Genomic DNA, 72,089 nt, shown 5'->3' with positions numbered 1-72,089 from the left:
CCCTTACATGTCAAGCAGAGCACCTCACTGGCCCTCTTCAAGAGAAATCTTGACGAGTGGATGGGTAATAGAAAATTCACCCCAGGGATAATTTCAGTGGCCATGCTGGACAGAAGCACTGGGATATAACATCAGGTGGTATCTTGCCAGGGAATTCTTTGGGCTAGGCTTGTAAAGGCTCAAGGGCCATTAGCCTAGTACACTCCTATGAACATATAAACCTATGAGATTTGCTTGCGAAAGTAATTGCAGTGTTACACTTGACTGCAGCAATTTTACCATAGACAATCAATGCATACAGCTCTACTGCAATGGTTTTGACAACACAATCCTGCTGAACAACATTTTGCTTACTGTTATTGGTATTGTTATGGTTTCACTTGAAAACATTGAAATTCTAAATCATCGAAATTCATATGGTTGAAACCATATCATTGAGTGTTTAGAACATAGATGTTGTCAAGGGGAAGAAAAAGGTAAATAAGAAAGGGAAAAAGCTAGTGTTTCTGCAGGGAAGCAAGGTGCCCTGCACACTGTGTATGTGAATGTGCAATCTCTGTGATGGCACTGCAGACAGGATATGGGAAATCTCCCATTTAGCGTTTCTGCATATAGTGCTAAAACTGAGATTTCCCTTGACCCCACCGTAATGCGATCTTGGAGTTGGTATATTAAAGTTGGGGTGTGTGGGGGACTGTGGGTGCAGGGGTGCAAATCCCCCCTGCATAAAATAGTTTTTAGAGGTTTTTTTTTTCTTTTTTTTTACATTCCCTTTGAATCTTCGATGGTTTGAAACTCGATGTTCTGATCTCGATGATCAGAATTTCGATGTTTCAAGCTTTCGATGATTCAAAGTGGAACCATTGTTATTGTTTTATTGAAATACAGTTCTTATTGTTAATTTATTGCACTACAACTCTACAGCTCTAATTGCCCATTTATTGCATTACAGTTTTACTTGCCTATTTATTGCACTATACTTTTTCTTGTGTATACTTTATTGCAGTAAATGCTTTAATCTTTCTTGCTTATTGCACTACAGTTGGCATACTAAATCTGTACTTACCATGGTCACTGTGCAACCTGGACAGATGCCCAGCATGGGACTTGACATTGACATTAGGTTGGGTGGGGACAACGCAACACTGCAAGCCCTCTCAGCTGCAGCTGTTGGGAGAGAAGCACACCATTATGCGTACCAATTTTGCAGGCATTCATCTTGCATTTTGGTTAGACAGAGGAAGACATACTTACATACTTGTGGGGCATTCCCATCTCAGGCTTCCTGGACCCATGTGTCCAGGGTTCCCCTCTTTCTCCTTTTCAGGTCATCATAATGGTGAAGACACTGCTCATCTGTGTGGGGGATACCAGTAACACTAGTAGGTTCCCTGGCCAAACAGTCCTGGGCCTCTGCCTTATACTCTTTGCCCTGGAATCCATCCTGCATCTGCTGGGGTTCATAGTTTTTAACAAAGAGTCCAACCATGACCTTGAACTCCTAAATACCCCACCTCTGCTCCCAAAAGTGTTCACCTTTGCCAACACCACCAGCCATGTCAACAGTTGATTGAACTCCAATGACTGTTGAAAAATTCCTGCCTATTGGGCTTAATATAGACGGTTTTCACAGTCTTACACTTCATTCAGCAACATTCAAAAAAGTGCTGTGTGATTTAGCAGCACACAAATCAACCAAGCAAAACCAAACAGTGCAAATATTCACAGAACCATGGTTTTAGCAAGAATTAGCACTGCACAAACATTGGTACCCATTAGCATGTTTATGCACTGCTTAGCATGAATGAGCAGTCCTTAGCAGAGCAGTGCCAAAATTGACAATAGTTTCATAAACTTAATAAAAATATTACATTGATTTACAGTCATATTCTGCCTGCTATGGACTCGAACCCAGAACCTACTACACAGAAGACTGTAACTCTATCCATGTAACTAGTTGGATGTTATAAAAGCTGGTATACCTTCACATATACTACTAGGCTACCTGTTAGCATTGCTGAGCACCACACCATGCCACACATACACACTTAAACACACCTATAAATAAATAGTTAATTACATCTGGTTTCTATTTTTACATGTCTGGCAGGTGTCTCCCATGTACACATTAGCTCCACTTGGTTCTGTTGTGCTCTGTGCTACACTGCAAAAACATAACATTAAAAATAAATAAATACATGCAAACTTCAATTATGATAATTACTCACATCCGGTTTCTATTTTTAGATGTCTGCCAGGTGTCAGCTGTCTATATGTGAGCACAGCTCAAACATGCATAAAAAATAAATAGTTTAAAAAACAATTCACGGATTATAAAAATCATATTATAAAGTTAACACACTTCACAACATTACATTACAGGGAGACTCACACTCATCTGCAGCCACTGGTAGTTGCTAGCCCTCTACCTACACTGATTCAATATCCATGATCCTCATCTCTTCCTCAGCAGTGCACCATCATTAATATGCATGGCACACAGCCGAGGGGGTGCCATGGCCATGTACACAGATTCATTCCATATAGTCTGTACACTGTGCCTACACAGACTGTATTAAATCCTGGGGAGAGTATGTACATTTTTGGAAAGAAAAGTTACATTAAAAAAGGATTTTAAAACAAGCATACTGAAGAGACTATGCATTTTAGTCATAGTTTAGTACAAGTTCCAGTATTTTAAAAAATGAAGAAAAGTTATGAGAAGAAAGAGTATGCTATGAAAGACCCCCGGATTCATGAATCCTCTGTGTAAGAGTTAATAAGTCTTACTCAGAGGCTGCAGTTGAATGGTATGACGTCAGCGTGCCATGAATATGCATGAGGGTACGCTAACTCAACCGTAAGTCTTACATGGACCATGTAAGAAAGCAGGGGGCATGTCTGACTGCCGAGCAGTCTAAATGTCCACGCCCCTGCAAGTGTTTTAAAAGTAAAAAAAGCAGATACACAAGAGCGAGTCCGCTCAAATGTCCCTGCACCCAACACCACACTCCCTGATATTGTAAACCCCTATCACAGTTCTAAAACGCAATACATTAAATTTTTTTTTTTTTTAATTCCCAAAATAGCTGCCCGTATTTGCACGTGTGTGCACGGGTGTGCCCATTGCTTAGCTAGAGTTAGCAATTCTGACATGGAAGAGCATAAGAAAGAATGTTTATGCAAATCGCACCAAATAGCAATCGCGTAATTGTAGAGCGTTCACACAAAGAAGAGGCATTCACGGTTCGAGTCCCACCACTCCCCTTCGTATTTATTTTTTAAATCAGTATATGAAATAATACCTGACAGGTAACAGGACAAGAGGAAGGCCTAAGATAAGGTTTATGGATATAGTGAGAGAGGACATGCAGGTGGTTGGTGTGACAGAGCAAGATGCAGAGGACAGGAAGAAATGGAAACAGGTGAGCTGCTGTGGCGACCCTAATGGGAACAGCCGAAAGATGATGATGAAATAATACCTGACAAATATGTTTAAACATTACTAAAAAGCAGTGAAATGGCCAATGTATCAGTGAACAAAATAAATATTTTAAAGGATCCTGATATAAAATTGCCTGCAGTTAAGCAGCACTTTACCCAGCGCAATAGAGTTGCCCATAGTTCAATAGCACTTCACCCAGCAAACTAGAGTTGCCCATAGTTCAATGGCACTTTTCCTAGCACAATGTGTTTGCGCTGACGTGCACACTGCACCAACCAGGGCACCATAGGGCACCGAGGAGCAACGTAGAGCAAAGTTGCTTAATTGCAGCCACACTCCCTAGCCTGTCTGGATAGTATGAAAATAAAATGAATGACAAGGTTCAAACCCAGGACTCTGTGCATCAGAAACAAAGTACAGAACCACTAAGCCATGACAACATAGGGGAAGCAGCCACTATTAACATTCATATACTTATGAATGGTAGTTTAACCATTACTAAGCAGGTCTGCAGTCAGGCGAGAATTTTACAAAACGGCCAATCACAAAAAAGTGCGGGAAATGCAGTATATTTAAGCCCCGCAGGCAGGAATACATGCCATAACTGATTGTAGCTCACATCTGCAGTTAGAATGTCTGGTGTCGGAGAGGGAACATGCTTCCGAGCTTAACGTTGGGGCATCGAGGAGTCCAAATACATGGTTTGGCTCCTTGTCCACCGTCACGAGTCTTGCCACCGTCATGAGTCAAGACTCCTGCAGGGCCAGTTCCAAGGGACGGAGTACAAGGCAGAGACTTGGAACCGGTTAGCTCATGACCTCACCAGTGCCACAGGCATTCCTCGGACTGGTGAGCAGGTCCGTCACCACCATGCAGACCTGAAGAGATGAAAGCAGGACCGCCTGAACCAATGGATACAGGAGGCCCGTGGGATGCGGGATGCCCCACAACTGAGTATGTAGCCATGGAATGCAGTATGTAAGAATTGATAATGGAGTATGTATAATGGATAGGTATGTTTCAATATCCCTTCATTTACTTTACAGCTGCAGGTGACCATGCTATGAATCAGCAAGCCTATGCTGATAGGCTGCTAAGGCTGCACCACCAGGCAGGTTAGTGATTATTCTACATGTATTGTTATATAAAATATGGGAGAGAGCATGAAAGAAAGTGTTGTAGTCCAATAATACAGCCATAAAATTGCCTGAATAAGTCCTCTGCATGTACTGTCAGATAAAAACATCAGAGAGGCAGAAAAAGAGTGTAGTAACCCATTAAGAAAGGTAACATATGTCTGGAATAATATCTCTGCAGGCACTGTCATATAAAATAAGTGAGTGAGCCTGAAAAAAGATTGTTCTAACCTATTAATAAAGATATAATATGTCTTGAACATGTCTGCCATATACACCGTTAAAACAAATAAAGGAGTGAGCCTGTGGAAAAGTGTGTAATGTCATTAATAAATGTCTACAACTCATTGTGTGTCTGTGTCACAGAGTCTGAAATGTTGTTGTACCCTTGCATTATACAAACAGTACTGTTTGAAAAGGTGCTGGCAACCCAGAGTTGTGCAGTCCCATATAAAGTGGGTGATGGAAGTGCTAGTAGCTGTGAAACATATATACAGTCCACAACAGTCAGTTACTGGCTGGCATGAATAAGTAAACCTGGCACACATGTAGCATGTTATTTTTTTCCCCAGAAATGTGAGTGTGTGTCAAGAAATGCAGGGTTCTGTACACATCGAAGTGAAAATGTCATGTGAAAACATCCCAGATATGTAGATAAAAAAATATAAATGCAATCAAGAAATATGTAGCAGTAACATCTGCATCCTGGACAGTTAGTATGTCAGATATAGGTCAGGCATATATTGAACTAGCCAAACCCATTACACAGCATAATGTATGGTGGCAAGTGTAATAATACAAGTAGGGGATATACACTTGCAGTCACTAGGAATGTAGTGTAGACTAAAAGGTCATTATAAGATGTTAACTGAGGTTTTTTCTACACCCTACTGTGTGTGCATAAACCATGCAATTCCACACCTCAATGGGTATGCGTAATCTTAAATATTTGTTGGGACATATGTCCTATTGTTCTATAAATATTTGCATTCACATTGATGCATGTTCCCTGTTTAAACACCACAATCATGGTGGCCTGTTGCTACTAAACATCCCTGCATGCTGTTGGAATAACCACTGTGGTTCAATATATGCATGTGTTATGCTTGCTGTTCAACTGTTGTACCCTTGGTGTGTTGGGTTAATGCGAATATTATTGCATGCTGTTACAACTAATCTGGAATGCTGTTTTGCGTATGCTGTAATTAAACACACCTAATCACAGAACGTATGGGAAGGCCGGTCCCAGCGGACCCACCTGTCCCTCCTCAGCCGGCGAGTGCACCTGGCACCAGCAGGTCCGGTGCCCATCCCGGGCTCCCCTCCTCCATTGGTCCTGTACCACCTTCGGATGGAAGTGCTGTAAGGGATGGGGCTCGTCCCCCCCATGCAAGCATGAGCGGAGAAGGGCCACCTGTCACCCTTCGATGGGTCCCAGCTATGGTGAGTAGAGAGATCCAGCGTTCAGTCGCTGATCCCCTATGTCAGCTTGAGGCGAGAGTGGCATGTCTCATGGGTGAGCCTGCCCATCCTATGCAGCCCCCAGCACAGCCACCCTCGGGGCTGTGAAGGTTCAGTTGTGACTGCCCATGGGTGGGGATGTCAGTTCCACTGTTACCATCTGTGGGCTCATGGGCTTGTGATTTCCAAACGTCTGACCCCGTCAATTGTGTTCACCCACCCCATGTGTCATACACCGCCCCTGTATGCGTCTTGTCTGTCTTGTCTGTTTACCTTCCCAACCTACCTCCACAGACATACCTACTTACTCTACCTCACTTCCCACTCTCACCTGAAAAAAAAAGGGCAATCTGTACCCACAAAAAAATTATGCCCCATACATAGCTGCCCATTTCGCACACATGTCCATCGGACAAATATGTAAGCTGATAATTAGAATTGGCAGTACAACATACTTTGTTGTCCTCACCCCTCTCCCAGGAGTGGAAGGTTTCAAATTTCACTCCAAATTCATTGCATATGCACAGCTGTTGCTGTTAAAGAAATGGGCAGCTATGGACCTTCCCTACACCCGTCCTGCACATCCCGAGCTTGTATACCTATTGTGTGTCCCTCTTTGTGCCCCCTTTTTCACCACTTTCCTATCCCCCCATTTTCTTTTCTTTAAAAGAAATTAGTGTGGGGGTTAGCGGGATTAAGCACTTTTAAGCAGTAGTAAGCGGGATTAAGCGAGTGTGTGCATGTGTGCGCTTAGCTAAGCATCACTAAGAGTCACGCAAACCCGTGCAAACCCACTTACAACTGCTTAAAAGTGCCTTAGTCACTCTATGGCAGGGCCCTTGTTCTGCTGAGCAGCAAAAGAAAAATCCTCTGCCAGTCTTGAACCCCAGACCATTGATACAATAGACTGCATGAATTCCCACTAAGCCACAGCAGATATATAAATAATTTGGTTCTGAAATAAATATATCTTGCATTACAATGAGGGAATGTAAATGGAAATTAGGAATGGTATAACACAAATCCTTTTCTGTGAGTCTTTACCAGCAGTGGTTGTGGAATTGCATGACATGACTGTGAAAGGAGAACAGCCATCTTAGCAGGGAATAATGTTGCAGTAGCACCTTACAAACACCACACAGTATCAGACCAGGATTAATACTGGCCACAGGAATACAGTGCAATAACCACATTTGTATGGCAGTTAATTGTGTAAGTGAGAAAAAAGTACATACTCTCATGTATCCTGTGTTAGCATTTGGAGGGGTGTGTACATGTCTACACTGAGATGTGTGTACTGGAAGCAGCAACATTCATGTTTGAGTACAACATGCATATAACTGGCAACAACTCTAGCATCAGATAAGAGACATATACCAACCTTCAGACTGACACAACGGTGTCAAGAGCAAACAAGCATGGGTCCCACCTTGGAAATCTGAAAGGGCTACGCCTACCTAACCTAGCATTTTATAGCAGTGGGCTGCAATCAAAGTGAATAATGCAATCACCAAACAGCAGGCTGCATGCAATTACTGAATGGTGGGCAGCAATTGGTGCAGAGGCTGTCACATGCACAAGTGCAGATACCTAGAAAAGCAGGCTGCACATGCAGTCCAAACATGCAATTATATCATTGCAGGTGCTGTGAGATAGAGAGTGAGAGACAGAGAGAGAGAGACATGGACACAGACACAGACTGAGACAGAGACAGAGACAGAACAGCACAGAGTGATAAACAGAGACAGAATGTTGAATAGAGGGCGAAAACCAAAAAAAAAAAAAAAAACCAATAAAAAAAAAAAAACTACAAAACCGTAACACACGGAGCAGGGAAATACTAAGGTAAGGTATTTAACTCACATGTATGTGTTGGCATGTTGTAGATGTTCCTGAAGAGTACTCTACACACTGCAAATCATCCATGTGTGGCAGCAGTATGTATCTATCTGTATCTGCACATGTGCATAAGGCAAGGGACATACTGCAACTGTTAGTGAAGGGTGGACAGATATCTGTCAGTGAAGGTTGATATGTGCATATGTCCATGTAGGTTGTAGTGTGTGGCTTAGAAAACAGCATGCAGTGTGCAGGAGCGGCCGTAGGTCAACTGGTGCCCTAGGCAAAAGGGCTCCACGGTGCCCCATACCACACTTCCTGGTGCCCCATCCTTGTCTTACTACACCACATAAATAGTGGAAAAGCACCCCTGCTAGAGCGGCACCCTAGGTGGCCGCCCAGTTGGCCTATGCCGAAGGCAAGCTATGGTAGTGTTGATATATGTCATGTGGTGGTTAAATGCTGTGTGTCAGATTTGTCAGATCTGCTGTGTTACAGCCAGTGAGGCCTGCTAATGCTACAAGGGCTGAGGACACCCACATGCATTCTGCACAACACTGTGCAATTTAATCACATACCTGTACATCCCACAGCTGTCGCATACGTGATATCCCCACCATGAAAGGTGGACTGTACATGTGCCTATATTTACATCCATGTGTACAGCAATGGGTGTGTACATGTATGTGTATAGATATGCATGTATATAATATATATATATATATATATATATATATATATATATATATATATATATATATCTACATATATATATCTATCTATATATATATATATATATATATATATATATATATATATATATATATATATATATATATATGGTTCTACCTGACATAAACGAAACCCCAAAACACCGACAACGCAATCACCGAAACCACATAACCGACAGTACAAAAACACGAAACCCCACATGTCCGACAACGAAATAACCGACGGTACACAAACACGAAACCTCATACACTGCACACACCACAATCACAACAATCAACAAACAAAATACATTCCCCGTCCAAAAACCACATACACAACACAAGCACAACAAAATCCCTACAAACCCACACTAAACCTCACATACACAACTACCTACAACCCTAACCCAAACCCTAACCCTAAGGTCCGTCACTACACACTTACCTGACCGCTCCCTAACCCTAACTCACTTATCCCGCCCCTAACCCAAACACAATCACTACCGCACACTTACCTGACCTGCTCCCTAACCCTAACTCACTTATCCCGCCCCAACCCAAACACAATCACTACCGCACACTTACCTGACCCACTCCCTAACCCTAACTCACTTAACCCACCCCTATCCCCACAGACCATCAATATCCACACTTACCTTACTCGCACCCTAACGTCCGTCACTACCGCATACTTACACAGCCTTTTCCCATGTCGGCATCCTCGGCGTCGGTGCTTTCATCCGTTGGGTCGGTCTTCTGAACTGTCGATCTTCTGGGGCCTGTCGCGTCGGTCTTCTGAACTGTCGATCTTCTGGGGCTCGCGATTTCCGTGTCGATGTTCTGGCGTGTCGTCTAACTGAGGTAGAACCATATATATATATATATATATATATATATATATATATATCTATATATGTATATATATATATATATATATATATATATATATATATATATGTATATATATATATATATATATATATATATATATATATATATATATATATATATATATATATATATATATATATATATACAGAGTGAGAGAGAGAGAGAGACACGGGTTCATATGTACCGCAACAGGTGTGTGGTGACCAAGGCATGGACTGCAGACAAGTGTTGATACGGCAGTGCCATTCCACCTTCCCAAAACAGTGTACCCATTAACTACCACATAGGTAGAGATCTACCTCACAGTGAAGGTGTGATAAGGGAACATGGGAAACAGGTAGACAGTAGCCTCCGCTTTGATGAAGACAGTGCCACACTACACCTGTAATCTGTCTGTGTGGTATGTGTCATGACAACAGGTGTGTCAGCTATGGAAGTATAGGGTAGAGTTCCCCTCTACTCATCACAATGCCCTGTGTGGTATGTACTTCACATGACTGACAACTACACCAGGTGAATAGGCCACAGACAGACCCCCCCAGAGGGTAATACTGGCTGCAAACAGATGCCCTATGCAGACTGACTCACAAAACCACAAGTACACTGTATTGCATACTGGCCACACAGAGGTGACCTCTGCCAGACATACAGAGGTATGTCACACCCATAGCTGGGTGACAACCACCCTGTCAACATATCACGATCCCTCCGGGATACATGCTCTAGGGCCCTAAACCTTGTCAGCTCACTAAACGGCACATGCTGGAGGGATAGGTTCCCATCTCAGAGATATGCCATACACTGGAATAGACCACATAGCAATAGCAAACACGGCTCATCCTTAGCAGTTGTTATAAATACCCCTGATGATTGTGTGGGAGATTGGTAATACACCCCAGGAAACACCTCTGTGGTTCAGGTTGGCAGGGGCAAGTGAAATCAAAGTACATGTGTGTCAAAGGCCAATGTAGCATATGGCTAGGCTGCTGTAGGCTCTAGGGCCAATAGCATATTACCTACCTATGACATTATGCACTCACACATGTCCTTAATGCAATAGCTGCTATGTGAGGTTGCATAAGTGTAATGCTGAATGTGTGCAAGGTCTGTAAAGTTCTGATAGCTTAGTGTGATGTTGTATCTGACATGGTAGTGCCTATCCTACCTGGGAGGACAGCAACTGATGTGTAATGTACTGTTAGGCAGACTGGCAGGTGATGTGACGTAGTTCTCCATTGATGAATGTGGTGTCTCATTGTAGGCTAAAGCAATACATGTATGCTTAGTGAGTGGTACTGCTGGTGAATCCATCGCCAATATGAACTGTAGTACTACCTGAAGCTGTAGGCCTAAACAGCACATTATGGTGTGAGTTCACATTGCTTGGAAACGCTGTCATGTATGTTTCCTGTAGTGTCCACAGAGGACAGAATGCAGACATAAGGGTGTGTAAGTTGTGGCACACAGTAGCGTATGGTACACAGGTAATGCTCATCTGTGTTGGCATACAGTGGTGCATTGTATGTTTTCCTGATGTGTGTGTGATTATGCATGTACAATGGCTGCAATCATATGTGTGCTACAGGGTAAATGTGTGTATCCAGTAACATATATAGTCTGTTACAGCAGTATGCCACCTATAGTAACAACTGGACACATCTGTTAGGCAGGGCTATGGCATCAATGACTAGGGTGGTTGATTGGTACTACTGTACCTGTACTATACATACTTTGCAATGGATGACATCTCTGTTCGTGCATTGGTGTGATATACACCCCTGTCTTGAGGTTGTGCAATGTGTCACAAACATTGTGTCGGGTACTGTTGTATAGTGGTGTGATATATAGAGTCTGCCAGGCAGTGTTAGTTAGTTCCGGCCTGAGAACCAATAAGTGGTATTGAACGTGTGCAACCTCTGACAGACAATAGGATGGTATATATGGCAGTAAAGTGATATCTGTTGGTAAAGGTGTAAAGTGTGGCACAGGACACTCTCACACATATTGTTCATATCTTTTTCATCCAGATGGCCCACCACCACAGCCCAGCGTATACAGCAGATGAGGAAGAGGTGATACTCGACAGCCTATTGCGCAGCACACAATGTTCTTCTCCAGAAACAGCCAGCACCAGCAGGAGCGGACTGCACTGTGGCAGGAACTTATTAGTCAGATAAATGACATAAGCATGCATAACCGGACATATGAGCAGGTACACTATCACTGCAATGATTTAATTAGACAAGTCCGGCGGCATGCATCTGATATCCAAAGACAGCAGCTTGCCAGAAGTGGAGGGGTGGCCATTCATCACCCACTCACCAGAGCGGAGGAGCTGCTCCTAAGCGTGGTGGCTCCTGGACAACAGCTACATCAACCACTGACATGTGTTGTAATGGAGGCCGGAGCCACCCAGCACATCCACCTGGAGCAAGCAGGTAACATGCCCAATCTGTAGACTACAGTTAACTGTATTGTTAGATTATGTGTACATGAGATGTGTACTGTGGGTTTAGCAGTTCAGCTGCCTAGTGTTGTGCAATGTGGATAGTTTGAATAATATCCCTACACCTGTGACTGTTGACTGTTGTTGTACTGCAGTTTAGCATACCCACTGTAGCAATGCCACAGTTGTGGCCACTGACGAACTGTCTCATATTCTCGTAGGTCCCTCTGGTGTGATGGCAGGGCAGCCGATCCATGCTGGTGAGTGTGCTATACCTGCAATGTTGGTAATGAAATATGCATGTCATAGCTGAGGTGTAGGCCATGTACATGTAACACATCTACGCATAATGCATGGCGTGCATGTTTGCTGTGAGGCGTTGCACAGCTCAGTAATGTCAGTAGCTGCCTCGATGACATGCAATACACAGAGCATGACACACCGTTGTGGCAACCCCATACTGCACATTGGATAGGCATAGTTGCAACACTTGTACACAACATAACACATTTATCACATGCAGTACACAAAGTCATGCTACATATGGCGTAACCACACACCCGCTGTAAGGTCACACTTCAGTATCCCACATGTCATCACCACACACACATGATGTACCTCGGGGGTAGAGGCCTATCATGGGGCTGTGCAACACTCTTCAACAGATAACACAGTCATGTGAGGCAATGCTCTCTATTGGGCACCTCATGCACCCATGTACAAAGTGGCTGTGTAATAGTGAACGTATCCACGGCAGTGCATTTCAGGTACAGCATGCTAGGCGGTGGTCTGTCACACAGTAGTAGCCATGAGTGACCACAAGATGCATGATGATGGCACATGGTACTATACCCCATCCGGTTACAGTGACCACAGTACTACACATAGCAGTCTTTGCTGTGCACCTCATTGTTCTGTGTGCAAACATATGCACCTATACACACCATGCGTAGCATGTTGTGTGTGTGCTTACATATGCTAGTATACACATTCTGCACATCAGACGCCATCTGTACAAAGAGTCACATATATGTCCTGGAATGCTATTGGGTGTATAGGTCACATGACACACATTGGGTATGTGTGGTGTTTAATTTTGCAGTCATGTAGCATGCCATGTCGTGACTGGCACTGACATATCTGCAATATGTCCCACACTCACCATAACCACTGTACAATGTCCATGTCGAGCATTGGGATTCCTTCACATCTACATGCACCACTCATCCCATGTCTGTACATTACATGCATTCACTACACCTTTGCCCACTATTATGTGCTATGGACACAGACACTGTCATCAGACATGCCAATTTATGTGTCACACAGATAACACATGCAGCCATGGTATGTATACCATTGAGTGATGGTGCACATGACATTGCAGAGCAGATAATACTTGCACAGCAATGTTGTGTCCATGTACACACTCTGTTCCAGGGTGTACCCAATCACTGAACAACTACACACATGCATCAAATCCATGTATCATGTCATTAGATAGGGCTGTCTACACTTGCACTGCATGGTCTTGAGCAACACATATTCTGCATGCTGACACGTGTGTGGTGACTGTTTGCCTTGTAATACAGTCACCCACAATCACCCACTATTGTGTATGTGTTGGATTGCTGGTGTGCGTGTGTGTATGTGCTGTGATGAGCAGTGTATTTATGTGCATGTGTGCAATTGTGCATGTGTTCATGTGTGCATGTGTGCATGTGTGCATGTGTTCATGTGTGCATGTGTGCATGTGTGCTAACATCACGTACAGATTGTAAAGTGTGTTTCCTGTCTTCCTTCCACAGGTGCTGAGTTAGGGGTGGCTGAATGCAGCAGGGAACCTAATGTCACCGCCACTGATAGTGGAGATGATGAGACATGTATTGTGGCACAGGAAGGTCTGACAGGGTCTGTCATTGGTCAATCAATCGACACTACTCAGTGGTCAACCCCATCTATGCGCACTCTCATACTGCCAATACATCCCGCGTCACCAATGGCCTTAGCTGAGGGACAGCATACAGTTAGCATTGACCAGGAGACTGTGGTAATTATGGCATGTGCATCCCCTCACAGCAGCCATAGCTGGATTACCACATAGGCAGATGTCCAGGGGTTCTCAGGGGAGCACCACTGGTCGTATTGCCCCTGGCAGATGTGCCCCCAGAGGTTTTACAACCTCTAGTATGTTCCAGGATGTAATGCAGGCACAGGCACGTATGGAACGGTACACCCGACAGGGACTAAGGGCGCAGAGCACCCATTACACTGCTATCGATGACAGCATCTGTAACCTTGCCAGTGCCATCCGGAATTACACCGAGGTCATTGATAGCCGTTGGAGGGAGACATTAGATGTCCTCCACGATGTGTTAGCCATGAGCCAGGACCATGCGGGGCAGATGAGAAGCCGACGTGGATGCATGCCAGCAACAGCATCAGCTGGCAGTCATCGCAGATGGACCATGGATCACAGCAGCTCCCATAGTGGCAGTACCATCCCTAGCAATGCTGGGGCTGGCCTGTCCATTGACTGTCCTACTAGACCACGTGCACGTGGCACTGGCCAGTCCCAGCAGGGACATGGGTCCAGTCATCATACCTCTGCTTCTGATGACAGCACCCAGTCAGGGTTTGTACCCGATACTGCCCATAGCACCCCTGCTAGGCACAGGTACCATGTCCGTGGCCAGAGACAGTGATCTGTATGGCCTAACAGGTACAGTCTGTGGCTTTCCCACAACCGCCTGTATATGGCAGCCACATGGTGGAGTTGTGTGCATGCAGACACACACACACACATTTACCATACAACTAGGGCTCACACATACACACACACATTACATCAACATTGGCCCATGCAGTACTGTTGTCCCTCACACACACATACATACACAGACATGCCGATTGGATGGGTCAATGTCGGGCTCTGGCAAACCTACAACACACCCTGTGCATATGATGACACCTGTGCCACCTCCTGTCATCTGTAACATTGATGCAGGAACAGGCTAACATGGTTTTGATGCACAGGGTGATGTTATAGCAGTGTAGCAATAGTAGCAAGTTGACAACAGGAAAGTGTAATGATATCCTTGTAGGTATACCTGAGCAGGCATTATGGATCACAGCTGTGATAGTCATTGTAGCATTGTTTACACCAGTGTTAGTCCTGAGTATGTAATGTCCACCCATGTGCCACTTGGCTGAAGTGTACAGTGTTGCCAGCATGTGTTAGTGAGTGGACAGTACATGTGTGATGTGTGCATGACAAATTAGCGGGTGTACATCTGTGAACATGGTGTGTGAGCACTGTCTGCATGTATGTGCATAGTGGACACGTGGGATGTATGGCATACCCTGTTCTACACATTGTTAACATCTCATGGTATCTTTTGATGGCCAGTATGCATTCTACTACAGATATGTACTAACATGGGTACACATGTGTGTATGACATGGGTTGGCACTATGCTGTGGGTGATACTGTTGATATCTGTCAATGATCTGCAGTCTGGTAGTATACACCATCTCAGCAGCATGACTATAACCAATCATTAGATGATGTCCTGACAAATGACTCACAGTTGTAGGGAACTCAGTAACAGTTGGATCCTTCCAGTACTATACAATAACAGTAACCAGTGGTATTGACCGCCACATGTTCCTGGGACCACACCTGTGTGACATATAGCCCTCTTAGGTACATGCAAATACTAGGGATATGTCCATCAACATCTGGAAATGCATGCATTGGCCTACACTGCATTCCCTGGATGGGACGCATATCCTACACAAGGGTATCATACAGACAGATACCTGTTGTCCAATACATGCTGTATAGCAGTAAGCCATCTATGGCATATTCATCCACATTTACTATACATACTATCCCGACAGTACCACATAGGTGGTAGCCCTCAAAATGTATGTTGGGTACCAATGTGTGCAGACAGACACGTGTTATGTCATCTGTCCCTTGGTATCCACATATCCATAGGTATTGTGGGGTCCCTCAGTGTTTCACATAACACATTAGGGGCCTGCATGCATATCCACAGGGCTGGTGTACACATATAATGACTGTCCATTATTGCCAGTCGTTGTTGTGTATGAATGTGTCTGACATATACCCCAGCAATTACCCTCATTCACAGTACTCTATAGTACATGTCGTGGGTGTGTGTGGCAGAGATGTTCTTGGCCACGGATCACTACATTGGCTGGGCTGGACACAGACATACATATGTGACCTATGATTTGTGAAGCAGTGGCACAATCTGTCGAAGGTTACAAATGTATTCATGTCGTATGCAGGCTTCACACCTATGTACTGATTGAGGTCACATGTACACATATTTATTTGACACGCAGATACCCGATGTGTGCAATGCACATGCTGTTTGAAACATATGTCATACCGTAGTAAAAGCAAAACCCACACTGCATTGACCACCTGTGGCACACACACATACTTGGCATTTGCAGGACTCAAACCCCTACTTACCTATGATTAGGATACTAGAGAGATACGCATTGACACGGCACGCTATATGCATTACTGGGTAGTTTATGTTCTCCTTGAATATTTGTAGGATGCTGACATCATCAGACTTTCCAAAGAGGGAATTTGCAAGACTCAAACCCCTACCTAACCATGTTATGATACTAAAGAAATAAGCAGTAGCGCAGCGCACTATATGCATTACTAGGTGGTTTATGTTCTTCTTGAATATTTGTAGGATACTGACATCATCAGACTTTCCAAAGAGGGATGTACCTCTTTTAATGTGTTTTCCCAGTCTCCAAAAAGGCTACTTCTCTCAAAGGAGAACACACACACAACCCCCCCACACACACACTTGGCGTTTGCAGGACTCAAACCCCTACCTAACTATGTTATGATACTAGAGAGAAATGCATTAATATGGCACGCTATATGCTTTACTGGGTAATTGCTGTTCTCCTGGTATATTTGTAGGATGATGACATCACCAGACTGGACATGGTAATGTGTGTACACATTGTTTTGCAATCCCAGGAATGATCCATGTAGGTTGGCAGGTATCAACAGCTTGTACAGGACCCTGTGAGTCTCACCTTGTGTGATCTATCTGTGGACACATTGACATCCCTTCATATGTCAACACATATCTATGCACAGATTGTTGATTTTGTGGACATGTGTCTGTGATGTTGATGAAGAGCTGTTCAAAGTCTATGTGGGACATGTGTAGCTCTGTTCCATGATGTATGTCCTGGGTGGCTGCCTTGCAGATGGTGTAGCATGCTTGGGAACCATGATCTGCACATGAACATACCACAGTTGGTAGGGTTGTGTGTTTGTCGATTTCCATTAGCTCTGTTTATCACATCTGCCATGATGCACTCCATGGCTATGCAGATCAGACTTTATAGGCTTACTGGACTATACTTCCCATGGTGTAATGCACATGTGGAGAGTGCCTTATGTTGCTGTAACACATTCAACGGTTCCAGGTCCTGTGGAGTGGGTGAGGCTCAACAGACTGTTCAGGTGCAGGGTCTGTTTGTTCTGTAGTGCATGCATGACACATATTTGGAAACAATGTAATCCAACTGCTGTCATGCTTTTGGCTTTGGGGGGAGCTGTTCAGCCATTCTACATGTGATATCACCTGGTATGATGTCAGGGACTATCATCTGTGGGAGGTGGGTATGTATACATGGGCCTGTCTGATAGGATGTTGGCAATGTCAGTAAGGTACAGCTGTCCCTGACTCAGCACATATATGCGTGTACATTACTATTTATTACATAGCTGAAGGACATGTCATGATTCTCAGTCTGGACTTCTTCTCAGCTACTCTTTACAAAACACCAACAAACCTGAGCACTAATCCCGGTTATACTCTTTTACACACTTAACACCCTACTGATCCTTTGTGCTCAGGCTACAGAGTATGTCATCATAATACACTGGCATGTCCAGGGGTCAGTTTAATGTGTACTCTCCAGTCCAGCTAGTGAATATTGTGGTTATGACACAATGTCACATCTGCCTCATGTACACAGACAACCCTCTCCTCCTCACATCACACTCACATATATGTGGGAGATGTAACAATATTGACATACAGGACGCTGAGCGCTCTCGACCCATGACTGGCATAGTCTATCAGGTGGTGAGGGTGACCACACACACCACATATCAGTCTTACATACACCAATAGTGACAGCACACAAACCACATTATCACACATACACATATTCGGAGGCTCTACATACACTCTGCCTAAGCAGCAGAGACCTCCACAGTAGACACACATGTCACACAGTTCACAATGTCAGTGTGCCACACAGTCACTGCCCTTTGGGCTAAACAACACACCTGGTACACTTGTTATAGGTGACACTTAATGTCAAACACACTGTCATCCCACTCACCAGGCCAAACAAGGGAATAGTCACTTTGAGCTGTCTCTCAGGTGCCAGGATCCGCCACATAACACATGCACTCAGGTCATTCCAAAGCAAGTCCAGGACTGGCTCCATCATTGTACAAGCTGGTGCGTACAACCTCAGACGTTCCTCCCTGGACCATATAACATGAAACATAGAGGAACTCTGTAATCATGTAGCCCAGCCCAGTATTATCCTGACCTTGTCTAGCATCTTACACTCGCCAAGTATGATGTCACAGTATACCAACACACTGATCACGTTTAACAGTTGGCTAACATATTGGTGTTATTCAAAGGGGATACATTGTCTGTCACCCTGGGGTGACATACTCGACATGCCACATAGCTTCCCTATGGACAGCTTGCACCTGTCACCCTTGGACCTTTGAATACTGGCTAGGGCACTTGCTGCCACCATAGTGCCTTATTTAAGTGGGGCTCAAAGGACAGAACCACCTCTGTAGACATTACAGAGTACACGACACTGAGGGTAATGCTGCTCAACACCAGATGTATTACCCTCAAATTGCGCCCATTCAGGAATCTCCTCAGTATGGAGGATAGCAATATCTGTGCACTAACAGACACATGGTTCAGGCTCCCACATGCACACCAGCACTACCAGGTTGTATTTCATACCATGATTTCTGACCACATAACTTGGAATGGCCAACACAAATAGGGGGTGTATCCATATACATCACAGATACACATACCTCCGGGTTGGTAGCACTGCACAAAGCATCACAGACCATACATATGCACCTAACATTGTGCAAATCGGCCTTTTGGTTTGTTGCCTGTTACAGACCACACTCCCCAACTCAGCAACCCCACTCAGCTTTCCTGGGAACATTGGACAATATGAAGGTCTCCCCAAACACCATTATATTGGGTGACGTCAAATACCCACACATTGACTGTGGATAGTACTCAGGCAACAACACCCTCGACCAACAGTTGCTACTATTTCTACACTCATATGCTATGGTACAACCGGTCACCACACCCACACGAGGGGACAACATATCAGACATGATCATCACCGACATGGGGACTCTGTTCCACACCTGCGATATACCCCTCATTGCTAAGGGCAGAACATACTTTATCTCAATGGACATCCATATCCCGTCCCCACACCCTTCCTGGGTAATGTTAGTGAACTTCCCATAGGAAAATGTCACACTCCTCCAAACCACAGTGGTATCCTTCAGGGACCATGGGTCAGTGATAAGTATGGCTCAGACTGCTGCATCCTTTACATACACATTCTATGGACACCTAGTGGACCACATGGATCGTTACATCCAAAATAACAACTGGACTCATTCCTGCAATGGCAGTGGACCTGTGTGGTAGATCCCAGCCATTTATATGCTTTACAACAAATGGAGGAAGCTACTACATGATAGAGCACAATCCCAGACAAGGAAGGCATCTGTGATCTGTACTAGCAGACAGTTACAATCACTTGGGTAATTATGTCAGGCACATTTCTAACGGACAATTGCACCAGACAGGTTGGACACTAACAAGGCCTTCTTCAGTCGATTCAGGTACCTGGCTGGACACTCACTGATATGCTATGTGTTACTGCATACTGACTAAATATACCCTGAACCCACTGACATTGCCATCATCTTGGCAAACAGGTTCAGTGCAGATGTGTCCCCCACATCCCCCCTAAGGTGGTACTGTCCATACCAACAGCATGTAACCTCCCAGACATCATGAGTACACAGGTGAGTGCTGCCCTCCCCACAGCGGACAACACAGCATCAATGGGACCAGACGGTGTCCCAGCCTGTGTCGTACACAGGCTTCATGACAGACATAACACTCACATTACGTCACTGTTCGACATAAGAGTTACTGCAGCATATGTACCCACAGAATGGGGTACAGCGATAGTGGTCCCGCTCCACTGAATACTGCCACACCAGGCCACAGGCAATATCAGCCTAAAAGGATAATTAGCCTGTTCTGCAAAGCTATGGGGTGTATTGTAATGGGACTCATGTACATAGACATGGGAAACCTACAGACACTGGGTTCTACACATTACAACATTGTTGTGGGCAGATCTTGCCTGTTGGACCTGTTCATATTCTGTCAACAGTTACCAGGTCCATCAGTGTTGGGACAGTTGTCCACACAGCCTGTCTGGACCTTGCACAACCCTTCAACACAATACCCCGCTCGGCCATTATGCATAGGGTTCCCAGCATCAATATCAACACATATCTGACATGATGGATTGCTACCTGGATCAGGGATAGCACCCACATGCTCAGTGTTGCAGGTGCCATGTCTGACTATACAGCAATTACACATGGCATCCCACAAGGCTCAGTCCTGGGACCTCTCTTGTTCAGTATATATTTGTGTGATGTACAGGCTATTAAAGGAGGGTTATGGCTGCCCAGGTTCGCAGATGACTGCAAACTGGGTGCCATAATCAGCTCTCCTGCTGGCACATGCATACTCATACATGGTCTCACAGAGATAGGTTGAATAGTGCCTGAGCCATGGCCCATGGCTACATGCCATTAGTTGCATAGTCATCCCCTTTGAGGATGACAAAATGCCCACACATTACCACATAGGCTGTAATCCGTTACATACAGTAGTGGATGTTACGGTTTTGGGGACACAACCTGTTCGTACTCTCGCCTTTGACAATCCTATTGCCATAGTGGATAGACAGTACGTCTACATAGCCCACCATATCCCACATGGTTTCACATGTTGATCACGTGTGGTCATTGTGCCCCTATACTCTTCATGACCATGCTTGGTTACTATGCCACATTTGGGATGTACCTTACCTGACACCTGCAGCAACTGTAATGGCCACAAATGTTACTCATCGAGCAGATGTAGGGACTCACGCAGATGCCCTGCACAATTCTGATACAGTAACTCCAGCTATACTCAGTCACTTACCACCTACACGGATGTGTTGTGTGCCTGTAGTTGCAGGCAATATCTGACCCAGACTCACTGGACATGCTCCACCTCAGGATATCCGACTCCCTTGGAGCTACACACTCCAGGGACATATACCTCAGCACTGATGTTAAAAGGACATGCTGGGGGGACAGATTATTATCAGAAAGCCTCCACTCTCTCTGGAGTGTAGTCCTGGTTTTGCATAGGCAGAGCCACCCACTGACCACCTAGAGGTGACATCTTGACATGTGGATGGGTGATCACATGTTTACCCATGGGATATCTTCTGGGTCCCTGCTAGACAGATGCACAATACACTCAACATGAATGGGCTATCTTGTGTGACCTACTCTTCAAAGGCACAGTGTTCTGATTAGACTGGGTTGCAGAAGCCAAACACACTCTGGCTATGGTTGTACATGCCCTAGGGCAGATAGCCTAGTATCAACCTCTGAACCTATGATAATTTTCATGATACACAATGTTTATTGCTGATACTGCTTGCAGGTTTTTATCATCTTTGCTTTCACACTTTCTATGAACCGCTTAGGTATCTGCAGAACATATTTGCTTATGGCAGGGTTCCACTATATTATTTACGTGTCTGCTGTCATATCAGTGTGTGCACAGGGCAGATTGCTGGGTAGTGAGAAGTTCCTGGGTTAACACATGCAACTGCCTGCTATGTGTGGCCCAGTGCTGTACTCCAACATGGCCTAAGTGTGTGAGCATGCCCAGTTCAGACTGTCAGTGTTCTGTTGCCTGACATTTGTCTCATGTATTCAAGTGTGTGAGCATGCCCAGTGTGACCTTTCAGTATGTTGCTGTCTGAGGTCCACTACATTTGTTGATGTATGTCTACATGTCCAGTATTAACATTTGTACTGTGTGTGTTGAAAGTCAGGTTCTATTCTTACTGCAGGACTCACCTTTGTGTCATAACTTGACAGGGATTATGCTGTGCCTGCAGGGTTTCCATAAAATACTTTGCATAGACTTATTAACATTTCTTCATACAGGCTAACTACTGCAATACTGTCATGGTTTAGTGGTTCAGTACTATGACTGTAGTGCACAGTATCCTAAGTTTGAGGTCCATCGCTGCTTATATTTTCATACTGAGCAGACCAGACTGCTTAGGGGCCAGTAGAGCAAACATGAGCATGTTGGCTTATGTTCAGCTATGCTCTACCTAGACCCAGCTTGTCCAACATTGCTCAATATTAACCATCATTGCTGGACATTGGCCAATATTAGTCTACATTGACCACATTTGTAGTAGTTGGTGTGTGCAATTTTGTTTACATATACTTCATGATGGTAAATGCTGTTTAGCACTGCTTTATATTGCTTAACATATGGCAATCATGCCTCAGGTGTTGATGCAGGGCTGCCTATGTCGGCTGCACATACTACACTCCCTACACATGTTTAAAAGCAGGTAGTGTCAACGTAGGCATCCCTTTTACTATATGTGTGGGTCAGAGAGAGGTATCATTTCCAGAATTCCTACTGAGCCAGTGTATGTGCTATGCGTTGCCTCTTTGCCAAGGCCAAAGCATACTGGGCATGCTTCCTTCTGCCTACTGGGTTAGGCTCAGGTTGTTCCTCCTCTGAGTCACGGTCTGCCTGTAATTGCCTTGGCAATGGTGGGGGGCTGTTTGGCCCAGGTCTATGCTGGTCCTGCTGCAGCTGTTTTCGCAGGATCATATTATGTAGTATAGCACATACCATGACAATTTGGGCACATGTAGTTGGTGAGTACTGCAAGACTCCACCAGATGTGTCCAGGCACCGGAACCGTGACTTGAGCAGCCCAAACACATGCTTGATTACATTTTGTGTTTGTGCGTGTGCCTCATTATGGCGTTCTTGTTCAGGTGTGTGTGCGTTTCTGATGGGTGTCATCAACCACGGCTGCAGTGCATAGCCAGCATCCCCCACTAGGTGACCATGTGGGATGTCCCCATTGGCAAATGTCTGGTACAGCTGTGTCAGATGCCAGATATGGGAATCATGGTAGCTTCCAGGGCAGCCAGCACATACATTCAGTATTATGCCTTGGACATCACACACGACCTGGCAATTGATGGAGGGGAAGCCCTTGCAGTTGAGGTAGACCCTACCCCGCTCACCGGCTGGTGCTTTGATACATATGTGCATGCAGTCTATTGCACCCACTACCTCAGGTTATTCCACTATTTGCTGGAAGAGACGCATATTGCTAGTCAATACCTAATGGGAATTGGGGAAATATACATGATCACCGACATGTGCTGACATGGCATCCAGGAACTGGTGCAGTACGCTTGATGCTGATGCCTGTGATATCCCCATCATATCATCAGTTGGTCTCTGGAAGGTACCTGTTGCTAATATTCTTAGGCCAACACATACCTTAGTTTCCACTGGAATGGGCTCTCCTCTGTTGGTTCTGTGTGTGAGGCATGGCCTGCACAGCTCAACAATCTGCTGCAAGAGTTCTCTGTCCACTCTATAGTGCTACACTATCTCCAGCTCATGTAGCCCCTGGTAGGTAACTCTGGGCCTGTACACTCTTCTCCGTCTCCTCACTGTGGGTTGTCCAGCAGCATTTGTATTATCACCACTCTCAGCATGCTGCATATGTCGCCTTATAACAGCAATGGCAGCCCCTAACATTTTTGTCTCAGTGAAGCTTTTTCAGTTTTCACTTCTATTAGCTTACTGCAGTGTTGCAGTGTCTCTTAAGAGAAACACAATAGACTGTTGTTTGCAGAGTTTTAAGTGCTGGGCTGGGCTTGTGTTTTGACTGGGTAATCGCCTGTTCTGAATTTTTTCACCTGCTAGCTCTGCTAGTACTCCCAGGTAACTTCCCACTATTTGGTGTGCTTCCTTTTTCCTTTCTGTTTCCTCGGGGGGGGGGCGGTGCACACAAGCGCAAACACGCACACAGCAGCCAACACATGTGCACACATGCTTACATGGACTAAAACTTGCTTATTCTTGTTAAAATGCACGCACACCGGCGCAAACATGCTTACAACTTTACACAGCCTTACATATGCTTACTCAAGCCTACACACGCTCGCACATGGTTACATGCGCGCGCACTGTCTTTCTCGGGTTTACTGGCGTGCACACCCGCGCATGCACACTCAGCAAGAAACTTTGATGTTATCCACGGCATACACCTTCGATTTCTTGACTTTTCCTGGCCTAGCTGTTGACACACCTCTTTCGCTATTATGTGAACGTAAGCTGATACATGACACTCTGCTCTAATGAGCTTCACTCCTTTCATACACACCCCCCTCGTGATGTCACCTATCTCCTACTCTGTTACTCCCCTTATCCTACTCCTACACTCCACTGACTGTGATCATTTGCTATGTAAACTTGCAATTCACTATCCTAACTCTCATTTTCATAGGATTGCCTACTAATGCTTAGTTACATCTCTTAGACTGAGCTTCCCCCCTTAGCAACCTCTACTCGGTGGCCATGTTGTCTTCAGCCTGCCATTCCCTTGCATTGTAAATTCCTTTTAGCTATAAAATCCACAAAATCTGTGGATCTTAATTATCAATTTTCTGCTTTTTAGGGTGCAGACCGTTTGCACGGCGCTGTGCTACTGTTAAACCCGGAGATCGGGATAAAAAAAAAAGTTATTTTATTTTTAATTTGCATCCCTTCCCATTGCCAATGGCCATATTTTTGGCCATTGGCATGCTTCCTCCTGTACATTCATGCGTTATTTACAACTGACATGGCTCCATTTTGCTATTTGCAGAACCGTACTCAGTTATCAACTGAGTACGTTTCTGCAAGTAACACTACTCCTACTCAGACAGGTTCGGGTTTCCTGGATTGCAAATTTACCTCATTTGCATAGCTTTCACCTGCAATTGAGGTAATTTGTATATCCCAGCCCTGTCCGTGTAGGGCTAGTTTAGAGATCTCAGTTGCATGCCACTACCGGCTGTTCCTGGATCGCTCAGTGGACATGTTGGCTGCATGGAGTCTTACTCTACTCTAAGACTCTGTGCAAGCCTTCGTGAATCCGGCCCAGTGTTTAGAAGTTGTCTCTTAGGCGGCAAGTTGAAGTAGAACATGGATGATACTACTTAAGTAAATAGAAAACAATGGTAGAGAAGGTGAGGAGATGTTTAGTGTATACAGTAGCCAAAGAAGTTCAAGGTAGGGGTCATAGGATGTGGGAGTGGTGGTGACACTTTCTGGTTTGGGACAGTTACAGATTCATACTTTGATTGAAATTCTTTTGTATATGTTTAAAGCTAATGGGTTGCAGTTTTCTCTGATACTTAACAGTAAGAACTTTTTCCTGCTGATTTAATAGGTTTTTATACAGGCATAAGTTGTTTTTTTGATCTTTTAGGTAAGTAGCTGTGGAGGATGGATTTGAGTTCTGGATAGGCACATGTTTCTATATGATTTTATGGGCAGTAAAGAGATGCTGAAATTTAAGATGGTGTTGTAGTTCCAACTATTAGAGAGATTACTGAGCTGTGCAGTGATGGGTATAGTAGGTTGCAAAGGTAGCAAATTTAGCAATCTTATTATGACATGATTCAAGCTTTGATTTTAGTGAGATTTGGAGATTGGTGAGAATCAGAGCTACATAATGAAGTGAAGTTAAATGGTATGAAGTAGTGAGGGCAGTTTTGGAATGTATGTTTAGAACATGTTTGTGCCTGTATGGAATCCCTAGTTTATGGTGTTTTCTTATGTTGTTCTAATTTTTGTCTATAGTCACACTTTAGAGTTTAGTGGGGGGGCAAAACCAATTTCTGCATTATTCTGAGAGAGGATCTTGAATTTTGATTTATCTTTTGTAAGTGTTTTAGGAGTAAAGAGTAGAAATTTTGTTTTCCTGGATTTAAATATCATTTGGGAGTTACGAAGCCAGGATTCAATGGATGTGAAAGCCTATTGAGTTATCTGCTGAAATTGTGACAGATTATTTGAAGAGCAGCTAATGGTAAAGTCATCTTCATACTGAGTTAGGGAACTATGGCAGGAAGACATATGGAAGTTGTTGATGAAAATTTTCAAAAGAAATGGACCTAGGAGAAATTATTTTTTTTTTTCAAAACAGGTTTATTGTTTTAACATATAAGAGAAATATCATAACAATTTTATACAAGTAATTAAAAATAGGTATTATTATAATATTCAACAAAACAACTAAAGTATTTACAAAGACATCCACTACAATCAGATCAATTAATTAAACTAAAATACCGTGCTATTGAAATTAGAATTTTTTTAACAAATTTTGTAAATTATCCCATACAATATAATATGATATTTTTCTAGTTGTTCTCATTCTAATTGTGCTTATTTCCATATGGCACATTATATTCATAACATTTTTAAATTCATTGAACGAAGGAGGTGTATCTGAAATCCAATTTCTAGTTATTATTTTCCTGGCCACTGCTAGGATAGACCATAACAAGGGAAGCTTAATCTTTTAACACATTGAGGTACAGGTGTGTTGAATAATATGAGACTTAGAAATAATGAAATTATCTGTATAAAGAGCCTGCAAAAATTCATTAATTGACTTCCAGTATTCTTTCAACTTCATACAGTCATAAAACATATGAGCCCAGTCAGCATTAATTTCTACATTACATCTCTTACATAGATTATCTTTATTATTTATTTTATTCATCATCAAAGGTGTATAAAAAGATCTATGTAAAAATTTCCATGTATAAAGTCTCCAGACAATGGAAGATGTAGTTCTATAAGCAGATTCCAATATATATTGTTTATCTTGTTGAGTTGGTGGGTCCCCATTAATAGAGGTGAAATAATTCCAGTATGAATCTACACTGTAAAAAGTTTCTTGTCTGATAATTTTATGTATATATGAAAGTTTACCTTTATCAGAAACTTTATGCTGTAAATTTAATATCAAGTAATCAATCAGTTTTGGAATAGATTCTTTAACTGTTATAGACATTAGATCTATTCTATTAATGAGATGCTGTCTAAAGATCTGAATCTCTAACCAGCAAGTTTCTCTTAGATCAAATTCTTGTTTTAAGAAATCTAGATTTTTAACTTTATTATCAGATATCAGCTGATACCAGTACTTTAGATCATTATCTATAGCTAAATGAGCTCCTTCAGAAGTAGATGACATAAGCATACCCTGAGTATACATTATAGGGAATACAATAAAATTCCATTCCCTATACTTAGGGTGCATGAATATAAAGTTACGATAACTAATAATAATATTTAATGGGTAACAAACCATATGTTTAGGTGTAATAGGTGAAGTACAAAATTCCTTTAGCAACCACAACATGGAGTTATTTACAATCATATTTTTATGTGTTAAGGAGATTTTCATGAAGTGCATACTAATTAGCTCCCAATAATCTTTCCATTTTGCGATATATGACTGATCTATTAATAAAGTAATAACTTTTATAATAGAAGAGATAATATATAAATTAAAGTCTGGAAAAGAAATACCCCCTTGAGACCAGCTATTAGTATGTTTCTTTAATGCAATCCTAGGTCTGTTAGGTGCTCATAAGAAATTTAACATTAGTGTATTCAGTTTCTTGATAATTATTTTTGTAGGTGAAAGTATTATTGATTGTATTAAGTATAAAATCTTGGGGAATATTATCATTTTAATAATTGTAAGTCTCTCCTCCATAGTAAAAAACATATTATTCCAGGTATTAAAAAGATTTTGTATATTAAGAAAACAGGTATTATAGTTATTATATATAATAGATTTAATATATTTAGATAGTATTATACCTAAATAAGTTATCTGACCTGAATTGAGTACATATTTAGTAAAATCACTAATGAGAATATTTTTTCGTGTATATATAGGTAGTATTTTAGTTTTTTCTTCATTGAATATTAAACCAGAAATACTTTTAAAATTCATCATTTTATCAAATAAAGACTGCATAGAAGAATTAGATCCTGCTGATGTAATTAGAACATCATCTGCAAAAAGTTGAATTTTTGATGTTGTATTTTCGTCTATTTCAAAACCCTCTATGTCAGTACTGTTCTAATCAAATTAGCCCAAGGCTCCATTACTAAAGTGAATAATAGTGGAGAAAGTGGACATCCTTGCTTTGTACCTTTAAGAATGGGTATTTTTGTGAAACATATGTTCCTACCTTAATATAAGCCAGCGTTCCTTTGTATAAATGCTCAATTAAATTTACAAATGCATCAGAGAAGTTTGTGCATTTCAGTAAGGTAAACAGATAGTCCCAACTTACTGAATCAAATGCTGAACCTATATCAAGACTAATAAGTGTTAAATCTTTCATTTTCCTATTTGCAAAATCAATTAATGTTAAAGTTCTTCTTATATTATCAAAAGTATTTCTATTTACAATGAAGCCCGTCTGATCTATATCTATAATGCCGGGGATGATTGTCTTCAATCTATCAGCAAAAATACTCATAAACATTTTATAATCAACATTAAGTAATGAGATGGGTCGATATGAAGAACATCTAGTTGGATCTTTATTAGGTTTTAAAATTGGTGAAATAAATGTATATTGCCAAGATGGGGGGGTTATTAACTCAGTTTGGGCCAAAATAAAAACCTTATGTATTAATGAATATGTAGTTTTAGAAAGGATTTTATATATCTCTGGTATTATACCATCATTACCTGGTGCTTTGTTTGATTTAAGTTTATGTATTTGTGTAATAACTTCTGTATATGAAATACTCTTGTCCAATAGTTTAATCTGTTGTTTATTAAGCTTTTTATTCATGTTTGTGGTTATAAACTCCTTTATTTTATCTTTAGGTTCCATATTAATGTTGTTATGGTTAATCTTGTGAAAGTGATTTCTAAATTCATCCAGTATTTCTGGTATACTAGAAACATTCTTCTTTTTCCTTAGAGAAAAGATTTCTTTGATATGGTTTTGTTTATTCAATCTTTTTGTTTTATTTTTAAGTCTATGTAAGTATTTGGGGCTTATTGAATAAGACAAAAACTTGTATTTCTCTAAAGTTATTTTAACTTTATGAGTTAAAATTTCTTTGTATTTCTCATTTAGTTTGTTTATTTCTTCAATAACTTTCTTGTCCATAATATTTTCTTTATTATTATGTTTATAAGAGTCTAATTTACTTTGAAAATCTAACAATTCCTTATCCCAAGATTTCCTTTTATTATTATACTATCTGATACTTTGTCCATATAGATATGATTTTAAGGCATCCCAAACATAGACAATGGAGACTTCAGGAGTATTATTTATGTCTAGAAAATGTTGTACTTCTGAAAGTATATATTCTTTATAGTCTTTTTAGCTGAGTTAAGTATGCTGGTATCCTTTTGATCTGAACATTATGAGTATTTTTTATCATGAATTCAAAAACAATTGAGTTATGATCAGATATAGGACATGAAATGATTTTGGAATTAATTAAATCTGTTACCATCTGGTTAGAAATAAAGACCCTATCTATTTTTGAATAAGTTTTGTATCTGTTAGCAAAAAAGGTGTATGGTAATGATTTTGAATCTATCTGATTATTAATATCATTCAAATGATAACAATTAGCAAAATCATTTAAATGTTTTGCATTAGATGTAATTCTTCTTTTCCTTATAGTGGTAGTATCACTTTCATGTAGTATACAATTAAAATCACCAGCTAAAATAATATCCCTATAGAGAATGATATGATCTTATCAATATGATGTTTCACTGTATTAATACCAATTCCAGGTATCCAATATACATTAATTAAAGTGTAAGTCTTCTCATTAATTTGTATTGTAACCATACAAAACATTCCTTTGTCATCCTGAAAAGACTTAATGGTTTTAGGAATGGGCATACTTTTATTCCATAAAATAGCCACTCCTCTTTTTTCTGAGTGTGCTCTGAACTAACCAATACTGTATACTTATTAGTGGCTAGTTTATCAATATCTTTTTTCAAGAGATGGGTTTCTTGCAGGAAGACTAGATTGGCCTTGTGTAAATTAATGTATCTTATTAGGCTTGCCCTTTTACACGGATTATTCAATCCATTAATGTTTAAAGAAATTCCTTTTAAAGATGTCATTTGGCATTTTAAAACTCAAGAATCTTATGATCGAAATAACAAATAACAAGATAAATAATGTTACATCTCCTCTTTTAGGTGTACCTTTAAATATAGCTGTATTTATTAAATCTCTTATGGGATTTTGTATAGGATTCAATTTTGTTTGTAGTGACAATGAGTATACAAAATATATTGTGGATGTCAAAACTATATACATATAACAATGAACAAGTGAAAATAATGTAAGGATTAAACCTTGCATCCAGCCTGGAGTTGAAAACTCCAACTTAGAGTAGTATTTACTACTCAAGTTAACCCCTACCCTAAGCAGCAGTACCTCAGCTACCACCTTATCAATTTAATACTAGTTATATTTAACTGAGGTTAACAGTTTTCAATTCAATTATCTATCAAGACAAAACTACACATTTGGTAAAACAGCATCATATAAACTAAAATAAACTTTTTTTTTTAAAACTGTTCATACTACTATATAGATCTATGTAATATATAACACTTGTATTCAAATAGTATTCAAATAATCTTGATGTTAGAAATCAAGAGGAGAGAAAATTAGGTTCTAATATTCATTTAAATCAAAAACTTTGGCTAATATGATTCAGACATTACATATATTAAGATGCATCTATTTTCTGTCATGTGAATACTATTAACAGCTTCCAAAAATCTTGAATTGTTTGTATATGAGCATTTACTTAAACTCATTATTGTCAATAGAGTAAAATATTGTATTCATAAAAATTATTATAAATCATATTGCATAGTTATGCAAATTCTCAGAAACACTTGCATTATTAAAAAAAAGCCATCACACACATACACACAGACACACACACACACATACACATACACACACACACACACACACACACACACACACACATATATATATATATATATATATATATATATATATATATATATATATATATATATATATCTGATCTCACTGAGTTATGTCCTTGTTGAGCACTATCCTACTTGCTGTCCCTAGAATAAATCTGTCTGCTTTATAGAAAATAATGCACAGCAAACACATTTTAGTAACCAGATTTTACAATCATGCTAACCTACTGCTTTAAAATATATCACATGACATTTCTTCCAGAATAGAATTATAAAATTGTTTATGCTTGTCAATCAGATGAATTAAATGAATTATAATAAAGTATATGTTTGGAACATAAGTTTTTAACACAGATTATTATGCTGCTGTTAAGTAGATTTTCAAAAACATTTAAATAAATGTTTCATTTTCTATGCCTTCTAAAATAAGACATTTACTTACTACAAGAAACTACATCATTTAAACTCATTATAACTGACATTTTATGAATAGAGTATTTTTCCTGAATCTGTGGTGTGTCAGTATGATAACTAGGTCAGAGGTTATACTAACTGCTTTCAGTTTCTCTGTGAGAATTCTGTGAGTTGAAGCTTTTGAAGTAGTTCATGGGCACTGTGCATGAGACAGCCCACATCCCAGATTGTCTCCCTTAACATTTTGGCGGGAAACTTATTAAAACGTGTGGCAAACATTCATTTTGTCAATAGAGTAAAATATTGTATTCATAGAAATTATTATAAATCATATTGGATAGTTATGCAGATTCTCAGAAACACTTGCATTATTATATATAAAAAAAAGCCATCACACTCACACACACACATACACACACACACACACACACACACACACACACACACACACACACACACACACACACACATATATATATATCTGATCTCACTGAGTTGTGTCTTTGTTGAGCACTATCCTACTTGCTGTCCCTAGAATAAATCTGTCTGCTTTATACAAAATAATGCACAGCAAACACATTTTAGTAACCAGATTTTACAATCATGCTAACCTACTGCTTTAAAATATATCACATGACATTTCTTCCAGAATAGAGTTATAAGATTATTTATGCTTGTCAATCAGATGAATTAAATGAGTTATAGTAAAGTATATGTTTGGAACACAAATTTTTAACACAGATTATTATGCTGCTGTTAAGTAGATTTTCAAAAACATTTAAATAAATGTTTCATTTTCTATGCCTTCTAAAATAAGACATTTACTTACTACAAGAAACTACATCATTTAGACTCATTATAACTGGCATATTTTATGAATAGAGTATTTTTCCTGAATCTGTGGTGTGTCAGTGTGATAACTATGTCAAAGGTTATACTAACTGCTTTCAATTTCTCTGTGAGAATTCTGTGAGTTGAAGCTTTTGAAGTAGTTCATGGACACTGTGCATGAGACAGCCCACATCTCTGATTGTCTCTCTTAACATTTTGGCGGGAAACTTATTAAAAACTAGTGACAAACATTCATTTAGTAGTGTAAATGCATGTAAACATGACAAAACCTTCACAATGTATTCCACAGACCATTACAGCCTCTTACTTCTTTTCAGAAAGAGAAACAAATTGAATCACAGCTTGCCATTAAATCTTCAGATATTTTGACTGGTTATGAAACAAAACATTATAACTGACATATTTTATGAATAGAGTATTTTCCTGAATCTGTGGTGTGTCAGTGTGATAACTATGTCAAAGGTTATACTAACTGCTTTCAGTTTCTCTGTGAAAATTCTGTGAGCTGACGCTTCTGAAGTAACTCATGAACACTGTGCATGAGACAGCCCACATCTCAGATTGTCTCTCTTAACATTTTGGCGGGAAACTTATTAAAAACTAGTGACAAACATTCATTTAGCAGTGTAAATGCATCTAAACATGACAAAACCTTCACAATGTATTCCACAGATCTTTACAGCCTCTATGTAAGTGAAATTAAGCCCAAAATTACCAACAAGCAATAAAACTCAACATTCTTCTCCCAACTCAATTTTCATACAAATCCTATTATTCACTGTGCCCACACAATCAAAAGCATTTCTATATATTAATAAAGAAAAGAAAAGGAGAGTAGAAAATAAAAGGGAGTGAGGCAGAAATAAAAAAAATGTAAGAGAAAGCTGTAAGAAGTATATACAATGGAATGTTACTTACTGTTTATATTAATAGAGTTAAAATAAAACATATTATTTACTCTTATTTAGTTCTGATTATTATTAGTTAAAGCATAACAGATTATTTACAAACAGGCATAAGCAGTATAATCAAGAAAGTATAATTAGAAATAGCATTTGAAGAACTTATAAAAACTTTTACAAGGAATAAATATGTTATTATTCTATTAATGATATTTTCATTACTGTTCTCTCCCTGCCCTCCCCCACCCTTTACCCACTACATAATCTAAATGGAATGTCATTGTTTAAACAAAGAAAATAATAAAAGGAGAATAAAAAAAAAAGGTAAAGATAAAAAAATGTATCAAATTACTAACCTTACATCTTTTCAGAAAGAGAAACAAATTGAATCACAGCTTGCCATTAAATCTTCAGGTATTTTGACTGGTTATGAAACAAAACATTTCTTTGCACATAGAGAATAACTTTGATTAAATCTTTTCCAAAATATTTGTGGCTTTCTGGAAATGCAGGAACTATATTTAAAAAGATTAATAATGAACTAAAATGATGATAGAGAACAAAAACATATCACAAATCATTTGTTTTTTAGTCTCTTCTTCTTCTCTGAAGTCTTCCACGAAGCTTCAGTTGCCAATCTCTTTAATGAAGAACTAGCCCATTCCATTTCTTCTATTTTATCCAAAATCCTTTTTTCTTTGACTAACAGTAAAGCAGAGTCTAAATCATCGAAAACCTTAGGACCATCAGGAAGGAAGATTTTAAGCTTGGCAGGAAACAGAAGGTATGTTTTAAACTGTGCTTTTTTAAGCTCCCTTATTAGTGGCAGAAAAACATTTCTTTTAGCTATTACCATGGAAGAATAGTCATTGTCAAAACGCACAGTTGTCTCATTAATCTTAACAGGAGCTTTAGCCCAAGCAGATTTAAGAACCCTCTCTTTATCAAAAGATGATAGAAATCTAACTATAACTGATCTAGGATATTTTTTGTTAGAGTTAGTATTAGCTATAGATCTATGTGCTCTTTCGATACCAAAAGAGAATGCTTCTGGTAAGTCTAAAGTTTTAGGGAGCCAAGTTGTTAAAAAAGAAGTAATATTGTTACCTTCAATATTTTCTGGCAGTCCAAAAATCCTAATGTTATTGCGCCTAAATCTATTTTCCAGGTCATCCAGCTTTGTTTGTAAATGTGTATTTTGTTTCAGCAGAAACTCAATGTTGATTTCCTCTTCTTGGATTCTATTTTCCATGTCATTCACAGCTTCTTCTATGCCTGTCATCTGGTTCTTCTGTTGTTGCAGGTCTGTATGTAACAGGTCTATTTGTTTTGTAGTTTTTCTATGAAGGTGTCTATTTTAGTATCCATTTTATCCATTTTATCAGTAAGTTGCTGGATTATAATTATCAGAGACTGAAGTTCTTTCTTGATGCTGGAGTGTTGAGAATTTGTCTTACTGGAACTCATTTCAGACTGATAAACTGACAGGAAAATTTCCACAGTGATTTCTGACAGGAATATTGTTAAGATTTCCTTTCTTTTTTAGATATAGTTCAAGAACTATATAAAACAAACGTATTTAGAAAGAAAATTACTTCAAAAATTAATTTTTTAAGTAATTAATTCCTGTCAGTGTAATGAAATTGGTGGAGCTGAAGAAATCTGCTGCTATCCTGTGTTCATCCTTGGCCACACCCCTCCCTAGGAGAAATTCTTGAAGAACTCCAGTGGCATTTGATAAATATGCTGAGGAGCCTTTCCATTTTAATGATTTCTGTCTATTAGGTAGATAACTAGAAAACAATACTGTAGAGGGAGGGTAAATGCCAAGATTGGTCAGTTGTTGAAGAAGTTTAGTGCATGGAAACAGTATAAAATGCATTTGAAAGATCAACAAATAGTGCTGAGACTTTCTTGCCAGAGTCTCTTGCAGTATTTATAGTGCCCAGAAAAGAAAGTAAGGCTGTTGCTGTACAATGAGGTAATCTAAAGCCACATTGAGCTGAGGTAAGTTTTTTGATTTTGGAGTAGATTTGTGAGTAATTGTTGATGTACATGTATTTCTAGAGGATTTGATACAGGTTGGAGGATAGCAAAGGGATGATACCAATACTATTTTGTAAATTGAACTCAACTGTGAGAGATGCAGTTACACAGCCAAACTGGTGGCAGAGCTATCTCAACCCAAGACTGGCACAGTCAGTCAGGAGGAAAAGGTAACCACCCACATCACAAATCCCGTCTCACACAGACCTATTGCATCTGCATACCCAACACATAAACACACAAAAACATACTTGGAGGCTCTAAATAAAAATCTTCCAAAACAGCAAAGACCTCCTAAGTAGATATCCAAGCAACAGCCACCCCTCAACAATACCCATGAATCACATATCTCACAAAATCAGTGTGCCTCACAGTCACAGCTCTTAAGGCCAAACAGCACACCAACTACACTTGTTATAGGGGACTCTATTGTCCGGCACACTGACGTCCCGCTCACCAGACTGAACAAGGAGAAGGTCACTGTAAGCTGCCTGTCGGGTGCCAGGATCCGCCACATAACACAAGCACTCAGGTCACTCCAAAGCAAGTACAAGTATGACTCCGTCATTGTCATGCTGGTGTGAATGACCTGAGACATACCTCCCTGGACTACATGAAAAGAGACATAGAGGAGCTCTCTGACCATGTAGCCCAGGCTGGTATGACCCTGACCATGAGTAGCAACTTGCACTCACTAAGAATGATGCCACAGTATAAAGACAAAATGATCAGTTTCAACAATTGGCTAAAGTATTGGTGTCATTTAAAGGGGATCCAGTGTCTGTCAGCCTGGGATGACATGCTTGACAAGCCACATTGCTTCGCTAGGGACAGCTTGCACCTGTCAATTTTAGGCTTTCATATACTGGCCAAGGCTCTCGCCACCCCCATAGTGCCTTTTTTAGGCAAGGCTCAAAGGACAAACCCACCTCCATAGACAAGCCAAGGATAAAAAAACTAAAGGTAATGCTACTCAATGCCAGAAGTCTAAACCTCAAGATACACGCACTCGAGGCTCTCCTCAGTATGGAGAAAATTGATGTCTGTGCAGTAACAGAAACCTGGTTCAAGGCTCCTGAGAGCACCCCAGCACTACCAGGTTATAACTCATACCATGCGTTTCGGCCCTAAAACTCAGACCGAAGCACAAAAGGAGGGGGGAGTATCTATATTCATCAAATATACCTACACCTCCAGGTTAGTGGCACTGCACGAAGCATCAGAAACCATCCATGTGCAACTAACAGCGGGCAAAACTGCCTTTCAGTTTTTAGCCTGCTACAGAACACCCTCCCTATTACACAAACTCCACTTGGCATTCCTGAGAACACTGGAGAATATGAAGGTCTCTCCAAACACTATGTTACTGGGTGACTTCAACTACCCAGACATTGACTGGGAAAACTACTCAAGCCCAAACACCCTCGCCCAACGGTTCCTTGAATTTATAAACTCTAACACAATGGAACAACTGGTCACCACTCACACAAGAGGGAACAACATATTGGACCTGGTTATCACCAACATGGGGACTCTATGTTCCACACCAGAGGTAAACCCCTCATTGGTAAGATCAGACCATAAACAAATTTCCCTGGACATCCATATCCCGTCCCCACCCCCAGCCAAGGAAATCACTGTAAAGAATTTCTCAAAAGCCAACTTTGCACTTCTCAAGACTGAGGTGGAATCCTTCAAAGCCCCTGGGCCAGAGGATAATATAGCCCAATCCGCAGAATCCTTTACAAATGCATTCTATGAGCACCTGCAGGAATGCATGGATCGTGTTATCCCAAATAAAACCAAGACTAACTCCTCCAAAAACAGGACACCGGTCTGGTGGACCCTGGCCATAAATAAGCTATACAACAGAAGGAGTAAGCTACTACATGACAGAGCAAAATCCCAAAAAGGGAAGGCATCCCTGATCAGTATTAGCAAGAAACTTTGATCCCTCATAAAATCATCCAAGGCCAGTTTTCACAGAGAAATTGTCCTAGACACTAAAGATAATCACAAGGCCTTCTTTAGTTATGTGAGGAACATGAGCGGAAACTCCCAGAGATGCTCTGAATTGTTGCATAACGGTACAAAATATACCAAAACTACAGACATAGCCAACATCCTGGCAGACAGATTCAGTGCAAACTCCTCCCCCTTCCCCCCCAAAGAAGCAAATGCCTATCCCAACTGAATGTAACCTCACTGACATCACAGATGCACAGGTGAAAGCTGCGCTCTCCAAAGCAAAAAACACAGCATCTATGGGACTGGACGGTGTCGCAGGCTGTGTCTTACACGAGCTCCAAGAAGAACTGAACCCTCACATTAAGTCACTGTTCAAACTTAGCCTTACTACAGGATATGTACCCAAAAAATGGCATACAGCTACAGTGGTCCCCACTCCACAAAGATGGTGCCACAACGGACCCCGGAAACTATCGCCCCATAAGCCTGACTAGTCTGGTCTGTAAAGCTATGGAGCGTATTATCATGGAACTCATAAACAAAGACATTGGGAGTCTCCAGACACTGGACCCTACCCCAATTCGGCTTTGTTAAGGGCAGATCTTGCCTCTTAAACCTAGTTGATTTCTTTGAAACAGTTACCAAAGCCATAGATGAGGGCAAGGTAGTCCACACAGCCTACCTGGACCTCACAAAAGCCTTTGACACAATACCCCACTCGGGCATCATAAATAAGCTTACCAGCTTAAATATCAACCCCTATATCACAAGATGGGTTGCAAACTGGCTCAGAGATAGAACCCACATGGTCAGAATCACAGGTGCCATGTCCGATTCCAAACCAGTTACAAGTGGCGTCCCACAGGGCTCAGTTCTGGGACCTCTCTTGTTCGGTATATACTTCTCTGAGGTTCAGGCTAACACAGGGTGATTATGGCTGACAAAGTTCGCAGATGAATGCAAACTGAGGGCCATAATCGAATCTCCAGCTGACACAAGCATCCTCCAAAAGGGTCTCACAGAGATGGATGCTTGGTGCCAGAGCCACGGCCTCAAGCTAAATGCTAAAAACTGCATAGTCATCCCCTTTGGGAAAAACAAGGTGCCCACAAATTACCACATAGGTGGTAATCCATTAAGTATGGAAGAAGTAATTTGAAATTTGGGGACCAACGTAGATAGTAATCTCTCCTTTGATAATCACATTGTCAAAGTGGTTAGAAAGACCTTCTATATAGCCCACATTATCATGAAAGGGTTTGCATCTAGATCAAGAGAGGTCATTGTGCCCCTCTACGCGTCACTCATCAGGCCCATAATTGAATACAATGCCCCCTTTGGGATGTACCTTACCTGACACCTGCAGCAACTGGAGAGACACCAAAAGTACCTCACCAAGAGGATCATTGGCTACAAACAGATGTCCTATGCAGCTCGACTAAAGAAACTCCAGCTCTACTCAGTTGCTTACCGCTTACTCAGAGGCGATCTATGCCTGATGTACAAAGCCATGTCAAACCCAGAATTAATGGACATGCTCCACCTCAAAAAATCCAAGTCCCTTAGAGCTACACACTCCAGGGACCTAAACCTCAGAACAAAAATAAGTAGAACATGCTGGAGGGACAGATTCATTTCCCATAGGCTCCCCTCACTCTGGAATAGAATCCCAATTCATGTTAGACATAGTCCCTCGCTGACCCTCTTCAAGCGAAATCTGGACGCGTGGATGGGAAATCACAAATTCACCCCTGGGATCTCTTCTGTGTCCCTGCTAGACAGAGGCACAGTAAACTAATCTTAAAAGGGTACCTTCTGTGACCTACTTTACAGAGGCACAGTAGGTTAATCTAATAGGGAGGCGGAAGCCAAATGCACTCTGGCTAGGCATATAAATGCCCTAGGGTGGATAGCCTAGTATCTACCTATGAACCTATGAACCTATTAATTGTTAGGCCAGATTAGAAGTTTGTGAGATTGTATAACTTATACTCCTGATCAGAGTCTGTAAATTGTGTTTAATTTGTACTATGTTAAGATTGCTTGTGGAGCTTTTCTCCCCGGGCCTCCGCTGAAAATGGACATGTATCCAGTCAGACTATCCCGGTCAACAAATGTAAAATAAAATAAATAAATAAAAGTTACATCAGTGGAGTTAACTCCTTTATGTACAGGAATGATGACTGACTTTCTTCTGGGAGCTGGGAAATAAGATTCTGAGATGGATCTATTGATGAGTGTACTTATAGAATTGGCTATGGACTCTGCAGCAGTTTTAAACTCTTCCTAGCAAATGTAAATGCAGAGGTAGAGCCTGAGGTTTTTTTTTTTTTTTTTTTTTTTTTTTTTTTTTTTTTTTTTTGAGGTTGGTTGAAACAGGGTGTAGTGTGAAGTTAGGATAGTTAGTAGAGCTTGATTAGATGGAGTCAGATGAAGGGGAGGACAGATGTGACAGATTAGTGTTATGCTGAGAAGAAAGTATAGTAGAAATAGAATTTTGAGGATTAAGAGGGCAGTAGATGTTGGGAGAAAGTTTTAAAGATAAGGACTGGGCTCTTTTTTGGTACCTGGATTTAATAGTTGGCCAGCATTTCTTAGGGTTATTTTTGTGATTGGTTTGTAATTGAGTGTAGAAAAATTTTTAATCCTTGGTTACTTATTTTTGGACAGATTTCAGAGTTGCCTAAAATTATATAAAGTAGAGTTAGTTTTATTCTTAAACCATTCTTTCCATGCTTTGTCCCTATCAAATATCAGTTGTTCACTAAGTTTTGATAGCCATGGGGCATGGTTGTATTTGTTTTTTTTTTGTTTATTTGTTTGTTTGTTTTTTTTTTTTTTTTTTGTGAATGGGGCAATACTGTTAAGAGTATCTAAAAATGTAGTATTGAAGTAATTTACTGTCTCATGTACAGATAAGAATTTTTAAAACAGACCAGTTCATACCTTTTTCATATGTCCCTGAATGACTGGGAATTTAAGGTGGTTAGATTATGAGTCAATCTATATCAATACTTTTTAGATATGTGTGCTATAGCTCTATGGATGTAGGTTGGTAGATGGTCACTGTTATGCAGGGTACTGCTATTTGTACACTTACCGGGGTCTGATACAAGGATCCAGAAGAGAGTAGTTTCACAATTTGCATTTTCATCAAATTTAGTAAGAGTATTTATTTATTTATTTATTTATTGCAGTTGGTTTACCAGGATAGTCCATTGGGCCAAATGAACCCGTTTTCAATGGACTCCTGGGGAGAAAAGCTCCAAAATACATTCAAAGTTACACAATAGGTACAACAGGTAGTAAAAAAGAAAACAATATCAAATAGTACAGCAGGTATACAGTTAAATACATTGTGCAGAAAAACATATTAACTATTTAGCACAGCAAAAATATCCATTTATACAGAATAGTTAGGAAAACATAGTTAATAAAAAGGAAGAGGAGGTACAATGACATAATGTAGTGGGGGAGGAAGAAACATATGGACTTGTCTAATAAATTCTATTGAATTTTCTGGGTATATTAAAGATGTAAGCAGAGCAGGGAGGGATGTGAGAAGGAGTAGAGTAGGTTATGTAGGGTGGGAGCAGGAGCATTCCCACTGTGATGCTAGATGTGTATAAAGAGATTTTTTGAAAGCAGAGTGATTAGAGGTGGTGCGGATGAGTGGAGGAAGGGAGTTCCAGAGGCGAGCTAGGTTGAAGGATAGAAGGTTTTTGCCTGGGGGATGTGTAGGTTTATGGACTTTGAGTAGGTTTTGATTGTTTGATCTTAATACTCTATTGGGTAGGTGCATTTTAAAGGCAGTAGAGAGGGAAGGACAGCGGGGGGGTTGAGAATAAGCTTATGGGCTAGAGTTAGTTGAGTGTAAGTTAATTGATTGGGAAGTTCTAGCCATTTTAGTTTCTGGAGGGAAAAACAGTGGTGGGTGGAAGACTTGTGGCTGGTGGCGAATTTTGCAATTTTGTTGTAGCAAGAGGAAAGTTGTTTTTTGAGAGAGGACTGAAGATTAGTTAGGAGTGGGGCACCATAGAGAAGGGAGGGGATAAGGAAGGAAGTAGCGAGAGTTATTTTAGTAGCAGAGGTAAGGTAGGCATTTTGTCTATAAAGCATGCCAAGTTTTTGATGGGTTTTTTTTATATTTTTTTGTAGGTGAGAGGTAAATTTAAGTTGGTTGTCAATTAGTACCCCAAGTAGCTTGGTCTCTGAAACCATTTCTAGGGGTGAGTTATTTTGGCTACTGATTGAAAATGTATTCATATTGAGAGAAGTAGTTTTAGAAGGAGTAAATATCGTTAGCTTGGTCTTGGAGGCGTTGAGAGCTAGGTGATTTTTTAACATCCATTGCTCTGTTGTAGAGAAAGCATCTTGAGTTAGTTTTTGAAGTGTGGTGATAGAAGTGGCTGAGCAAATGATAGTTGAATCGTCTGCATATTGGATGATGTTTGAGAATGGGATTGATTTGTGGAAGTCATTTATAAATATGTTGAAGAGAACGGGACCTAGAATGGAGCCTTGTGGAACACCTGTGGGGGTACTAAGGAATGAGGAGGTAGTTTTTTTTCCATTTTACTGCTTGATTTTGGTTGGATAGGTAACTAGAGAACCAGTGCAAGGAGGGGGAAGAAAGGTTAAGTTCTGAGAGTTTAGTTAAGAGCAGGCTGTGTGAGATGGTATCGAAGGCTTTGGAGAGGTCGAGTAGTAAGGTAGAAACAATTAGGCCAGAGTCACGAGCTCTATTTACCGTTTCAAGGAAGGAGAGGAGGGCTGTCATAGTGCTGTGATTAGGTCTGAAGCCATGCTGTGTGGGAGTTATAAGATGATTTTCTAGGAGATGAGGGAGGAGTTGAAGATGGACACATTTTTCTAGGATTTTAGAAATGGGGGACAGGATGGCTATGGGACGGAAGTTAGTGACGTTGTTATTGTTGCCCCCTTTGTGGAGGGGAATAATATATGCCTGTTTCCAGATTTGGGGAACTGTGCATTCTTTTAGGGAGCGGTTAATTAAGATGCTAATGGGATATGCAAGTGTTTCAGCAGCTATACTAAGAAAGTAGGAAGGGATATTATCAGGGGCGTTGGTACATGGTTTCAATTTCAGAAGGAGTTTCTTTATAGTAGATGTAGGCATGGGATTTAATGAGAGGAGAGTGGAGTTGGGAGAGGGAGAGTTGGAGGGTGGAGGTGCTTGGGGTAAAGGTTGGGTAGTAGAAGAGGTAGAGGAGTTAGAGGATGGGAAGCAGGAAGTAGAAGTGGAGAAAGATAGAGTGTGAGTGGGGGGGTGAGGGGGTGTTAGAGAGCATGGTGGAGTTGGAGAATGAAGAGGTCAATTTGGCAATAGAGTCAATAAAAAATGAGTTAAATTGGGTGGCCAGATCTAGTTCAGAGGCATTTGAGTCAGGGGTGGGAGTATCTGGTGTACTAGGATGAAGGAGACTAGAGATCCCTTTCCAGAATTTCTGAGGGTTGTTTTTATTATGGTTTTGGAGTGTAGAGAAATAGTTTTGTCGATCAGAAGTGATGAGTTTCTTTACTTTATTTCGAAGCATTTTATATTCGTTAAGGAGCAGACCTGTCTTAAGTTTCTGGTAGCGTGCCCAGACTTTATCTCTATGTCTCATCATAGCAAGAGAATGTTTAGAGAGCCAGGGGGCTGAGTTTGTTTTTATTCTCTTTGTCTTTAAGGGAGCTTGTGAGTCAAGTAATTTCAAGAATGTTGTATTGAAGTGTGTCACTGCCATGTCTAGTGGTAGTGTTTTTAGACAGTTCCAATTAATTGCTTGTAAAGAATTTATGAAGGTAGTTGGGTTGAACTTTTTCTGGTCACGGATAGTAATATAGTTGTGGGTTTGTTGAAGGACAGTGGGAAGTCGGTTGGTGAATATGGGTGAATGATCACTAAGGGAGTCCGGAAGGGTGCCACTGTTGGAGAAATAGTGAGGATGGGAGACAAGGATCCAATCCAGTATACTTCCACTGGAGAGGTTTTTGCAGGGCGAGTTACTGAGTTGATTAGTTGAGAGAAATTGTAGAGGTTAATATTTAAGGAGTTTGTTGGAGATTGAATACAGGCCCAGTTGATGTTTACATCTCCTAGGATTATGGTTTCGTTGCTAATGTTACTAGAAATCCAAGAAAGGATAAGTTCGAGAGTGGAGATATTATCCCCTGGGGGTATATAAAGGGAAGCTAGACATATGTGTTTGTGATTGTTGATTTGTAGTAGAGTAAGGAGAAGTTCAGCATTGTTAAAGCGTGGAGTAGGTTTATTGTAGGGAGTGATTGCTAGGGAGGATGAATATATGAGGGCTACCCCTCCACCCTTTTTGATAGGCCTGTCTTTCCTAATGATGGAGTAGTTTGGGGGAATAATTTCATAGTCATTTATATGTGCTTTTAACCAGGTTTCAGAAATAGACAGGATGTCAGGTTTATTGTGTATGAGCCAAGCATGGAGGTTTGGGACTTTATTTACTATACTTTGGGAGTTTAAGGAAGTAAATAATAAGGATTTATTTGTGGCTTTTATAGGGGAGGGGCCTGGGTTTGGGTGGATATCACCAGAAATGAGAGTGCTAATAAGATGTAGTATGGAACAGTTTATGTGGGCAGATAGCAAGGTAAAGAGATTGGGTTCAGTTGTAAATTGGAGGGATTTGCTAGTAGTTATAAAAATGGGGAGTGTATGGTAGGAGAAAAGTTTGTATTGGAAAAGAAGGAGATTGTTAGAGGGATACAAATAGGAGGAAATAATAGAGTATGAATGTGAGAGAGGTGAGTTCTGATAATTAGTTATGTGAAAGTGTTGGGAGTGTAGGGGAAAAGTGGGTTGGGAGAGATGGTGGCAATAGAATGAGGAGAGGAGAAATAAAAGAGAAAGGGAGATGAGACAGAGTTTTAAAAGCATGTTGGGAAAGAAATGACAGAATAATAGTAGTGAGTAGAGTTATTTGGTGTATAGAGGACACTAAGTATAGAGCAGCAGGTAGATTTCCTACGTAGTATTAAGTATGTGGAGAGTTGTACTATATATGGGGGGGTGGTGTGGGTGTGGGAAAGGAGTGGTTTAGGTCAGGAAAGATGATGATAGGGGTTTGTATGAGGGCTGGTTTTGGCGGGAAAAAGGAAGGTGTGCCTAGATGTATGTTAATGATTGGAGTAGACTAGCAGTGGGTGTGGTTTATGGAGGGATAAAGGTAGATGTGCTGGGGGCGGGTGAGAATTGGGGGCAGGGTAGGGGAGCGGAGTGAGCCCGAAGGGCAAATGGAGCGGGTAGAGCCCAGTAGAGCAGAAGAGGAGCGAAAAACTATCAGTAGAGCAGTGTTCAAGAAGGGTAAGTAGTAGAGGGGTAAGTGGAGAGGGCCTAGATATGGTAGGGAAAGTGGACTAAAAGTATCAGGGGAAAGAGTGAGGGACTGGGATGTGAGAACTATGAGTCTGAAGGAGAGAATGTCAAGATCAGTATAAGTCTAATATCAAGGGATATCCTCTAGTGGATAGAAGCTATTTACTCACCAGGGGATAAAAAAATAGGGCTAAGAAGATAAGGGGAGAAGGGAGCAACAGTACAGGGAAAAAGAGTGAGGTATAGAGGACAAGGAGTAGAGTTGGGGGGGTTAGGCTGCTGGCACTCCAGACAGGGAGAATATGACTTCAGCTAGTAGGAGTACAGGAGTTTCAGGCTTAGCAAAAACACATACTTTCTTGAGATCTTTTAGAGAGCCTCTCGGGAGTGTTATCCTCAAGGAAGTTGAAGCAGCACAGGGTATTTATTGCTATAGCAATAGGGAGTACTGCTTTGGTTGGGTCCAGTATCCACCCAGGCAAAAACACAGGGGGAGATTCAGGGCAAGAGAGCTGGAGGACAGGAAAGAAGGTAGAATTCTGTTAGTGACAGATAAAAATACACTTATCATCTACTACTGTTTAAATAAGGAGGTATGACTAAAGCAGACAAGTTATTCACAGGAAACAACCTGAACATCTAATCACGCACATTACAAAGTAACATTGTTCATTATGCAGCATATATAACAATAGAATAAAAAAACAAAACATATGCAGAAGGAGTCAGGTAGTATTGGAGTTATAAGCAGACAAGGTTAAAAACTATGTGCCTCTCAACTGCGTTTTACACGTGTGAGGTAGCTCATTGCTAATAAAGGCTATCGCCGGTAGATAAAAGACTACCTATGTTGGTTTCTCACACAATCAGAGAACTTGTTGGAGTCAGAAAACATGTAACAGCTAAACCACGAACAGTGTTTATAAGCTTTACCATGTCAGTGCCCCATGTGGGTCAGTAGTACTTCACTGATGGGTCAATATACTCTTAGCACAATATGGAAACCATAACTATTTGCAAGAAAAAGTAGCATTTGCTAAATGAGCTGATGCTATCATGTAAAAGGTGTATCAGTTATCCCACACCTTCATATGATTTATTTGTACTACTCTTCAGACAATAGGGAAGTGCGCTACACTCTGAAGCTAGTTTCAGCGAGCAAGTGCGTCCATATGTCTAGGGTCGAAAAACAATTGGTAAAGCATAGTTTAATAGTTGTGGATCAAAATTAAAACATAGCACCTGCATAGGAATGTAGTCGCTATTGAGATCATTCAATAGGTTACCTCACAGCCTTCACTTAAGTAGGAGAGCGACAGATTAACTGAACCACATGCGAGAGGCTAGCGTACCAACTGGGCTAGCGTCGCTATCAAAAACATTCAAATGGTAAACTCCACAGCCTTCCAATAAAATAAGCAGAGCAAAATTAAACAGTACTAATTGCGAGAGGCTAGCGTATCAACAGGGCCAGCGTCGCTATTAAAACCATACAGTAGTATAGAGTAGAAATACATTTTATTTATTTAACATTTGTTTACTGGGAAAGCTCGACTGGGACAGATGCCATTTTCAGCAGAGGCCCCAGGAGAAATGCTCCAGAAGCATGTCTTTTGAATGAGGGAGCAAACCTACATGAACTCAGGGAGGACATGCAGACTCCATATAGAAGGCACGCCAGATGGGAATCAAACTGGAGAACCTCTTGCGGAAGTCAGGTTTAAGTTATCCAGCTTAATATTAACATCACTGACTATAAAACTTTCATTGTAAATGGTATTGGATATCCAGGACAGTACAAGTTCAAGAACTGGTATATGTTAACCTATGGAATGTAGACCAAGGCTATGCACAGGCTTTTAGCATTGTTTGGTTTAGTTTGAAGAAGGTGATGAGTATTTCTGCACTGACAAATTTTAGAATGGGATTTGCAAAGGTTGTAATGGTGTAGTCATTGGGTTGAATAATGCCATCCCTCTTGCTTTTGTATAGAATCTGTCTGCACTACTTTTATTTCAGCCTATGGATAGAATTTCACAGTCTTCTTTACTAGGCTTGAGCCAGGTTGCTGTGGCAGCTAAGACACCTGGGATGTATTGAGATATCTGAGATCAGAGCATGTGTATGTAATAGAAGCATTTGCAGATGTAGTGCTTGCATATAAATACAGAGCACGCGTAGGCAGCGGTGCAATTTTGAGAGAACAGCCAAAGTGTTAACCTGTATTAACGCAGTAGTCAGTCTGCTTATAAGTTTAAGTTACAAAGACTCATTTCTGATGTGTTTCTGGGAAATAAAGCTGCTTGAACAGAACCCATGAATGTTTGTCTGTTTTATCCTGACCAGATAAGTGACATGGTGTCAGAACCAGGATTAAAAGAGCTACTTCTTCAAGCCATGAGGTGCAGAGTTGAAGGTGAAAGCGGACCAAGCAGGTTGAGTGAAACAAAGCACAGACAAATGAAAAGGGGCTTGAAATGAGCTAAAGGTAAAGAAAACTGCACAAATGATTTATCTGGCAAAGAAAATGAAACGGCGCATTCATAAGGCACAAAATGTATTATTATTCAAATGAGTAGCACAAAACATATTAAGCAAATGAAAGGCACAAACCACATTATTAATTAAATGAAATGTTCAAAACCACGATATTTGATAAAACTAACACTATTCATATGGGGCTCAAACTTACCTCTGGTTTGCATAATGAGCATGTTTAAAGTAAAACGGGCACACGAAAAATATATTGAGCATGATAAGAGATTAAAAGGCATACTAAGTACAATAAAAGGGCAAATTAAGCTTAAAGAGGAACTGCCTGTTTTTTAGTAAAAGCCCATCCCCCAGATTCAGCAATCCTCCGTGTAAGACTAAATAAGTCTTACACGGAAGCTGCAGTTGAACGGTATGACGTCAGCATGCCATGCATATTCATGAGGGCATGCTGACTCATACTCTAGTCTAACACGGTCCGTGTAGGAAAGTAGGGGGCGTGTCCGATTGCCGAGTACTGCAAAGGGACACACACCCAGAAGAGTTAGAGTCCTGATAGTAAACACCCATGAGTGAGTCTGCCGAAATGTCAAGAAACACAATACCACACATCCCCACAGACTAAACCCTAGTGAAAGTGTTTAAAAAGTAAAAATAACCGTTTCATTTTTTTTTTATAATTTCCAATATGTTTGCCCGCATTTGTGCTCTTTTGCGCGGGTATGCCCTTCACTCAACCACAGTTAGCAGATATGACACTGAAAAGCATATAAGATCTACATATGCAAAGTAAGCAAAGTAGCAATAGCGTAGCAGTAGAGACGTCACCCAAAGAATAGGTAGCCACGGTTTGAACCCCACAACATCCCCCTCCATTTTTCTTTAAATACGTATGAAACAATTCCCCGATATATATAAATTTAATTTAAGTAAAATGTAATGAAATGGCCCATGTATTTGTGAACAAAATATATTATGTATATATAAAAAGGATCATAATTGCCCGTAGCTTAGCAGTGCTTTAACAAGCTTAATATGAGTGCCCGTAGCTAAGCAGTGCTGTACCTAGCTTAATATGAGTGCCCATAGCCAAGCAGCGCTTTACCCAGCTTAAAATGAGTGCCCGTAGCCAAACAGCGCTGAACCCAGCTTAATATGACTGCACATAACTAAATACTGCTTTACCCAGCATAAGCCATTTGCGCTGAGCTGCGCAGTGCACCAACCAGCTTACCGTCGGGCAACATTGGGCAACGTGTAGCAAAGTTGCCTTTACACAGACACACCTCCTAGCCTGTCTAGACAGTAGTAAAATAAAAAAGCAATGACAAGGGTCGAACCCGGGATACTGTGCACCATAGTCAAAGTACTGAAACCACTAAGCCATGGCACTTGCACCTAAAAATCCAGTATTACCATACATATAGGAATGAATGAAAATATAACCATGACAAAGGAGGTTTGCTCTTAGATGAGAAATTTCCAAAATGGCCAATCACAAATAAGTGTGGGAAAACCGGCATATATAAGCTCCATAGGCAGGAATACACACCATAACTGATAGTGGTACCCATTTGCAGTCAGGATGGCAGGTGTCGGAGAGGGAAATCGCTTTAGAGAGCAAAGGTGGGGCATTGAGGAGTCCAAATATATGGTTTGGCTCCTAGTCCATCATCATGAAGGCTGACTCATGCAGGGCCAGGTTAAATGGGGTGCGTATAAGGCAGAGGCATGGAACCAGTTGGCACATGATCTCACCAGTGCCACAGGCATTCTGAGGACTGGAGAACAGGTCCGTCACCACCATGCAGACCTGAAGCGAAATAAGGAGGACCAACTGAACCAATGGATCCAGGAGGCCCATCAAATGCCCAATGCCCCACTACTGAGTAAGTATACATGTAATTAGGTATGTAAGAAATGCTATCCTAGCCTATAGTATGGATAGATATGTTCCAATATCCCTTCATTTATATTACAGCTGCAGGTGTTCATTCCACGAATCGGCAAGCCTATGCTGATAGGCTGGTAAGGCTGTGCCACCAGGCAGGTTAGTAATTATTCAGCTGGTATTATTATAGAATATAAGTGAGACAGCCTGTAAATGAGCTCAGTGTTGTAACCCAGTAATAAAGGTCAAATAAGCCTATAATAAAGCTTCTGCTAGTATTCTAAGATCAGATAAGTGATGCAGCCTGAAAAGGAGTATTGTAATCCATTAATAAAGAGTAAACAAGTCTCAAATAGAGTTCCCACCTGTATTGTAATATCAGATAACTGCTTCAGCCTGAAAATGAGAGTTCTAATCTAGCAATAAAGGACAGACAGATATTGAATACAACCTTGTATATACTGTCATATGAAATAAGTGAGTCAGCTGGAAAGGATTGTTGTAACCCAGTAATAAATGTTATAACCAAGTAGAAAGCACCACAGTCGAGCTGGATATAGGCAACAGTTTATTCAATTCCAAACACCGAACACAAAGTGAAAAGACCCACACTTAACGCTGTAAAAGTACAAGTAACATTTTTGTCATCAACTTCATCAGATAAATTTCACAATCCCATAATTCCCTTTATATAGACACACTAATTACAATTTAATTTAACAATTTAACAATTGTAATTAGTGTGTCTATATAAAGGGAATTATGGATTAAATTTATCTGATGAAGTTGATGACGAAAAACGCTTTTGTACTTTTACAGTGTTAAGTGTGGGTCTTTTCACTTTGTGTTCGGTGTTTGGAACTGAATAAACTGTTGCCTATATCCAGCGCAACTGTGGTGCTTTCTACTTGGTTATAAGTTTATTTTAGCACCATTTTATCCTTTAGTAATAAATGTTAATAAAGCCTAGAATTAAGTACCATCCAGAATTGTAAATATAAAATAAGTGAGAGAGTGTGAGAAAGACCTTGAAGTCTGTAATAAAGGTATACTACATGCACGACATAATGAAATGAATGAGACAGCCACAACCAAAGAGTGAAATGTTTTAATAAAGTACAATACCTGGACTGTGTCCGTCCCACATTTCGGATATGTTGTTGTACCCTTGCATTATGGAGATAGTATAGTTGTATGAAATGCTGAACATCCACAGTTGTCTAGGCCCATATAAACTGACTGATGGGAATGTCAGTATGTCAGAAGAATATTTATAGTCCTCAACTGTGTCATGTATAGTATTTACCTGTTAATCTGGTACATGAGCAGCTTGTGCTTGTGATCCCACAAATGTCAGTGTGCTGCTAGAACTGTACATAACTGTTCAAAAGTAGCAGGATGAATACAAATGGAATGTATATTAATGTAGCAGTAACATCTCCATCACCAACATTTGTAAGGTTACATACAGGAAACTGTACTAATACATGTAGGGGATATATATCTGCATCTAGTAGGAATGTATAGTATACATATAGGTATTTTAAGTTGTTAATGTAATATTTTATCACCCTACCTTATGTTCACAAATGATGCTATTCCACACCAAATTGGGTATGTGTATTCACAATTAATTCCTATGGATATTTGTCCTGTTGGTTTATACATATCTGCATGTACGTTGATGCATGTGCCCTGTTCACATATCCAAACCTGATGGCCTGTTGCCACCAATCAACCCTGCATGCTGTTGGAATGTCCACTGTTGTTCTAAATATGCATGTGCTATGCTTGCTGTTCAACTTTTGGAATCCATGTGTGTTTGGTGAATGGGAATACTAATGCATGCTGTTACAACTAATTTGGAATGGTGTTTGTTACTAACCCAAAATGCCATTAAATACTGCTAAACATAGGACAACTGGGAAGGCGGGTGCCAGCGGACCCACCTCTCCCACCTCAGCTGGCGAGTGAACCTGGCACCAGTGCCCAGGACGGGACCTCCTCCTCCTGTGGCCCTGTGCCACCTTTGGGTGGAAGCACTGCAGGGGATGGGGCTCACCCCCCCCCTCTGCAAGCATGGCTGGAGGAGAGCCTCCACTCACCCTCCAAAGGGTCCAGTCTGTGGTGTGTAGTGAGATCAGGCATTCCATGACTGATCCCCTACGCCAGCTTGAGGCGAGAGTGGCGCAACTCACGGGTGTGCCTGCCTGTCCTATCCAGCCCCCCAGCACAGCCCTGGCTTGGGCTGTGAAGCCGCAGTGGCAACTGCCCATGAGTGGGGATCTCAGTTCCACTGTTGCCATCTGTGGGCTCATGGGCTTGCGATATCCAAACATCCATCCCCGTCAATTGTGTTTACCCCCCACGTGTCATACTCCGCCCCTGTATGCGTCTTGTTTGTCTTGTCTGTTAACCTCGCCACGAATCTACCTAGGTTTCGTCTTTAATCAGACTTCTTCAGATTCTGAAGAAGTCTGATTAAAGACGAAACCTAGGTAGATTCGTGGTGTGATTTGTTCCAAGTTAGTTTGCTTCCTTGAAGTCTGTTTGCTTGTCTGTTAACCTCCCCAACCTACCTCCCCAAATATACCTACTTCCTGTACCTCACATTCCACTCTCACCTGAAAAAAAAAAAAAGGGGAACTCTGTTCCCACAAAAAAAATTACGCCTCATACATAGTTGCCCATTTCGCACACATGACTGCTGGACATGTAAACTGATAATTACAATTGGCTCTACAACATACTTTGTTGTCCTCACTCCTCTCTCAGGGGTGGAAGGTTTCAAATCTTACTCTAAATTTCTAACATATGCACAGCTGTTGCTGGTAAAGAACTGGGCAGCTATGGGCCTTCCCTACATCCTTCCTGCACATCCCAAGCTTGTTTTTCTACTGTCCTACCCTCTTTGTGCCCCCTTTTTCACCACTTTCCTATTTCCCCATTTTCTTTTCTTTAAAAGAAATTAGGGCGGTTGTTAGCGGGTGTAAGCACTTTTAAGCAGTTGTAAGCGTGTGTGCGCTTGTGTGCACTTAGCTAAGCGTAGATAAACGTAGCTAAGCGTCGCCCAAACTCACGCAAACCCGCTTACAACTGCTTAAAAGTGCCTTAGTCACTCTGTATGACAAGGCCCTTGTACTGCTCAGCAGCAAAATAAAATATCCTTGTCAGTCTCAAACCCCACACCTTGGACTCACCAGTCTGCATGACATACCACTAAGCCACAGCAGATAGACAATACCTTGGTGCTGCAAGAAATATAGCATGCATTAAAAGGAGTGAAAGTAAAGGGAAAATATGAAAGCCAGAGCAATACATTTCAAGACAGAAATATAACATGCATTAAAAGGAGTGAATGTAAAGTGGAAATACAAAAGCCAGAGCAATACATTTCAAGAAAGAAATGTAACATGCATTACAAGGAGTGAATGTAAAGGGAAACTACGAAAGCCAGAGCAATACACTTCAAGACAGATAGAAATATAACATGCATTAAAAGGAGTGAATGTAAAGGGAAAATACGAAAGCCAGAGCAATACATTTCAAGACAGAAATACAACATGCATTAAAAGGAGTGAATGTAAAGGGGAAATACGAAAGCCAGAGCAATACATTTCAAGAAAGAAATGTAACATGCATTACAAGGAGTGAAAGTTAAGGGAAAATACAAATGCCAGAGCAATACATGTCAAGACAGACAGAAATATAACATGCATTACAAGGAGTGAATGTGAAGGGAATATAGGAAAGCCAGAGCAATACATTGGAATAACCACTGTTGTATGCTAGTTAATTTCCTAATTCCAAAACAAAGTACATACTCCCATGTATCCAGTGTTAGCATTAGGAGGTGTGAGTAAACTGACACACTGAGAAGAGTGTACTGGAAGAAGCAACAGTCAGGTTTCAGTACAACAAGCATTTCACTGGCTACAACCCAGCTTCAGATATGAGACATATACCAACCTTCTGACTCACACAACAGTGTCCACAGCAAACAAGCATGGTCCCCACCTTGCAAAACTGAAAGGCCTACGCCTACCTAACCTATCATTTTATAGCAGTGTCCTGAAATCAGAGTGAGAACTGCAATTAGCACACAGCAGGCTGCATGCAATTACTAAATGGTGGGCAGCAATTGGTGCAGAGGCCATCACAAGCACATGTGCAGATACCTACAAAAGCAGCCTGCACTTGATCCACACATGCAATTATATCATTGCAACATATGGAGAGAGAGAGCAAGCAAGCAAGCAAGCGAGACAGACATAAAAACAAACAAACAAACAAACAGAGGTGTTTGTAGACTTCAAAAAAATATATTTATTTAAAAAGAAAAATAAATGTCAACAGGTACAACAGAGAGAGGTAAGAAATACAAAGGTAAGGTATGTAACAGATATGTATTTGGTGGGATGTGAATGATGTGTATGAAGGGTACTGTACATACTGTGAACCCTCCATATGTGTGCGCAGTCCATATCTATATGTAAATGCAGAAGTGCATAGGGCAAGGTACATACTGCTACTGTTAGTGAAGGCTAGACATATATATGTAGTTGAAGGCTGCTATGTGCACATATCTATGTAGGTTGTAGTGTGTGGCATTGAAAACAGCAAGCAGTACAGGTATATGTCATGTGGTGGTTAAATGCTGTGGGACTGAGACAGTGAGGCCTGCTACAGCTATATGGCCTGAGGACAGCAAAATGCATTCTACACAACACTGCAATGTTTTTACAAAATTGTATGTCTCACAACTGTTTAATGATTCATATTCCCAACATGAAAGGTGGCCAGTATATGTGCCTATATGTGCATGTATATGTACAGCAATGGATGTTTACAAGTATGTGTATGTATACCTGTATATATTTATATATATATATATATATATATATATATATATATATATATATATATATATATATATATATATATATATATATATATATATATATATATATATATATATAGATATGTAGATATACAGATATATAGATATGTAGATATATAGATAAATGTAGATATATAGATATATACATATATAAATATATAGATATATAGATATATACAGAAATATCTGGATATATCTGGATATATATAGGTAGGTATATCTATATATATATATACATATATATATATATATATATATATATATATATATATATATATATACATATATAGATATATATATATATAGAGAGAGAGAGAGAGATACATATATAGATATGTATATACATAGGTTCATAGGTTTATAGGGTCATACTAGGCTATCTGCAGGGCACTTATAAGCCTAGCCAGAGTGTGTTTGGCTTTTGCCACCCATTTTAAATTAATTTTGCTATGCCCTTTTTTGAGGTTAGTATACTGTGCCTCTGCCTAACAGTGACACAGAAGTGATACCCGGGGTAAACCTACGATCTCCCATCCACTCATCAGGATTCCTCTTGAAGAGAGTCAATGAGGGACTCTGCCTAACCTGGACTGGGATTTTATTCCAGAGTGAAAAGAGCCTCTGGGTTATGAATCTGTCCCTCCAGCATGTCCTATTTATTTCAGTGCTGAGGTTCAAGTCTCTCGAGCGCGTAGCTCAATGGGAATTGGATTTTCTGAGGTGCAGCATGTCCATTAATTCCGGGTTGGACATGGCTTTCTACATCAGGCACAGATCGCCTCTGAGCAGGCGGTATGCCACTGAGTAGTGCTGAAGTTTCTTTAATCGGGCAGCATATGGTATCTGTTTGAGCCCTTTGATCCTCTTGGTGAGTTACTTTTGGGGTCTTTCCAGTTGCTGAAGGTGTCTGGTAAGGTACATCCCAAAAGGGGCATTGTACTCAATTATGGGCCTGATGAGTGATGAGTAAAGAGGCATGATGACCTCCCCTGATCTAGATGTGAATCCCTTCATGATTAGGTGGGCTATATAAAATGTTTTTCTAACCACTTTGGCTACGTGGTTGTCAAATGAGAGATTGCTATCAACTTGGGTCCCCAGGTCCCTAATTACTTCTTCTGTACTAAATGGATTACCACCTATGTGGTAATTTGTGGGCACTTTGTTTTGCCAAAGGGGATGACTATACACTTTTTGGTGTTTAGCTTGAGGCCATGGCTCTGGCACCAGTTGTGTGTTTCTATGAGGCCCTTTTGGAGGATGCTTGTGTCGGCTGGAGAGTCGATTATGGTGCCCAGTTTGCAGTCATCTGCGAACTTGGTCAGCCACAGTCCTTCCGTGTTGGCCTGTACCTCCGAGAAATATATACCGAACAAGAGAGGTCCCAGGACTGAGCCTTGTGGGACGCCACTTGTAACTGGTTTGGAGTCTGACATGGCTCCAGCAATTCTAACCATGTGGGTTCTGTCCTTGAGCCAGTTTGCAACCCATTTAGTGACATAGGGGTTTATATTTAAGCTGGTGAGCTTATCTATAATGCCCAAGTGGGGTATTGTATCGAAGGCTCTTGTGAGGTCCAGGTAGGCTGTGTGGACCACCTTCCCCTCGTCAATGGCCTTGGCGATTGTTTCAAAGAAATCAACCAGGTTTAAGAGGCAGGATCTGCCTTAACAAAGCTGAACTGGGTAGGATCCAGTGTCTGTAGGTCCCCAATATCTTTATTTATGACGTCCATCATGATCCTTTCCATAGCTTTGCAGACCAAGCTAGTCAGGCTTATGGGGTGATAGTTTCCAGGATCCGTTGAGGCACCACCTTTGTGGAGAGGGACCACTGTTGCTGTACGCCACTCTTTGGGTACATATCCTGTAGTAAGGCTGAGATTGAACAGTAGTTTTATGTTTGGGTTTAGCTCTTCTTGGAGTTCATGTAGGACGTGGCCCGGGACACCGTCTGGTCCCATTGATGCTGTGTTTTTTGCTTTGGAGAGGGCAGCTCTTACCTGAGCATCTGAGATGTCAGGGGGGCAGCACTCTGCTGGGATAGATATTTGCCCTTTTGGTGGGGAGGAAGTTTGCACTGAACCTGTCAGCTAGGATGTTGGCAATGTCTGTGGGTTCGGTGTATTTTTTGTCATTTTGGACTAATTCTGAGCATATCTGGGAATTCCCACCCAGGTTCCTAACATAACTAAAGAAAGCCTTGTGATTATCCTTAGTGTCCTGTGCAATTTTTCTCTCGAAGCTGGCCTTAGACGATTTTATGAGTGCCTGTAGTTTTTTGCTAATACTGATCAGAGATGCCTTCCCTTTTTGGGATTTTGCTCTATCATGTAGTAGCTTCCTACTTCTATTGTATTCTTTATTTATGGTTGGGGTCCACCAGACAGGATGTCTGCCTTTGGAGGATTGGGTCTTGGTTTTATTTGGGATTGCATGATCCATGCATTCCTGAAGGTGTTCATAGAATGCGTTTATAAAGGATTCTGTGGTCTGGGCCGTATTTTCCACAGGCCTTGGGGCTTTGAAGGATTCCACCTTGGTTTTGAGGAGTGTGAAATTTGCTTTAGAGAAGTTTTTCACTGTGGATTTCAGGGCAGGGTGTGGAGTCGGGATGTGACTATCCAGTGAGATTAGTTTATGGTCTGATCTTACCAGTGAGGGATACACTTCTGGTCTGGAGCATAGAGTCCCCATGTTGGTGATGATCAGGTCCAGTATGTTTTCCCCTCTTGTGGGAGTGGTAACAAGTTGTTCCATAGCATTTGAGTTTATAAATTCTAGGAACCTTTGGGCTAGGGTGTTGGAGCTAGAGTAATGCTCCCAGTCTATGTTTGGGTAGTTGAAGTCGCCCAATATAATGGTGTTTGGAGAGACCTTCATATTTTCCAGTGTTCTCAGGAAGGTCGAGTGGGGTTCCTGGGTTTGGGAGTGCGGTCTGTAGCAGTCTATAAACTGGAAGGCAGTTTTATCCACTGTTAGTTGCACATGGATAGTCTCTGATGCTTCATGCTGTGCCACCAACCTGGAGGTGTGGGTATCTTTGATGAATATTGATACTCCCCCTTCTTTTGTAGTTTGATCCAAGTTTTGGGGCCAAAAAGCATGGTATGAGGTATAACCTGGTAGTGCTGGGGTGCTCTCGGAAGCCTTGAACCAGGTTTCTGTTACTGCACAGATATCGATTTTCTCCATGCTAAGGAGAGTTTCGAGTGTGTGCATCTTGAGGTTTAGACTTCTGGCATTGAGTAGCATTACTCTTAGTTTATTATCCCTTGTGATACCTATGGAGGTGGGTTTGTCTTTTGAGCCTTGCCTAAAAAAGGCACTATGGGGGTAGCAAGAGCCTTTGCCAGTATCCGAAAGCCCTGGGGTGACAGGTGCAAGCCGTCCCTAGTGAAGCATTGTGGCTTGTCGAGCATGTCATCCCAGGCTGACAGGCATTGGATCCGCTTTGAATGACACCAATACTTAAACCATTTGTTGAAATTGATCATCTTGTCTTCATATTGTGGCATCATTCTTGGTGCGGGTAAGATGCTACTCAAGGTCAGGGTCATACCGGCCTGGGCTACATGCTCAGAGAGCTCCTCTATGTCTCTTTTCATGTAGTCCAGGGAGGTATATCTCAGGTCATTCACACCAGCATGGACAATGACTGAGTCATATTTGTACTTGCCTTGGAGTGACCTGAGTGCTTGCGTTATGTGGCGGATCCTAGCACCTGACAGGCAGCTCACCGTGACCTTCTCCTTGTTCAGCCTGGTGAGCGGGACGTCAGTGTGCCTGATGATAGAGTCACCTATTACAAGTGTATCAGGTGTGTTGTTTAGCCTTAAGGGCTGTGACTGTTCGGCACACTGGCTTTGTGACCTATGTGTTGCACGTGTTTTGTTTTGGGGTAGCGGTTGCTTGGGTGTCTGCTTTGGAGGTCTCTGCTGCTTAGGCAGATTTTTATTTAGAGCCTCCGAGTATGTTATTGTGTGTTTATGTGTTTGGTTTGCTGTTGTGGTAGGTCTATGTGAGACTGGAATTGTAGTGAGTGTGGTTTCCTTCTCCTCCTGACTGGTTTCACCAGTACTGAGTCGAGAGAGCTTAGCCTCCAGTATGGCTATATGGTTGCATCTCTCACATGTGTTGGAATTTGTTGGGAGGAAGAGAGGGTTGTCTGTGTACATGAGGCAGTTGTAACATTGCCTCAAGATTCTCAGATTCACCAGCTGGATCTGAGAGGAGATTGACAACTGACCTTTGGACATGCTAGAATAGTATTGGGAATTCCTTTATAATTGAAAAAAAAGGGCTAATGGGGAACAAGGTACTCAAAAGGAGTTTGTGAGGGTGTAGTGCTTTTCATTTTTTTAGTGCTGACGTATATAATTGCTTTAGTGAGCAAGTGCCAGGTAACTTAAATGCAATGTGTTACAGGTAACTTAAATGCAAAAATGACAAACAGTAACTTTCTTTCAAGTGAAACAAGGAAATAAGTACAGTAAGCAATGCAGATATCACTAGGGATCCACAGAAGTGCTGAAAAGCCGTGTTTTAGGTGGAATTAGCATTTCAGTGAAATAACAAGCAAACAAACAACAAGCATACAAACAAAGCTAGATTCAGCAGGCCTGATTCTAGTCTATGCTACAGCAAACAAGGTGTACCAGTTTCAGTAAGAAACAGCTGAAATATGCAGGCACTATAAGCCTTTAACCAGAAATTCCCAGCTCAGAAGGGCAGAGTCCAGCCTCTCCTCCCACAAGAGTGCAGACCACGAACCTTCTTAATGTAAAATAACTGGCCTGAAGCCCAAGTGCTTAAACCATAACTAATACACTTTTAGAATAACAGACACTGAGCCCTCAATCAGCAGTTTCCAACTTAGAAAGATGTAAGCTACCTATCCTGCCACCACGGTGCAGACCATAAACCTTCCTAATGTAAAACAACTGGTCTGAAGCCCAAGTGCTTAATCCAAAAGACTTAGAATGATAGCTACACTTTAATCAAGTTACTACCAAGCAGTAATAAATACAACTGAATACTTTAAAGAATGCCTGGATTAGTGCTCAAGTTATACAAACAAAGCTAGATTCAGCAGGCCTGGATCTAGTCTATGCTACAGCAAACAAGGTTTACCAATTTCAGTAAGAAGCAGTTCAAATATGCAGGCACTATAAGCCTTTAACCAGAAATTCCCAGCTCCGAAGGGCAGAGTCCAGCCTCTCCTCCCACAAGAGTGCAGACCATGAACCCTTTTAATGTAAAATAAGTGGCCTGACGCTCAAGTGCTTAAACCAGAATTAATACACTTTTAGAATAACAGACACTGAGCCCTCAATCAGCAGTTCCCAACTTAGAAGGATGTAAGCTACCTGTTCTGCCACCACAGTGCAGACCACAAACCTTCTTAATGTAAAACAACTGGTCTGAAGCACAAGTGCTTAAACTAAAAGGCTTAGAATGAGATACACCAAGCAGTAATAAATACAATTGAGTACTTTTAAGATGACGCAAAAGCAAAATAAAGTAGGAACAAACACAAATACAGTAAAAGCAGATACATTATTTTTTTTCAGAAAAGAAGCAAAAACAGTAGTAAAAACAATTCATATGCAGTGCAAGCTGGCACACTTGAGTATGTAGCAATATTAGTCCACACACAGTTTGAAAAAATGTAATTAAATTAAAAAGGACTAAAAGCAAGTGCAGAAAGGGTTTATTCGGTAGAATACGGTAAAGAGATGGGATTGGGGGGAGTGTCCTAGATCAAATCTACAGTGGGGTGGGCACTGCAAAAGCCACCAAATTTAAACTGCAACCAAGAACAGGGAGGGGGTGGGGTGGGGAAGACAGTTTCAACATAGATGTCAGGAATCAGAGTGCAAATTATAAAACCAAAAAAATATATAATGATCTCTGTATATTTGCTGAACAGTAAGACAACAGATATCTAAGCAACAATTTAGCTCTATAATACAGAATAATACAGAAAAATATAGTCAGCTCTATATATTTGCAGATAGTCTTGTAAGGCTGTCTCTCAACACACAGGTTCCACTTTAAAATGTTAAAAGATGCAAAAGCAAAATAAGGTAATGAAGTAGGAAGAAACACAAATACAGTAAGGCAGAAGAAGTGCAAATTTTTTTTTTTTGAGATGGAGGAAACAGAGCAGATTAAGATACTATAGGGGAATGCCCTTCCCAAGTGCTCTCTCTGTACACTGCAGAGGAGATGGGACTGATAAGAGTATCCAAAATCAAAATATGATCTCACTGCACTCAGTTGAGTGAGTGAATGAGATGGGTCCAGGAGGAGTGTGCAAAAAGAGATTTACAGCAGGGGCGGGCAATTCCAAAGCCATCCATGACTAACACCACAACAAGAAACACGGAGGGGGTGGGGGTGGGGAACTACTGCAGAGATTCAGAGACACACACAATATTTACTGAATCCAAGACACACAATATTTACTCACTCAAATCTTAAATAAGTGCAGAAAATATACTTAAATCAGCTTATGTCCAGTTGATGTATGTAGACAAGTCTCAGTAGCCAGCAACTCGATTTAAAATGATTACTAGAAATGTAACCAACACAGATTTTAATGCTAGCAGAAACCCCCAAGCTAATTAACACTTAACAAAGGAATTTCAAAGCAGTCTAACAACTACTGCAGAGATTCAGAGACACACACAACATTTACTGAATCCAAGACACATAATATTTACTCACTCAAATCTTAAATAAGTGCAGAAAATATACTTAAATCAGCTTATGTCCAGTTGATGTATGCAGACAAGTCTCAGTAGCCAGCAACTATATATATATATATATATATATATATATATATATATATATATATATTCATATATATATATATATATATATATATATATATATATATATATATATATATATATATATGCATATATGTAATATATATAGAGAGAGAGAGTGAGAGCAGGAGACACAGGATCAGATGTACTGCAACAGGTGCCTGGTGACCAACACATTGACTGAACACCAGTGTTGATACTGCAGTACCATACCCCATTCCAAAACACTTTACACACTAACTACCAGATAGGTGGTTCCTGCCCAACACTGAAAGTGTCAGAAGGGAACATGGGACATGGTGTACAGTAGCCTCCCCTCTGATAATTACAGTTCCACACTAGTATTGTAATCCATCTCCGTGGTACATGTCATCACAAAAAGTGTGCCATGTAGGGAAATATAGGTCAGTGTACCCCCTACTCCTCACAATGCCCCATGTGGTATGTACCTTGCATGACAACCAGAGCAAGTGGAAAGGCCACAGACATACCTAACAAAGAGTGACACTGCCCCAAACACATGCCCTATGCAGACTGCCTCACAAAACCACAGCTAGAGTGCATTGCATACATCATACACAGAGGTTACCACTGCCAGACATACAGAGGTATGTCACACCCATAGCAGTCGGCCAACCACCATGACAACACCTCACAATCCCTCTGGGCTACATGACCTAAGGCCCTAATCCATGTCAACGCACTGAACAGCACATGCTGGAGGTACAGGTACCTATACACAAATATGCCATACTCTGGACTAAACTACCCATCATTAATAAACATGGCTCATCATTAGTAGATGTCATACATACCCCTGATCAATGTTATGGAGATAGGTAATATGCCCTGGGAGTCACCTCTGTGTATCCGTTTGATAGGAGCAAGTGTAATCATATTATATGTGTGTCAAATGGCAGGGTAGCATATGGCTAGGCTGCTGTAGGCCCCAGCCCAATAGTGTAGTACCTACCTATGACACAATGTGCACACACATGTACTCAGTGCAATACTACCTATGTGAGGTGGAATGAGTATGATACTGACTGTGTGCAAGGTCTGTAAAGGTGTGATAGCTTAGCGTGAGGTTGTGTCTGCCATGGTAGTTTGTGTCCTAGGTGTGAGGGCAGAGAAAGATGTGTCAGTTATTGGGATGCAGACATAGTAGGATGGCATATGTTGTGACGTAGTACCTTGTGTATGACTGTGGTGTCCCATTGTAGGCTGTAGCAGTACATGTACACTCAGTAAGTGGTACTGCTGGTGAATCCAGCTCACATATGAACTGTTGTACTACCTGAAGCTGTAGGCCTAAACACCACAGTATGGTGTATGTTCACATTCCCTGGTATCACTGTCTTGTGTGTTTCCTGTAGTCTGCACAGATTACATTCCTCAGCCATAGGTATCTGTAAGTAGGGGCACACAGTACTATAAGGTACACAGGTAATGCTCATCTGTGTTGGCATACATGTGTGTGTTGTATGTTTGACTAATGTGTGTGTAATGATGCCTGTACCATGGCCGCAATCACGTGTGTTACAAGGTATGTGTGTGTACCTAGCAAAATGTATACTCTGTTACAGCAGTATGCCAGCTATATTAACAACTGTGCACATATGTTAGGTAGGGGTATGGCATCAACGACTAGGGTGGTTTACTGTTAATACTGTAACTGTACATTTCAGTCATTGCATTGGATGACAATATTCATCATGCATTAGCTTGATATATACCCCCAGTGTGAGGTTGTGCATTGTATCCAATACAGTGTGTCAAGTACTGGTGTATACTGGTTTGTTGTATGGAGTGGCAGCCGCTGTCAGGCAGTTGTGGGCTGAGCACTGATAAGTTGTATTGAAGGTGTGTATCCTCTGATAGACAGACAGATGCTATATCTGGCAGTTAAGTGATATCTGTACTTCAAAATGTTAAGTGTGCCACATGACTTGTTCACACATATTGTTTAATTGCCTTCCAGGGTTATGGCTCATCACCGCAATCCTGTGTATACAGTTGCAAAGGAGGAGGTCATACAGGCCAGCCTGTATCAAAACTATGCACAGCTTTTTTCCAGGGCCAGCCAGCACCAGCATGAGCGCACTGCACTGTGGCGAGATCTTGTTCGCCGGGTAAATGACATAGGCATGCATAACCGGACATATGAGCAGGTACGCCATCACTGCAGTGATTTAATCAGACATGTCCGGCAACGTGCATCTGATATCCATAGGCAACGGCTTGCCACAGGTGGTGGGCACCCATACATCCCCCCCTCACCAGAGTGGAGGAGCTGCTGCTAAGCATGGTGACTCCTGGCCTACAGCAGCAGCAACATCATGCATGTGTCATCATGGAGGCCAGAGCTACCCAGCAGGATGACATGGAGTGTGCAGGTAATATGCCCTAGCTGTAGACTACTGTTACCTGTATTGTTAGAATATGCTTATGTGAGATGTGTACTGTGTGTTTAGCAGTTGTGCTGCCTCTCATGTGCAATACTGATATTTGGAATAGTATCTCCACACCTGTGACTGTTGACTGTTGTTCCACTGTAGACTAGCGCACTCACACACGGCAGCAATGCCACAGTTGTAGCCACTGATAAAATGTGTCATATTCTTGTAGGTCCCTCTGGTGTGACAGCAGGGCAGACGGTACATGCTGGTGAGTGTGTTAACACTTTAATAATGGTAATGAAATGTGCATCTCATAGGTGAGGTGTAGGCCATGTACACGTAACACACCTACGCATAATGCATGCTGTCCATGTTTGCTGTGAGGCATTAATCATTACATTAAAGTCAGTAGCTGCCTCAAGCACATACACTGCACAGTGCAGCAGATACAAATGTGGCAGCACTGTACTGCACCTTAGATATGTATAGTTGCTACAGCTGCACACAACAGAACACGTTTATCATATGCAGTACATGAAAACATGTTATACTTATAGCAGTCATTGCTCTGCACCTCAATGTTGTGCGTGTGCAAACATATGCACCTATACACAATATGCATAGCATGTTGTGTGTGTGCTTACATATGCCAGTATACACAATATGCACAGCAGTTGCCATCCAAACAAAGTGTCACATATATGTCCTGGAATGCTAGTGGGTGTACAGGTCACTTGACACACATTGGGTTGTGTCCATGTACAAATTGTGTTCCAGGGTGTAGCCAATCACTGAACAATGACACAGTTGCAACAAAGCCATGTATACTGCCATTACATTGGGGCGTCTACACTAGCACTGTATGGTCTTATGCAACACATATTCTGCATGCTGACACGTGTGTGGTGACTGTTTACCTTGTGATACTGACGCCCACCTTCACCCACTATAGAGTATGTGCTGGATTGCTGGTGTGTGTGTATGTGCTGTAGTGAGGAGTGTACCATCTATGCGCACACTCATACTGCCAATACATCCCTCACCACGAATGGCCATAGGCGAGGGACAGCATACAGTTGGCACTGACCAGGAGAGTGTGGTACCCATGGTACTTGCATCCCCTCACAGCAGCCATAGCCATATTCCTGGAATGGTACCACATAGGTGGAGGTCCACGGGTTCTCGGGGGAGCACCACCGGTCATATTGCCCCTGGCAGATGTGCCCTCACTGGTCTCATGACATCCAGTATGTTCCGGGCTGTAATGCAGGCTCAGGCACATATGGAACGGTACACCAGGCAGGGACTTAGGGCGCAGAGGGCACATTACACCACTATCAATGACAGCATCTGTGACCTTGCCGGTGCCATCTGGACTTACACCGAGGTCATTGATAGACGTTGGAGGGAGATAATAGATGCCCTCCACAATATGTCATCCATGAGCCAGGACCATGCGGGATGGTTGCGACGTGGACGCATGCCAGCAACAGCAACAGCTGGCAGTGGTAGCAGATGGCCCCTGGGTCACAGCCACTCCAGTAGTGGCAGTACCAGCCCCAGCAATGCTGGGGCTGGCCTGTCCATTGACCATCCCAGTAGACCACGTGCACATGGCTCTGACCATTCCCAGCAGGGACATGGGTCCAGTCGTCCCACCTCTGCCTCTGAGGACAGTACCCAGTCAGGGTTGGTACCCGATACTGTCCGTAGCACCCCTACCAGGCACAGGTACGGTGTCCGTGGCCGGAGGCAGTAATCTGTACAGCCTAGCAGGTACAGTTTGTGGCTGTCCCACAGACTACTGTATATGGCAGCCACATGGTGGAGCTGTGTGCATGCAGACACACACACATTAACCAAACAACTAGGGCTCACACATACACACACACACACACTACATCAACACTGGACCATGCCTGTACTGTTGTCCCTCACACACACACACACACACACACACACACACACACACACACACACACACACACACACACAGACATGTCGATTGGATGGGTCAATGTCAGGCTCTGGCAAACAACAAAACGCCCTGTGCATATGATGCTACCTGTGTCGCCTCCTGTCATCTGTAACATTAATGGAGGAACAGGCTAACATGGTGCTGATGCACAGGGTGACACTATAGCAGTGTAGCAATATTAGCAAGTTGTCAACAGGAAAGTGTAATGACATCCTTGTAGGTATATCTCAACAGACATTATTCATCAAAGCTCTGATTGTCAATGTAGCATTGTTTACACCACTGTTAGTTCTGACTATATATTGTCCACCCATGGGCCACTTGGCTGACGTGTAATGTTTTGCAAGCATGTGTTAGTGAGTGGACAGTATGTGTGTGATGTGTGCAGTACAGAATAGCAAGTGTACATCTGTGAACATGGTGGGTGCGCACTGTCTGTATGTATGTGCATAGTAGACACATGGGACATGTGGCATACCCTGTTGTACAAATAGTGAACATTTCACAGTATCTTTCAATGGCCAGTATGCATTCTACTACAGTTATGTACTAACATGGGTAGACATGTGTGTATGACATGGGTAGACACCATGCTGTGGGTGATACTGTTAGTATCTGTCAATGATTTGCGGTCTGGTAGTATACATAACCTCAACAGCATGACTATAAGCAATCATTGGATGTTGTCCTGACAAATGACACACAGTCATAGGGAACTCAGTAACAGTTGTATCCTTCCGGTGCTACACTATAACACTAACCAGTGGTAATTACGCCCATTCCTGTGTCCATACCTGTTTGGCATAAATCCCCTTCGTACATGCAAACACACTAAGGATGTGTCCATCCACATCTGGTAATGCATGCAGTGGCCTACAATCCATTCCCTGGATGGGACACTTATCCTAAACAAGGGTATCATACAGACAGATGCCTGTCATGTGATACATGCTGTATAACAGTAAGCCGACTATGGCATAGTCATCCACATGTACTATACTTCCTATCCTGTCAGTACCACATTAGTGGTAGCCCTCAACATGTATGTTGGGTACCAATGTATACATACAGCCTCATGTTATGTCATGTGTCCCGTTGGTATCCACATATCCATAGGTATTGTGGAGTCCCAAGGTGTGTCACATGACACATTGGAGGCCTGGATGCATATACACAAGGCGGTTTTACACCTATAAAGACTGTCCATTATTGGCAGTCATGGTTGTATATGAACATGCCTGACATATACCCCAGGCATATACCTTCACTCACACTACTGTAAAGTAACTGACATGGGTGTGTGTGGCACAAATGACCTTGGCCATGGATCACGACAGTGGATGGGCCTGTCACATACATACATATGTGACCTGCGATCTGAGAAGCTGCGGCACAACCTGTCAATGGCAACAAATGTATTCATGTAGTATGCAGGCTTCACACCTATGTACTGATTAAGGGAACATGTACACATATATATTTGCAACGCATATACCTGATGTGTTCAATGCACTTACTGTTGTAATCATAATATGCCATAACATAGTAAAAGCAAGACCCACACTGCATTGACCAAGACTTGACACACACACAGTCAGCACTTGCAGGATTCAAACCCCTACTTAACTACGTTATGATACTAGAAAGAGATGCATTAGCACAGCACGCTATTGACTTTACTGGGTGGTTTCCCTTCTCTGTCTGTATTTCTCGGGTGCTGACATCATCAGTCTTTCCAAAGAGGAATATGCACTTCTGCAGTGTGTTTTCCCAGTCTTCAAAAAGGCCACTCTTTTCATAGAGAATTGCACACACAAACACACACAGTCAGCGTTTGTAGGATTCAAACCCCTACCTAACTAGGTTGTGATATTACAGAGAGATGCATTAACACGGCGCACTATTTGCTTTAGTGGGCTGTTTCTCTTCTCCGTCTGTATTTCTAGGGTGCTGACATCATCAGTCTTTCCAAAGAGGAATGTACATCTGTAGTGTGTTTTCCCAGTCTTCAAAAAGCCACACCTTTCATAGAGAATTGCACACACATACACCCCCCACACACAAACACACAGTCAGCATTGGCAGGATTCAAACCCCTACCTAGCTTATGATACTACAGAGAGACGCATTAGCATGGTGCACTATTTGCTTTACTTGGTGGTTGTTCTTCTCCGTCTGTATTTCTAGGGTGCTGACATCATCAGTCTTTCCAAAGAGGAATGTACATCTGTAGTGTGTTTTCCCAGTCTTCAAAAAGGCCACTCCTTTCATAGAGAATTGCTCATACATACACACACCCCCCCACACACAAACACACAGTCAGCGTTTGTAGGATTGAAACCCATACCTAACTAGGTTATGATACTACAGAGAAACGCATTAGCGCAACATGCTATTTGCTTTACTAGGTGGTTTTTCTTCTCTGTCTGTATTTCTAGGGTGCTGACATCATCAGACTGGACATGGTAATGTGTGTAGACTTTGTTTTATGCCATTCCAGGAATGGTCCATGTGGGTCGTCAGGTGTCATAGCTGGAACAGGAACTCATAATCCTTAACTTGTGTGATCTATCTGTGGACACATCGACATTCCTTCATATGTCAACACATATCTATGCACAGCTTGTTGGTTTTGTGGCTACTACATGTGTCTGGGATGTTAATAAAGGGCTATTCAAAGTGTATGTGAGACATGTGTAGCTGTGCTCAGTGATGTATGGCCTGTGTGGCTGCCTTGCAAACAGTCTAGCATGTTTGGGAACCATGATCCGCACATAAACATACCACGGTTAGTAGGGTTGTGTGTATGTCAGCTTCTAGTAGCTTGGTTTATGACTTCAACCATGATGGACTCCATGGCTTGCAGATCATACTTCATAGGCATACTGGACTGTACATCCCATGGTGTGTTGTGCACCAACACTTGTGTGGAGTGCCATATGTTGCTGTAACACATTCAATGGTTCCACATCCTGTGTAGGGGGGAAGGTTCAGTTGACTGTTCAGGTGCAGAATCTGTTTGTTCTGTAGTTTATGCATGACACATATTGGTAATCAATGTAATCCACTTGATGACATGCTTTTAGCATTGGGGGTAGCTGTTCATCCATTCTACATGTGATATCTCCTGGTATGATAATATGGACTATCGTCGGTGGGAGGTGGGTATGTATATATGGGCGTGTCTGTAAGGATGTCGGCATTGTCAGTCAGGTACAGTTGGCCCTGACTCATGACATATATGTGTGTACATTGCTATATATGACATAGCTGTCGGAGGTGTTATGATTCAGTCTGGACTCCTTTTCAGCTACTCTTTACAGAACACCAACAAACCTGAGCACTAATCCCTGATATACTCCTTTACACACTTAACACCCTACTGATCCTTTGTCATCTGGCTACAGAGTATGTCATGATGATATCCCGGCATGTCCAGGGGTCGGCTTTGTGTGCACTCTCCAGTCCAGCTGGTGAATATTGTGATGTAGACACAATGTCACGTCTGCCTCATGTACACAGACAAGACTCTCCTCCTCACAACAAACCCAGATATATGTGTGAGATGCACCTATAGAGACATGCAGGGTGCTGAACTCTCTCAACCCATGACTGGCATAGTCTATCAGGTGGTGAAGATAACCACACACACCACATATCAGTCTCACATATCCTCTGGCGACAGCACTCAAACCACATTATCACACATACACATACTCGGATGCTGTAAATGAACTCTGCCTAAGCAGCAGAGACCTCCACATCAGGCACACACACAACTGCTACCCCACTACAATTCCCACATGTCACATAGTTCACAATGGCTGGATGCCACACAGTCACTTGCCTTCGGGCTACACAACACTCATAATACAGTTGTGATAGGCGACACTTATTGTCAGACACACTGACGTACCACTCACCAGCCCATACAAGGGAATAGTCCCTTTGTACTGTCTGTCGTGTGTCAGGATCTGCCACATAACACATGCAGTCAGGTCACTACAAAGCAAGTACAGGACTGGCACCATCATTGTCCATGCTGGTGCGTAAAACCTCAGATGTTACTCCCTGGACCACATGACATGGTACATGGAGGAACAGTGTCATGATGTAGCCCAGGCCAGTATGACCATGACCTTGTCTAGCATCTTACACCCACCAAGTATGATGTCACAGTATACAGACAAACATATCACGTTTAACACTTGGCTAACAGATTGGTGTCATTCATAGGGGATACAGTGGCTGTCAGCCTGTGGTGACATGCTCAACATGCCACATAGCTTCACTATGGACAGCTTGCACCTGTCACCCTTGGACCTTTGAATGCTGGCTAAGGCTCTTGCTACCACCATAGTGTATTTGTTGAGCAGGGTTCAAAAGACAAACCCAACTACATAGACATTACAGGTTAAATAACACTTAGGGTAATGTTGCTCAACAATAGATGTGCTACCCTCAAATTGCGGCCACTCAGGACTCCCCTCAGTATGGGGGATAGCAATATATGTGCACTAACAGATGCCTAGTTCAGGGTCACATAGGTACACCAGCACTACCAGGTTATGTTTCATACCATGCTTTCTGACCACAGGACTTGGAACGGACAACACAACTAGGGGGTGTATCCATATACATCATAGATACACACACCTCCAGGTTAGTGGCACTGCACTAAGCATCACAGACCATACATATACAACTACCATTGTTTGAAACTGCCTTTCAGTTTGTTGCCTACTACAGACCACCCTCCCATACTTAGGAACCACACTCGGCTTTCCTGGGAACAGTGGGGGATATGATGGTCTCCATGAACACCATTATACTGGGTGACATCAGATACATGAATATTGACTGGGGATACTACTCAAGCCTCAACAACCTCACCCTACAGTCACTACAATTTGTACATTCATATGCTATGGCACAACCAGTCACCACAGCCACAAGGGGGAATACATATTGGACATGATCATCACCGACATGGGGACTCTATGTTACACACCAGCAATAAGGTAAGGTCGGAACATACAGCTATCTCAGTGGACATAGATATACACTCCATACACCCATCCTGGGTAATCTTGGTGAACTTCTGATGAGCCAACGTCTCACTTCACCAAAGCAAGGTGGTATCCTTCAGAGACCTTGAGACAGTGTGAAATACAGCTCCGACTGCTGAATCCTTTACATACACATTCTATGGACTCCTAGTGGACTGCATGGATTGTGCTACCCCAAATAACAACAAGACTCACTCCTCCAATAGCAGGGGACCTGTCTGGTAGACACCAGCCATTAATGTTCACAATCCCATAATTCCCTTTATATAGACACACTAATTACAATTTAATTTAACAATTTAACAATTGTAATTAGTGTGTCTATATAAAGGGAATTATGGGATTGCGAAATTTATCTGATGAAGTTGATGACGAAAACGTTACTTGTACTTTTACAGCGTTAAGTGTGGGTCTTTTCACTTTGTGTTCGGTGTTTGGAACTGAATAAACTGTTGCCTATATCCAGCTCAACTGTGGTGCTTTCTACTTGGTATAAGTTTATTTTAGCACCATTTTATCCTTTAGTAATAAATGTTAATAAAGCCTAGAATTAAGTACCATCCAGAATTGTAAATATAAAATAAGTGAGAGAGTGTGAGAAAGACCTTGAAGTCTGTAATAAAGGTATACTACATGCACGACATAATGAAATGAATGAGACAGCCACAACCAAAGAGTGAAATGTTTTAATAAAGTACAATACCTGGACTGTGTCCGTCCCACATTTCGGATATGTTGTTGTACCCTTGCATTATGGAGATAGTATAGTTGTATGAAATGCTGAACATCCACAGTTGTCTAGGCCCATATAAACTGACTGATGGGAATGTCAGTATGTCAGAAGAATATTTATAGTCCTCAACTGTGTCATGTATAGTATTTACCTGTTAATCTGGTACATGAGCAGCTTGTGCTTGTGATCCCACAAATGTCAGTGTGCTGCTAGAACTGTACGTAACTGTTCAAAAGTAGCAGGATGAATACAAATGGAATGTATATTAATGTAGCAGTAACATCTCCATCACCAACATTTGTAAGGTTACATACAGGAAACTGTACTAATACATGTAGGGGATATATATCTGCATCTAGTAGGAATGTATAGTATACATATAGGTATTTTAAGTTGTAAATGTAATATTTTATCACCCTACCTTATGTTCACAAATGATGCTATTCCACACCAAATTGGGTATGTGTATTCACAATTAATTCCTATGGATATTTGTCCTGTTGGTTTATACATATCTGCATGTACGTTGATGCATGTGCCCTGTTCACATATCCAAACCTGATGGCCTGTTGCCACCAATCAACCCTGCATGCTGTTGGAATGTCCACTGTTGTTCTAAATATGCATGTGCTATGCTTGCTGTTCAACTTTTGGAATCCATGTGTGTTTGGTGAATGGGAATACTAATGCATGCTGTTACAACTAATTTGGAATGGTGTTTGTTACTAACCCAAAATGCCATTAAATACTGCTAAACATAGGACAACTGGGAAGGCGGGTGCCAGCGGACCCACCTCTCCCACCTCAGCTGGCGAGTGAACCTGGCACCAGTGCCCAGGACGGGACCTCCTCCTCCTGTGGCCCTGTGCCACCTTTGGGTGGAAGCGCTGCAGGGGATGGGGCACACCCCCCCCCCTCTGCAAGCATGGCTGGAGGAGAGCCTCCACTCACCCTCCAAAGGGTCCAGTCTGTGGTGTGTAGTG

Source organism: Protopterus annectens, chromosome 12.part0 (genome assembly GCF_019279795.1).
Source record: "Protopterus annectens isolate FY-2018-M chromosome 12.part0, PAN1.0, whole genome shotgun sequence".
NCBI lineage: Eukaryota > Metazoa > Chordata > Ceratodontiformes > Protopteridae > Protopterus > Protopterus annectens.
The sequence above is the reverse complement of the archived record's forward strand: the minus strand, read 5'-3'. Positions refer to the sequence as shown.